Genomic DNA, 72,089 nt, shown 5'->3' on the forward strand with positions numbered 1-72,089 from the left:
TGTTTACATATCAGAATCCTTCACGCTGTAGTTTTCTAGAGCTGTTGTGGTGCTTTGCGTATTTGTTTGGTGAATACTAGTAATTTTTTCAGTCCGCGTGAGTATAATACTCAATGTATTCTGGGAGGCAGTCAAAACTTTATATTGTTAGTTACTCCAAAATTAGATGGATGAGGTCTTATACTCTTTTTATTAGAAACGTATCATGTTTCTACCACGTTTAATACGGTTTTTATTCGGTAAAATTCTACTTCAGTTTGAAATATCTATTATTTTCATTATTTTCAATTTTATTTTGCATGAACATGGTCATTTCTGATAGAAGTCATATTAGAGAGGCTCCTGTTACGTAACACCACCCATTTTACGTGAAGCGTTTGAAACGTCGAACTGCCCGGAGCTTCCTTCTGCCCTCGTAACCTCGATATAGACCGACCTCTTGTTATCAAACACAGGCAAACTCGTTCGCAACGCAGCGAAACGCAGCGGCATTTTCTGCAAGCGTTTGACGTCGTGTGCGCAGAGCCGATGTCTGCGTCAGCAATCATCTAATCAAGGCGGCTGGCCTAGCATCGCAGCCGCCGCGGGCTACTAGGCGCAGCGGCCGGTCCACGCAAGGTCAGACGCGCGAAGCGCTGATTTTATTGCTTCGCAACTGGCGGTACAACAGCACTAAATAAGAGCTGAGGCTAAAAATAGACACTTCTGCAGGCAGGCCGCGCTGAGAGCGCGGTGATAAACCTACCACTCGCGGAGTAATGTTGCCAGATGGTACGAGCGCTAAGCGGATCGCTGACGGGCGTCTTCGTTAAGTGTAGCTGCCGACACAGCACGCTATTACTGTCGCTGCAACACTCGCGCCGAAGGAATGCGTGCCACTGTATGCTTCTGTCTGTGTATCTGTATGCAGCTAAAAGGAAGGTTAGGCAGGAGGGTCGTTGTTTGGGGCTTAACGTTCGCTCAGCAACGAAGTCATTAGAGATGGAGAACTAGCTTCGGTTTGAGAAGAATCAGGAAGGAAATCAGCAGTGTCCTTTCAAAAGAGAACGTCTCTGCATTTGTCTTAGCCGTTTTAGAGAAATCACGGAAAACATATACCTGGATACAGCTGAACACCAATCCTCCCGAAGTATCTTACCACAGGACTTAAGAAACGAAGAAACGTAGTGCGAAAGTTGGTCTTCGTGGACTAGCAACCCCGATTTAGAGAAACAACCAAAAAAATTTATAGTGACTAGACACACATTTTCTTTTATGTGTGTCATCAGTTTTCTGACAGATTTTGCTGGACCAGCCACTAAATTCTATTTTGTGCAAACCTCTTCGTCTCAGAAAAACACAACACCCGACTTGATCAATTATGTTTTGTATATTTTCTACTTTTTGTCTTCTCCACAGTTTTTACGCTCTACGGATCCCTCCTGTACGATGGAAATTATTTCCTGGTGTTCTACCGCCCCGTTCGCTCTTCTTGTCATTGTTTTCCACACATTTCTTTCCTTGGCGATTTAGTAGAGAATTTTTTCGTTCCTTACCTAATGACTGCGCCCAGCTTTCAACGTCCTTGCTGGCATCACATCTCAAAGGCTACAATTCTTGTATTTTCCGGTTTCCCCACAGTCTATAGTCCTCTTCCATACAATGCTGCCCTCCAGACCTACAGTCTAATATATTTTCTCATCAGATTAAATCTTTATTGATCCATTGTGGATACAGGACAGAGGGCGGTCAAATATTTACCAACGAAAATCGCCAAACATCCGTATGTTTTGAGGAGTTATTTTATTTTGATAACCAGTTTTGGCATCTCAATAATGCCACCTTCAGGCCCCTATGCACTCCATGTATAGACAATCAGATATGTCGATGCTTGCATACTGGTCAAATCAATATTTGGATTCCGTGATTTGGTTTTTGGTGTATTTACTCCGAAGACAGTTGTCAAATCTTCGAAGCAAACGCTTCAAAAATTATTTCACGGAATCCAGATACTGATGGCCCCAGTTACCTAAATAAAATAACTTCTCAAAACATACGGCTGTTTGGTAATTTTCCTTGGTCAATAACCACCAAATTAAGGTCTATGTTCGAAATTAGTGGACCTATTTCGGTCACGAATGGCTCCGTTCCTTGCTCTAGTTCTGTTCTTCTTGCTTCGTCATCCATGCGTTATTTTGTTTCCGAGGTGGTGGACTACCTTATCTTCATCCACTTCATGTTCACCAGGTTTGATGTTAAGTTGTCGCCAATCCATGTCTGATACTTCTCAAATCTTTCGTCTGCCTCTGTTTTACTCTTAGTCCATATTTTGTGCTAATTACCCTCCATTCAACAGATCTTGTTATTCTTCTTCATACTAACGCCATCGGCGAATCGTATCACTCATATTCTTTTACAGTGAATTTTAACATCAGTCCCTTCTTTTTATTTTAATCAGTGCTTCTTCTACTGACAGAAGGAAAGGTAAAGGGCGAAAGTCTGCTTTTCAGTATAGCACCCGTTTTAATCCGAGCACTTAATTGCTTTTCAAATCTTATTATCTCCTTTTGGATCCTGAACACACTCTATGATAGCCTCCGTTGCCTGTATCTTACACCTATTTTCCTAGGTATCTTGAACATCTTGCACCAGTTTACGCTGTTAAACTTTTTTTCTTAGTTAACAAATCTCAAGGATGTGGCTATATTATTCTTGTGTTGTGCTTCATTATGAAGCGGAGGGCCGTAAATGCCTCTCTGATGACTTTACTTTCCCTAAAACCAAACTAATCGTTGTCTTAGAGATTCGTATTTTTTTTTATTTTATTTTTTTTTTGCATTCTCACCAGCATCAAAGATGCATGAGCTGCTAAACCGACTGTGCAATGGTTCTCGCACTTTTCTGTCCTTTACATCTTGGACACTTCATGGATGATATTTTCCGAAAATGTCACTGCATGTCGCATAGATTCTAAACTCCAGCTTGAACAGCCGTTTGGTTGCCACCTCTTCCAATGATTTTAGAAATTCCTAGTAATGTTATCCAAGCCTTCCACCATATTTGACTGCAAGTCTTCGAGAACTCTGTTAAATTCGGTCTCTAATACTGGAACCCCCGCGTCGTCTATATCCATCCCCATCTGTTTTTCTATCTTAAGAAAAATCTTCCCTCTCGTAGACGCTTTCAGAGTAATGCTCCCATCTACCCACGCTCTCCTTTGGATTTAGAAGTGGTATTCCCATTGCGCTCTTAATGTTCACATCTTACGTTTAATTTCACCAATAACTGTTTCGACTTTTCTACGTGCCTATTCAGTTGTTCCGAGGACCTTTTCATTTCCAATTTCTTCACCTTTTCCTGCATCCACTTCGCCTTGGCTTATGCACATTTCTTATTTATTGCATTCCTGTTGTTTTTTTGGTATGGTCTTCAGTCCGAAGATTGATTTGATGCAGCTCGACTACAACAATCTTCTACTTGGTAAGCCGTTTTAAAGACTTGGCCTTCATATACAATTCTTACCCCCGCCCCCCAAACACACCCTCCTACTTTCTTCCATTCCCAAGCTGATAATTCTTTCACAACCTGCGACACGGTAGCGAATGGAACAGAGATCCTAAAATGTAGGATAAATTTCTTTATTTCACGTCTATTATCACAAATATTGTAGGCCCTGAGGTTCTGAGAACCTATAGTATTTGTATCAGAGACGTGAAATAAATAAATTTATTGAGATTTCTGGATGTGTGCTATCAACCAATCCCTCCTTTTAGTCAAGCTGTGCCATAAATTCCGTTTTTTGTCGATTCGGTACTCATTTGTTTATCGAACTACGCACATAATCTTCAGCTTTCTTCTGGAGCGGTACATTTCAAGAGCTTCAGTCTTCTGCTTGACAGAATTACTTGCCGTTCACGTTTGACTTCCATGCAAGGCTATAACACAGAAAAGATACCAAATTTGTACGATACTGCAGTGCATTTGCCCTTAAGACGATGCATTGTTCGTTCGGAGGTGCACACGTGTCTGAAGGAAGAGGCACTGCGGCGACTGCAGCCGTTACGGAATACATGGCATGTTTTCGCAGTTGCGAATACGAACAACAATCAGCTGTATAAGGGAATGGCGACAGCGAAAACTCTTGCCGGGCCGGGACTCGAAGACGGATTTTCCGGCTTTACGGGAGCGGTCTCTTTAAGTGCTTCGGCTATCCGTGCACGACTCACGGATAGACGCAAACTTCCGCACGACGGCGTTCCTGCGTCACAACCTGTACGCGCACAGACACTATGTAATGCATAGGAGAGGACGTTTTAATTGAAAGTCGCTGTCCCTAACCGGCGGATAAATACGATGCATCGTACTTATTAACAACATAGTCACTGTAATATTGTATTCATCTGCTGACACCGGGCAGCGACTTTGAGTGAAAATGTCCTGCCTGTACGGGAATTAGACTATGTGTGTACGAGTACAGGTTGTGACGCAGGTACGGTGACTTACGGAAATTTGCGTCCGGGCATGAGTCGCGCACCGATAGCCAAAGGGATTAAGGCGACCGTTCGCGTAAAGCGTAAAATGTGGGTCCGAGATGCGGTCTGGCACAGATTTTCACTGTCGTCATTTCCTTACACTGCTGTTGGTTGTCCGTATCAGCAACTGTGAATACATTTCACTTAGCTATATTATTGTTATAAGTTAACAAATTCCTCATTTTCAGAAATGATTTTCTTGATACTACCAGTCCGCATTTTGTATGCTCCATACTCCGGCCTCATCAGTTATTTTGCTGCCCAAAAAACAGCACTCACGTAGTTCTCTCAGCGTCTCATTTCCTAATCTCATCACCTGATTTAAACCAACTACAGTCCATTACTCTTGTTTTACTTTTATTGAAACTGATCTTATAATCTCATTTAAGCCACTACCGGTTCTGTCCAATTCCTCTTCCAAGTCCTCTGTCGTATCTGACAGAAATACTTTGTCATCAGCAAACCTTAGAAATTTTATTTCTTCTCCCTGAGCTTTAATTCCCTTTCCATTTTTCTTTGGTTTGCTTTATAGCTAGCTCAATATATAGATTGAATAATTTCGGAGATAGGCTAGAACACTGTCTCATTCCCTTCTAAATAAAGTCTTTTCTTTCATGTCCTTTGACTCGCGTAACTGCAATCTGGTTTCTGTTGCCAACAACGTCTGCTCCTTTTATTTTATCCCCGCTACCTTCAAAACCCTAAAGAGTGTAGTTCAGCCTACGTTGTCAAAAGCTTTCTCGAAATCGACAAACGTTATAAACATGTCTGCGTTTCTATAATCAATCTAAGATAAGTTGTATGGTCAGTGCAGTCTCTCGAGTTTTTACATGTCTGCGGAACGCAATCTGATATTCGGTAGAATCGACCACTGTCAGTTCTTCAATTATTCTGTAAGTAATGCGCATCAGTATTCTGCAGTCATGACTTACTAAACTGACGGTTCAGTAGTATTCATATCTATCATCACGTGCTTTATCTAGAATAGGAATTACGACAGTATTCCTGAAGTCTGAATGTATCTGATCTGTCCCATATATCTTGCATACCAGGAAGTTAATTAAACTGATGTACTGCTGTGTTTCACTGCCAATTTTTGTACTTCCGTCTTTCGTTGATCGGCTGAAGTAAGTCTTCCTGTAGGCTCGGTTTCTTGGCATTTACCTAGCTTGTACCTGTTTTTCACAGTCCTATTTCTGTGACTCCCATTTTTAGAGATATCGACTCCTCTTGAAGTTACTGTTTACTGTGGTATTGATTATTTTCAATCACAGAGTATTTTAAGCGAATCTCAACCGTACTCACTAGTTCAGTATTACACATCTTTCTGCATTGATTCGTTCGGACGATCATATAATTTCTCAAGTCAACATATATTTATCTAAACATAATGACGTATCGTTAGAAAGGTTTTTGAACCTGCTTCTGACACTGTATTTCGATTTTGCGCTAAAACTTACTATTTATGGAAAATTTTAAGATAAAAGACACTTTTAATTATCATAGGCAAAAGAGCATCAAGGATGCCCAGCTTCATACCAACGAAGCTAACCAACTAAGTTAACGTGTTAAGAGACTCCCTTTTCATATTATCTTATTACAAATACCATTCCATTTGCTTTAGAGTACTTTTATGCTGTATAATTTGTATATAGCACTGACACAGGTAATTGTGGCCACTGCGGTAGCCAATTACCTCTGCCCGTTGCTCAATCTGACTTTTGTAAACGAATATACTTTCCGAAACAAGAAACTTATCTGTCATTGTCACTTTTAATTGTGATTTACCTATTGCTACTGCGGCCTAACGTGCTTACATAGTGTACGAACTGCACGTAAAATCTTAAAATACGGCACCAAGTAAGAAACGAACACTACGTTCTAACCTAAACATGTCGCATTTATTTACTTCTTTGTATTTTATATTCGTTTTCCTCATTAAACTTCTGAAGAGAAGGTAAATGTAAATTTTACGTTCGAAAATTAGAAATTACAAATAATAATCCATGGAAATGTGTATACAAGTATCTGCCATAAATTCACGATTGTTAATTCACGTTGCTCGGTTCATTTTTAAATTTGTTTTCTCTTCATTCCCACAACTAGCCTTATCACAACGACTACATTAATTCTAAATACTGCCATTATTTGTAACTATAAAACTGCGAAAGTCTCGCACGGGTCCCCTGGTTCTCTTAAACTTCAGTCTATTCTTCACCATTACTAAATTACGATCTAAGATGTTAGAAATTTTCAGAAAACAGGTGTAAACTATATTTGCATAATAATCAATAAAGAGCAATGAGAGAGGGAGTCAAAGAACAAAAGGGTCCTATTAAGAACGTAGTAAGACGGAGTGATGCCATCTCTCTCCCGTGCTGTTTTATCTATAGATCGACGATATTTTTTGACTTGAGTAACAGGTACGTTCAGCAATGGTATTTAAATTCATTGTGAAAAAATATCGATGATAAGATTCGATTATGAAATTGGTTTCATCAGTGAAAGCGAGGAGGAGTCACGGGCCGTACTGAGTGGAATGAACAATCTGATGACAACAGAATATGCATTGATAGTATACGGAGGGCGGACGAAAGTAATGATAAGTAACAGAAATCATATTAGTAAGAAATTTAACTGTAGATCACGAAGTAGACGAGCTTAAGAAATTCTGCTATTTCGGCAGAAAAAGATGACGGACGAAGAAAGATGGATATACAGCGTGAACTGAAACGCCGCTGACCTTATGAGTATTTTGCTACAAAAAAAACCACGGTCACCGGCGACTCGTTACATAATAGTAATGTAATTATGATCTATTCGGTTTGGTACCGCAACTGTTTTTGTTTGTGTGAGAATAACTTCACAATAGTGAAACTGCTTATAATATGCAATAACCAAAAGTACAACACATAAGACAGAGCAATTCAGCAAACTTCAGACTAAACACGGACAGTTTTATCACACTGTGTTCAATCTGTTATGTCAGTGTACAATAGAGCACGGGACAAATGCAGAACTGTTCCGTTATAGATATTGTTCAAATTATCGACCACCACGATCACGTAGTGTTCAGCGACTGCGTCATAGACTTTCTTAGACCATGAAGAATTCCAGGAGTTTGACGCACTACTTCAGCTTCTGTGATAGTTCTAGCAACCAGGTCTGTACGAGTGTCGACAGGAATCTTATAAAGTATACTTGCATGCCCCCTGAGGAAGAAATTCACTGGTGTCATGTCAGGTGACCGAGCTGGCCACGGAACAGGATCATCGTGACCAATCCATTGTCTTCAATCTAATTCAAGGTGGTTAATAACATAGGGTGCAAAGTGTGCCTACGCCCTGTCATGCTGTATCCACAAAGCTGACGAAATAGCAGCGGAATATCTTCTAGGAAAAGCGGGAGGACATTTTGAAAGAACGTTTTTTATATGACTCCGTTCTTTGTATCTGGAATTAGGTTAGATCCAATTACAAAATCGTTGATAATATCAGTCCAAACACTCATAGCTAACGACTGTTTACAGGATCGACGCACCGCGGTGTGTGGCTTTCGTTATCCCATACATGGCTGTTCCTACGGTTGAATGTGCCTCCTGGTGTGAACATGTCGTCTGTAAACAACATGAAAGCGGGAAAATTGAGTTTTCCCATACATTGCTATTGAAACAAATTTCCAAACACCACACGGAGTGGGAAGTCCGTTGGCTGCAATGATACCACTGACTGTAAGTTGTACGGTTGCAGTTATTGTTCATGTACGACTCTCAAAACCGACTCAGAGCTTGTGGAACGCGCTGACTATTAGAAGTAGGACATTTACCAGATGCGTGTAACACATTGCCTTCCATATCACATTTTCTAGCATACATAACACAACCGGTACATTTCATTCTAACACGGAATGCCCCTGTTTCTAGTAGACGTCCATATACAGAAGAAAAAGTACTGTGCCGGTGGTACGGGAAGTGCTCAGCATAGCGTCTTCGTATGAATGACATGTATTCGCAATTGCGAATACGAACAACCATCAGCAGTATAAGGGAATAACGACAATGAAAGCTTGTGCCGGACCAGGACCCGAACCCGCATTTCCCGCTTTACACGAGCGGTCGCATTAATCGCTTTGCTAACCGTGCACGCCTCACGGCTAGATGCGTACTTCCACGTGTCATCGTTTTCGCTTCCCAACATGTAGTCGTACGCACATTACGTAATTCATGCACAGGGGAAGACATTTTTAATTGAAAGTCGCTGCCTGGTAACGGTGGACATCCATACATGCAACTCTGCATCGCGGCGTTCTTCTTAATAGCAAAGGCACTGCAGTATAGTACTTATAAAAGGATGTTGAATATTACGTAGTATTATAAGGTTAGAGATGAGGAGATTCTGCACATGAAATGAGAACAAAGCGATGTGGAAAACATTCACAAGAAGAAGAGACAGGTTGACAGGACATGCATTAAGATATGAAGGAATAGCTTCCATTGTACTAGAGAGAGCCGTAGGGGATAGAAACAATAGTGGGCTCTAGATGTAGGAAGATATACAATTTATAGTTGAGGATATAGGGTGCAAGCTCTGCTCTGGGATGAAGATAGCGGAATAGGAAAGATAGTTGTGGCGGGCCGCATCAAATTATTGTGAAGACTGATGAAAATCTTAAATCGGTTTAGTATCCGTATTACTGTTCTAAACTCGAATGTATGTTTGAATCCCAAAGTGCTTCATTCGCCAGCGTCCTATTCCAAGTGGATCTCCTCCATACTTTTAACTGACTTGCGTAGGCAGTTGTATAGGGGCCTACAACTGAACCTAGGCTGCAAACCAGGCCCAATTGGAAATTTTTCTCATTAACAATGTCGGAGGAGAAACTAGAGACAAATGACAAGTTAAAATCCTATACGGGCATGGAACTTGAGACCTTAGCAAGCACAGTCCGTCAGTTTACCACTGAGCCACTGCACCATACTGCATTTAATTATCTGTGCCCTTTCCAACGGCCTTACCGCTGCGGTAACACCAGTTCCCGTCAGATCACCGAAGCTAAGCGACGTCGGGCTGGGCTAGCACTTGGATGGGTAACCATCCGGTGTGCCGAGCGCTGTTGACAAGCGGGGTGCACTCCGCCCTTGTGAGGCAAACTGAGGAGTTACTTGATTGAGAAGGGGCAGCTCCGATCTCATAAACTGAAGCACGGCCAGGAGCACCGTGTTTTGACCAAATACCCGTCCATATGGGCATCCAGTGACGCCTGTGGGCTGAGGATGTCACGGCGACAGGTCGGTACCGTTGGGTCTTCTAAGGCTTGTCCGGATGGAGTTTAGTTTTCAAACGCTGCAGCTCTTGATTTATGCAAAGCCACTGAAGGTTATGTTTCATAAATGCGTGTACGAACCACGGTGATTGAGTAATAACACATCATCTTTGTTGTATACAAATATCTGTGCGCAACTAAAATAGAGACATATATCTTTCGTCTACATGACGGCCTAACACTTCATGCAACTGGCTGCACGATCCACAGAAAATTCTGCATAGGTATCCTGATCTACCCCTGATCAACCACCACTTACAATCCGCGGCGGAGGTGGAGCAGGGATGAGTCCATGGCACGCTAAAAGGAATACGATTCTTAATAAACGAATTGTCCATATTAGTCTGCCCTTTTTCAAATATTTGTCAGTGATGTGCTGAAACAACCTGTTCTTTAACTAGCTGTCATTTTTTTTGTCTGGAGTCATCTGAGAGTATCCTTCACACCGACTAGGATAAGCTAATATTGAGCTGTGCAATTACTGTCAAAGCACATTTACGGTACTGACACATATGTGTTTAGTTCCTTCTCCATTTAAAATAAAAATGCTGGAAATTCTACGTCGTCGTCATTCCACAAGAACTGTCATACACTGCAGGAGAAGGAAATGAAACGCCCTAAGAACAAAGAGACTAAGAAACTGGTACACCTGCCTAACGTCGTAAGGGTCCCCGCGAGCAGGCAGAAGTGCCGAAACACGACGTGGTATGGACTGAAGTAATGTCTGAGATAGTTCTTGAGGGAACTGACACCATGAATTCTGCTGGGCTGTCTATAAATCCGTGAGAGTATGATGGGGTGAAGATATCTTCTGAACAACACTTTGGAAGGCATCCCTGATATGCTCAATAATGTTCATGTTTGAGGAGTCTGGTGGCCAGCGGATGTGTTTTAACTCAGAAGAGTGTTCCTGGAGCCACACTGTCGTAATTCTGGACTTGTGCGTTGTCGCATATTCCTGTTGGAATTGCCGAAATCCGTCGGAATGCACAATGGGCATGAATGGATGCAGGTGATCAGATAGGATGGTTATGTACATGTCACTTGTCATAGTCGTATCTAGAATGTCAGTGGTCCCATATCACTCCAACTGCACACAACTCACACAATTACAAGGCCTCCACCATCTTGAACAGTCTCCTGATGACATGCAGGGTCCATGGATTTATGATGTTATCTCCATACCCGTACACGTCCATCCGCTCGATACAATTTCATACAGACTCGTCCGACCAGGCAACATATTTTCAGTCACCAGGGGTCGAATGTCGGTGTTGACGGGCCCAGGCGAGGTTTAAAGCTTTGTATCGTGCAGTTATCACGTGTACAGGACTAGGCCTTTGGCTCCAAAAGCCCATATCGATGATGTTTCGTTGAATGGTTCGCACGCTAACGTCTTGTTGATGGCTCAGTATTAAAATCTGCAGCAAGTTGCGGAAGGGTTGCACTTCTTTGACGTTGAACGATTCTCTTCAGTCGTCGTTGGTACCGTTCTTGCAGGATATTTTTCCGACCGCAGTGATGTCTTGTACTGATGTGTTACCGGACTGGTTATATTCACGATAAACTCGTAAAATGGTGTACGGGAAAATCAGAACTTCGTCGCTACCTCGGAAATTCTGTGTCCCATCGCTCGTGCACCAACTATAACACAACGTTCAAACTCACTTAAATCTTTATAACCTGCGATTGTAGCAGCAGTAACCGATCTAACAACTGTGCCAGACACTTGTTGTCTTATATAGGCAATGCCGACCGCAGCACCGTGTTCTGTCTGTTTACATATCTCTGTATGCCTATACCAGTTTCTTTGGCTTCAGTGTTTTAACAAGTGATACAGGTCACCATTTTAGGAGAACCTGATTACAAATGCAGAACAAATGAGGCAGATACGTCACGGTAATGGATGCCCAGACACCTACATCAGTACGCAGTGTAGCCCCTGCCCCCCTGTCGCAAAACAGGTGTGTAAACTAGCATGTGATGGTTTATAAAGCTGTCTAATGGCTTTCTGCGATAGATTTTCCCAAGCATCTTCTTCTGTTTCTTGCAATTCGGCAATGATTCTTACAGGCCTTCGAGAACGAGAAAGCTCCCTCTTCATCATGTTCCACACGTGGAATTGGTGAGCGATCTGGTGATCTTGTTGGTACTACGAATAGCACATTGCGTCGCAGATGCTCATTTTCGATGTACATTGTCCTGTTGAAAGAGCACGTAATCTTGCTGTCGAAGTAATGGCAGTAGCAGGGGGATAACAAAGTGTACAACGTAGCATGGATTGTTAATTTACCCTGCAGAAACAACAAGCGTCACCAGTGCCATAAATGATGACCCTACGACACTCTATGAAGCCTGGAATGGGATTTGTCCGCCGTGGGCGAATGCAGTCTGGAGTAAACAGTTCTCATGTCATCGCTGCTCACGTGTACATCCATCACTCGCACATAGGCAGAACCTGATCTCATCACTGAAGACGTCAGAACTCCATTCCACTCCCCAGGCTCTTTCACGACGGTCAGAGTGGCGTTTGTTGGTAGAGTCATCGTGTCAGTGGTACCCTGGCCAGAGGGACCCATGATTTGAATCCTGCTACAAACAGACGGTTCCAAATGGTCCCTAATGGCACAGCAGATGCAATATGTGCCCGGATTTTGTCCCTAAATAACGTTCGGTCAACCTACGCTGTTCGCACAATATGTCGATCTTGATGTGCTCTGTACCACACGGATCCCCGAAAGCTGGTCTATCGATGTTGGAACTATCCACAGATCACTGCTGAAACCATCGATGCACCACCGACATTCTGTGCCCAACTAGTACTGCAGTTCCTCAATACACCCGTCCAGTTTCTCTCATGTCCAAAATGCGAAACCGTTAAAATGGCTAAATATTTTCAACAAGACTATGCAATCATCGGTGGGGCATGATTGCAAGCACTGTTACTTTCTGCAAAGTCGGAACCGTAGGAACGGTGGTGGTGAGTTGAGTGACGTGCACATTGTTTCAGAAACATCAGTTTTCTAAAATGATGTTGAAAAAAAAAAAGAAAGAATCCACTTCCAGAGGGTGAGGCCCAGTCCCACTCACAAACACATACAGTATATCCACCCTGTTGTTCAGACAGTAGCAACACTATTAATAACAAAATTTCGATATGAGTCGATCTAAAGAAACCGCTGACCAAGATCCAGCTTCAGTTAGTAAGAACTGGCACTGAAGGGGCCACCCAAAATTACTGTGTAAAATACAATCGTTTAAAAACAAGAAGTTTAGCAGATAGAATTCAAAGCTCAACGCTAGTCAAGCTCCAACTTCAATTAACAGTAAAGTGGCAGTGAAGGTGCCCACCATAAAATTCTTAAGTAAATTTTCGATTATTTAATAACAACCTATGGGCTACTGACTAGTATGGCGCGGAGTCATCTCGTACGTACAATCGTGAAACATTGTAGCTTTTCATACAACCTCGTTAGGTTAAACATTGTTCATTTGTAAATTATAGATTGCAGCGATCAGTTGTCCTTTTTAAATTTTATTGTGCAGACCTAGATTTCGGCCAGAAGGTAGCCATTCTCAATGCACTATTATTTTCGCTCAATGCATCTAATACCTGTTGGTCGGGCTTCGTCCACAGTTCACATGCATTGAGTGAAAACAATAGTGCATTGAGAATGGCTACCTTCTGGCCGAAATCTAGATCGGCACAATAAAATTTAAAAAGGGCGACTGATCGCTGCAATGTATAATTTACAAGTCAATATAACAGCCACTGAGTGCAACAGCTTTCTCATTGTTCATTTGTTTATTGAAATGACTTCCTTCGTGCGTCGTAATATTGTCTTATGAAGTGTTGATGACAACAGGCTTCTCCAAGCACCTGTAATGGAAAAGTGGCCTTTATTAGTAAATATTTATTGAACAAAATCTTTTGCTTTTTTGCCAGAATGGCTGTACGTTCCCTACGTAGGTGCGCTGAAATAGACGTCATTCTGTTCCTAGCCGCTGTCCCTCACCCAAGCGTCTAGTGGCAGCCCAAGATGATCCAGTGTTTACTGCAGCTGGCGTGAGAACTGAAATCTTACCCCATGCTAATGCTTTCTGCAGTACTACTTGAGCTCATTGAATAGTACTGATATCTGCAGATGCGACATAAAGTAAATTTTGAAAGCAAGGGAAATAAACTGTGGTTCGAAAATGGGTATCTTACAAGCTGCGGCGCCAAGGGATGTCGCCAAACCTTGAAATGAGCCACCCTGAAAACAAGCGACAAGCAGTTTCCACCACACATTGTAAAGTGTGTTGGGTTCCCCCAAGTTGTTCCTAATTTTATGATGATTGTCACTGGCCAGCTAGCGGAAATACATTTTATAGGCTTTCACACTGAAATAAAAATTAGTCTTACAACTTATTATGATTACTGCATTTTCATTTTCTTCAAGGAGCGCTTGCAAACGAATGTCATCGTACTGTCGTTGCTCTTAGACTGATGCCTTTAAGCTTTTGAAAAATACACATCGTGTATGGATGCGAGATCGCCCACCGCTTCGAATCACGATTTGTCCTCTCGATATTTTTCGGTTCCCTTGGTGTATAATTTGGACAAAGTATCTTTTTGACATCAGAGTTTTGCGCGAGGGTGTTCAGACCACATCAAATCGGAGTTAAAACTCGAGCTTTCGAAGACCATCCACCACCTTCTTCATCGGAGGACGACTACCAGGAGTGAAGTCTGCTTCCTATATAGTGGCGACCAAGCTTGTCAATGGTGGGGGATGGCGGTGACGTCACACAAAGAGCGAGATACGCATGCGCGAATGCAGAAAGTCGGCAATGTGACCATATGTAGTACATTAAATTCAAAATACAATGCAGATCAACTTCCATCTTCAGTTAACCTCAAACTGGTGCTGAAAATCCCAGTCAAAATTTCTAATGTAAAAGTTCAGTTACGAAGGCAAGCATCAATTTTTCGAAATACAATTGCTTCTTTAATTCCAGTTTGAACGAACTCAGTTAATACAAAACAGAAGATGCGCGCCGTAACTGGTACTATAACTTTAGTTTCTATGGGCCACTCCAGTTTCTTAATCCCAGTACAAGATCTGATCTTAGCTTACATTCAGTTACTGCTGTTACACAAGGAACGAGGTGCGACCAACGGCTGCCACACATGAACAAAATGCAGATAATCTTGGGATACAAGAAGTCGAATCTCGCATTGGCCCTTTTACTCAAAAAACAGCCGGAACATCTGTTTCAACTCGACAGCCGTTGCCTGCCTCCCCACAGGCCACAAGTCTTCGTTAGCTGGTCACATTAGACCTCACCACCATTCTTTAATGCCTCTTCTTAAAACGGGACTAACCCAACAGACACATTTAGGCGACCCCCGGCAACGCCGATGACATACACCTCCTGGCTGCTCCACCAGACTGTCTTCTCTCGATCTTCGTCTCCGAAGGGATGTTTTCAAGTCGCTGGCCACCCGCGGAGCCCGCACCAATCGAAACTGCTTCAAGTCGCGTGCCGGCCGCTTTGGACGAGCGATTCTAGGCACTTTAGTTCGGAACCGCGCTGCTCAAAAAATTTTCAAATGGCTCTGAGCACTATGGGACATAACTTCTAAGGTCATCAGTCGCCTAGAACTTAGAACTACTTAAACCTAACGAACTTAAGGACATCACACACAACCATGCCCGAGGCAGGATTCGAACCTGCGACCGGAGCGGTCGCGCGGTACCGCGCTGCTGCTACGGTCGCAGGTTCGAATCCTGCCTCGGGCATAGGTGTGTGTGATGTCCTTAGGTTGGTTAGGTTTAAGTAGTTCTAAGTCTAGGGGACTGATGACCTCAGATGTTAAGTCCCATAGTGCTTAAAGCCATTTGAATCTTTTTTTTTTTTTTAAGTCGCGTCACGCCACAAGCTGGTACGGCGGTCCTGGCATTAATTACAGTCTCGCGCTCTTCATCCACGGCGAGCAGCCGCGGGAATTTTGAGCTATCCACACGAGTTGTGACGAGTTGTACCGTCGCAGATCCAGAGTGCACGGACAGGCCTCCTGAGCGTCATCTTACCTCCGTTGAACGCGACACATAAATCATCAACTACAATTCGGCAGTATCCACATGCTTTTTTCGGCAGTAGATTTCTCCCGCATGCACGACTTTTGGCGCGTACGCCACAAACGAACGTCACTTGGAATTTTTGATTTGCTGTGTAGATCCATTCTCTTTGATCTCCGCCGCCACTCAGGCGTGACTATATCTCGCTCGTTCCCGGCACACTCATCGGAGCGAGGAAGTGTTGGGGCAGGGGAAGGCGACCGGTACATTCAAAGCGTAGCGACCCAATGGCTGTGGCACTTTGCAGCAATGTTTACACGCTATTCACACTGAGTCTCGGAAGTATGTTTTACTTCCTCAGTAACAGTATCCTAGATTAAGCTTTCATGTTACTCGTGTGTATCGTACAATGCTAAGAAACAGTTCCTCTGTGGCATATTACTACGTTACAAATAGTTCCTGACTCAGCAGTTAGCGTTAACCGAAGTTCCTTGCCAATCAGGTGTGTTTTACCTACAAGCGCGCGCGCACGCACACACACACACACACACACACACACACACACACACACACATACAGTGAGTCATCTAGGATATGCCATACATCGTGATGCCGCTTTCAATAAGGTACAGCGATGATGTAAAACAGAGATGTATTCTTTTGCCGAAGAGGTAACGACGGACGTAAAGAAAAGGTTCAAGAGTGGAAAAAAATTCATGATGAAAGGGTATCAAGGATAAGATTCGCTGATGACATACATATTCTCTTTGACAGTGAAGAAGGGTTAGAAGATCTACTGAATGGAATGAACAGTCTAATGAGTACAGAATATGGACAGAGAGTAAATCGAAGAAGGACGAAAGTAATGAGAAGTAGCAGAAAAAAGGACGGAGAGAAACTTAACATCGGGATTGGAAATCACGAAGTTGATGATGTTAAGGAATGCTGCTGCGTAGCAAAATAACCTATGATGGACGAAGCAAGGACATCAAAGTCAGATTAACAATGGACGAAAAGTGCATTTCTGGACAGGAGAAGTCTGTTAGTACCAAAGTCAGCCCTTAATCTGAGGAAGACATTTTTGAGAATGCACGTTTAGAGCACAGTGTTGTGTGATAGTGAAACATGGACTGTGTGATAAATGGAAAAGAAGAGAATCGAAGCATTTGAGAAGTCATGCTAAAGAAGAAATTTGAAAATTGGGTGAAGTGATATGGTAAGGAATGAGAAAGTTTTCTGGAGAATTGTCGAGGAAAGGAGTATACAGAAAACTAACAAACTGAAGGGGCAGCATGTTAAGACGTCTGTTAAGGCATCAGGGAACTATTTCCGCGGCTCTAGAGGGAGCTGTAGACGGTAAAAACTGTAGAGCAAGACAGAGCCCGTAACACATCCAGGTAATAACTGAGGACGTAGGTTGCAAACGCTGCTCTGTGATGAAGACGTTAGCAGAGTACAGGAATTCGTGGCGGGCCGCATCAAACCATTCAGAACACCGATGAGCCAAAATGTAAAAAAAATTTAAAAAAAAGAAAATAGCGAAGAATGTGAACAATTTTACGAAGCATGCAAGTAATTTTTACTGTTTTAGCTGCCGAATTCTGACTTCAACATTTTGAATGGCGCCATAAACAGTACTTCTTTCTGTATCACGGGGAACACCATTCGAGGTGACTCACAGGCGCGTGCACAACATTGCGCTGCGGATCTCTAGACCGCTGCAGGTCTTGAGCGAGCTGGTCCCTTGCTGGCCTCCCAGCCCGCCGCAATGTCATAAGAGACTTGCGCGTGAAACGCTCAAAAATCCTCGAAGAGGACAATTTTGAAGTTAAGTTAGTGTTTACATTGACGATATCACAAACTGAATCAAATTATTACCAAATACGAAATGAAAAGATTGCCAGATAAAACGTAAATGATGGTACCTCAAGGATTAGAACACATAACAGCCAATATTTTTGTAGGTGGACAAACAACTGAACAAGTAAGAGAGTTTAAATATTTAGGATGCAGTTTTGTATTTCCAAAGTCAGATGATATAGAGCTGAAATTGGCGAGATTCAGCCATTTTTGTGGAGTGTACGTACATTAAAACATAACGTATATAAAAGAAACATTAATTAAACTCTACAATGTAATAGCGTTACCTTTGCTGCTGTATGGTTGCGAATGTAGGGCTGTAACAGCTGATCAATTAGGACTAATCGAATCATCAGAGATGAAGTCCACCGTTTTGCAGCGAGATAATTTATTGCTGGACCGTAGAAGATATACCGATGTTATGCAAGAGTTAAATGTTATTTTACCCAAGCTGGATCTTGTGAACTACGTGGCCGTTAAAGACGGTTGATGAGTGACGCAATCAGCCACAAACACTTTTTTAAATGGTTTATTTTAGTGCCGTGATTCGTTTTGGGATACCATTCCCATCTTTAGATACCTAATATTTTTAGTTACTCGGATGTTTTGACCAACGTCATGTCATATGCTCCCACAGTGCAGAAGAATGTTTTGCGTATTCAGCGCCGCTTTATAAGTTCTTTCATTGATGAAAACACGCTAAAGTGCTTGCATTTATTTATACATATGATACAAAATTGTAATATTCATTTATTTAAGTTCTGGCAGCTGGCGATTTGTTTTGTTGTGGTCCAAGTAGTTTTTCTGGTCGATGTTGTTAAATTCCACAGATTGTAAATAAATTACTGTTCAGAAATTCACAGTATTTGTGCTGTGTGGAATTTAACAATGTATGCATCGAAATTTTTCGTAAAATTTTTGGGAAAACAGCGATCTTTTAATCTATATAAAATCAGTGAGAAAATTTTTTAGATCGCGATGCTTATTTTGGTAAAATGACTGGCCATTTTCATACAGCATCACGAACTGAAGTTGACGATGCGTAGAACAGTCAGATGACTTCAGTCACTGAAACTGCAGTTTCAGTGACTTCAGTCACTGAAACTGCAGTTTCAGCGAATGAGGTCAACTGGCTGTTCTACGCTTCGTCAACTTCAGCTGATGGTGTTGTCTGAAGATGGCCTAATCCTAGGCCGAAACAGGTCATTTCAAAAAAATAGCCATCGCGATGAACACTGGTTTTTCACTGATTTCATTTAGATACATCGATCTGGAAAACCACTTGGACCACAGTATTGAACCTATTACAAATATAATTCAAAAGTACAGATTGAACTCGACAGACCATGTCCAACGATTGTCTAATGACAGAATAACTACTGCGGCAGTACAATGTAACCCAACTGACAAGAGAAACATTGAATGTCCCTTAAACAAATGTTGTGAAAAATTCTGGAGCGGAACAGGCAAATAGGGCTAATCCTTGAGGACGATGATGATGAAGTTTTCTGACCGTATTCAATACCCTGAAGTTAGGCCGGCTTATCTCGACTGTGCGTGTGGCTGTGTGGTGGAATACTCACCTGCCACGTAGGGCTTTTTGATTCGATTCCCAGCTGATGCAAGGTTTTGAACAAAGGTGCATGTTCTGCTATCAGTTCCGTGAAGGTTAAAATACGTAAACGTGAAACAAAATTAGTAGCGCTCGAGACTGGTTCAAATGGCACTGAGCACTATGGGACTTAACATCTGAGGTCATCAGTCCCCTAGAACTTAGAACTACTTAAACCTAACTAACCTAAGGACACCACACACATCCATGCCCGAGGCAGAATTCGAACCTGCGACCGTAGCAGTCGCGCGGTTCCGTACTGAAGCGCCTAGAACCGCTCGGCCACCGCGGCTGACTCGATACTGGTAGTCACTGGTTTGAGTAATCTTTCGGTACATTATTTTGTACATTGATTTTATTTCGAATACTTACATCAAATAATTATTAAATCCATCAAACGTATGCTAACTGACAGATATCTAATTGCTTTTTTATGAAATATGCACGATATATTATGTCTCATTACATAACACTCACAAAAATGTGAAACTTCCTGGCAGATTAAAACTGTGTGCCCGACCGAGACTCGACCTCGGGACCTTTGCCTTTCGCGGGCAAGTGCTCTACCATCAGAGCTACCGAAGCACGACTCACGCCCGGTACTCACAGCTTTACTTCTGCCAGTATCTCGTCTCCTACCTTCCAAATTTACAGAAGCTCTCCTGCGAACCTTGCAGAACTAGCACTCCTGAAAGAAAGGATACTGCGGAGACATGGCTTAGCCACAGCCTGGAGGATGTTTCCAGAATGAGATTTTCACTCTGCAGTGGAGTGTGCGCTGTTATGAAACTTCCTGGCAGATTAAAACTATGTGCCCGACCGAGACTCGAACTCGGGACTTTTGCCTTTCGCGGGCAAGTGCTCTACCGGGCGTGAGTCGTGCTTCGGTAGCTCTGATGGTAGAGCACTTGCCCGCGAAAGGCAAAGGTCCCGAGTTCGAGTCTCGGTCGGGCACACAGTTTTAATCTGCCAGGAAGTTTCATATCAGCTCACACTCCGCTGCAGGATGAAAATCTCATTCTGGTCACAAAAATGTAGTTTTCATTGCAAATATATATTCTTAATTACTAATTTTTATGAAAGGACTTTTAAATGAAAAAAGGATATTTCTAAATAATTTAGTTTCCATCCCTGTGTATTTTACCCTACATGGAAATGATCATAGAACATGTACCTTTGTTTAAAATTAGGCACGGCTGGGTATCAAACCTGTGCCAAGCACGTGACCAGCAAGCATTTAGTGCGCAGCTACTGAACCTGCGGAGAAAAACTGACGTTCTTTTAAGGTATTTTAGGTGGACGGAATACTAGAAAGTCGATTCTCTTGAGAATTTCTGACAGTGCGCGGAACTTTTTCTGACTGATAATTGAGTTCAGAACTTCACGTACCATGAATATAAAAAATATATATAAAAATTCTATTGACATTTGGTCTCCTTGTCAGTCAGCCCTTACAGCACAGTGCTGGCCCGGGCAGCCAGTTCAGCCAATGCCACCTTAAATACTTCAGTATTACCACAAATGTTTCTGGTTGTATTGGTGTGGGGCAGAATAATATTCCCAGTACTACGTATAAACCTGTATGCATGACTTGAAATGAAAAACAACAATGATGCAAAAATTAATACATCAGGATCAAATTTGTGTCTTTTAGGAACGGAAAAGCTCAGTTGAAGCTGACTTTTTATAAACTTAACGGGAGTTTTAGTTATGCCATCACACTCTAAATTGCACAGCAACTCAACAGTAATATCAGGTAGGTGACTTTCTTCTTGAGTATGTATCAAACCTTCTGCAAATGTTATAAATTTCTCTATATCAAAAATAGTACTTGCAGCTTTTGCAATTTTTTTGGAGGAGACTTCTTGGCCCTTGAGAAAAACGCTTACGCTCAGATTTGAATTAATAACTATGTACAGAACATCGTTTGATGTTTTCTTAATATCAAAATAAACAAATAAATATATGAATTCTTAACTGCTGTAGTGCACTTTTCAGTACACTTCACCCACTCAAGTTTATTCGTTAGTTCTTCAAAAGAGCTGAAATTTAACTTCTTATTGTATTGTATTCCTCCAGCGACTTAACACTGGATTCTATTGCTGATTTCAGTGCAGCAGCCTCACGTTTTTGCCACTTTTCACATGGAGATTCCCTGTTGGATGGCATTGTCTTGGATAAGTAGGATGGGTAGTTAGGAAATTTGCACGGTACAGCAGTTTTTCTGAGTTTTGGGTTGCTTAGAGGTGAAGTTACTGTGACTCCCGTCTTCCAATCTACTGCCCTCGTTTCCCTTAATAGATTGCCTTCGAAAACGTGTAGGTGACATACCTACGAATAGATGAAAGATATACGGTATTGACATTCTAAAACTTTTGCTACGAAACTTCATTAAACAGCTAGGTAGTTTCGTCATACTATCAGTGCTTAAAATGAAAGATACTTACCACAGAATGCTTGCTAGGAATAAAATTATCGCTTTTGATTGCAGATAACCATTTTCCACGCATTTTTTCACCTGAATGGAATTTATAAATACGTGCACTTTGTTCTTATCGTTGTAGTAACCGACACAGCCAGGAACACAACACTTGTTGACCATTCTATTGACTAAAGCTGAGCTGTTAAAGACACCTTAGGCCTCAGGAACCACTACAGTGATTTCCAACAACATTTCAATCCAATTCAGTAGCACAGATAAACCAAGGCCGTTAACAGTTTGAAACAATAAGCTCCTTTGGCGGGAAGGCAAATTCACAATCATGTAGAGTCGTTTCCAAACTATCTACTGTCGTGACTCTGGCTAGATCCACCTAACCGACATAGGTGGCGTTGCTGAGCGTAGCCGGTAGACCGTGACGTCACAGCATGATCCTGTGAGTTGGGAGGCCTTGTCTTTTAGGTGGCGTTGGTTCAGCCCGGACGGCCTGTATCTCAGATCGCGTAAGACGAGACGCGATCTGACCACGTGCGTCTCGAGTCCGCAACGCTCGTTTCGAGTGCTACGTCTGCAGCGCTCATCTCATCTAAGTCTTGAAGGTTAATGATGTTTCACGTAATCTATCCAAGTGTGCAGAATAAACTAAAGTTGAAAGCGCTATTTTGCCGCATCATCAGCAGTCGCATTTAGTTTTACATTTCCGTACAAGAGGTTTAACGAAACGTAGCTAAGAATCTGTACACAACAAAAATGGCGGAAGCACAAATGCAAGTATGTCCGACATCCTGTGGAAATATCGGAAGAGCGAATAAGGACAGGGGCTGCGGATAGGTGGCGCTCGATGGGAGTGTGAGTCGGCCGTGAAGCGAGACGAGATACAGTCCGTACAAGTGCGATAACACTGTGTCCCGGATGCAGCTGTGGCTACCGCCCCGGCCAGTAAGCAGGAGATCCTAGGTCCGGATCCCGGTCCGGTACACATTTTCACTCGTCGCTGCCGATTCCGCATAATGTCCCAATGCTACTAACAGAAGTGATTCCTCCCCAAACCTTTCTTCAATTCTCCACCTTCATTTTATATATCATGATCAACAAATGCGGATTCTGCGTGGTGTCCGTTCTTTCGGATGTGTCCGAAAGAACATACAGCACACATTCACATTGGATTTGGCATGCTTAGTTTAAGGGGTGACGAGATATCTTGCCGAAGTTAGAATTATATATTAATACCTTCAGCTGATGACGGGCGTTGATATATATCAACGGGGACAGGTGAAAATGTGTGCCCCAACCGGGACTCGAACCTGGATCTCCAGCTTCCATGGCAGACGCTCTTTCCAGCTGAACTACCGAAGGCACAGAGGATAGTGAAACTGCAGGGACTATCTCCCGCACGCCTCCCGTGAGATCCACATTCTCACCTTGTATGTCCACACACTACATTCGTAGTGTTCCACCCCAACACACTCATTACTCGTGTAAGACATTCTTACCAAGTCCCATAAGAGTTAGGGCAATATGGGTGCATCCGCACAGAAGAAGAAGGTCATGGCTGTTATTGCCTGTCGCCACCCTGTTAGACATCCCCCCCCCCCCGCATCCAGGCGATATATTCGCGTGAAAGTGAGAAAAGTTTTCGAAATGTTTCTCAATCATGTAACTGAGGTGGGGCTTTGGCAGCAGCCCAAAATTCATCCAGTGGGATGTGAGATTCCGCCTAGAAAGAATACCCAGGTTGTCCTTCATCGTTAATTCGATGGGCAGATACGATCTGGGACTGGGACACCTCCCCATACTTGAAGTGGTGCTTCAGCACACATGGTCAACCAGGCTGGTAGCTCGAGAATTTCTATTAAAGCGGAATAATTTGAGTCACGGGCGAAATATTGATTCTCATGGTTAATCAACGCTTTTTAGTTCAAAGCAAGTTGCAAAACGAAAAGTGAAGTAGTATTATTTAACAGACTATCTATTAATGTTTGATTCCCCTTAGAGTTAAAATAGTGAATGGTGAATGAAGCTAATTTTGATCTATTCATAGAGTAATAAGCAATCAGGGACCACAGAAAAACTCTATCGTCACCGCGGAAAAGCAAGTGAAATGAATAATAATTTATACAGAACAGCTCTGCCGTTTTGGCCTCAGACCGCTGTGTCATCTTCAGCCAATGGCGTCATTTGCCAATATTAGAAGGTGGGGGGAGGACGTGGGGTCAGAACACTATTCACTGGTCGTTCTCGTCTTTGCCGATATTGGTGCCGCTACTTCTCATTCTACACTCCTGGAAATGGAAAAAAGAACACATTGACACCGGTGTGTCAGACCCACCATACTTGCTCCGGACACTGCGAGAGGGCTGTACAAGCAATGATCACACGCACGGCACAGCGGACACACCAGGAACCGCGGTGTTGGCCGTCGAACGGCGCTAGCTGCGCAGCATTTGTGCACCGCCGCCGTCAGTGTCAGCCAGTTTGCCGTGGCATACGGAGCTCCATCGCAGTCTTTAACACTGGTAGCATGCCGCGACAGCGTGGACGTGAACCGTATGTGCAGTTGACGGACTTTGAGCGAGGGCGTATAGTGGGCATGCGGGAGGCCGGGTGGACGTACCGCCGAATTGCTCAACACGTGGGGCGTGAGGTCTCCACAGTACATCGATGTTGTCGCCAGTGGTCGGCGGAAGGTGCACGTGCCCGTCGACCTGGGACCGGACCACAGCGACGCACGGATGCACGCCAAGACCGTAGGATCCTACGCAGTGCCGTAGGGGACCGCACCGCCACTTCCCAGCAAATTAGGGACACTGTTGCTCCTGGGGTATCGGCGAGGACCATTCGCAACCGTCTCCATGAAGCTGGGCTACGGTCCCGCACACCGTTAGGCCGTCTTCCGCTCACGCCCCAACATCGTGCAGCCCGCCTCCAGTGGTGTCGCGACAGGCGTGAATGGAGGGACGAATGGAGACGTGTCGTCTTCAGCGATGAGAGTCGCTTCTGCCTTGGTGCCAATGATGGTCGTATGCGTGTTTGGCGCCGTGCAGGTGAGCGCCACAATCAGGACTGCATACGACCGAGGCACACAGGGCCAACACCCGGCATCATGGTGTGGGGAGCGATCACCTACACTGGCCGTACACCACTGGTGATCGTCGAGGGGACACTGAATAGTGCACGCTACATCCAAACCGTCATCGAACCCATCGTTCTACCATTCCTAGACCGGCAAGGGAACTTGCTGTTCCAACAGGACAATGCACGTCCGCATGTATCCCGTGCCACCCAACGTGCTGTAGAAGGTGTAGGTCAACTACCCTGGCCAGCAAGATCTCCGGATCTGTCCCCCATTGAGCATCTTTGTGACTGGATGAAGCGTCGTCTCACGCGGTCTGCACGTCCAGCACGAACGCTGGTCCAACTGAGGCGCCAGGTGGAAATGGCATGGCAAGCCGTTCCACAGGACTACATCCAGGATCTCTACGATCGTCTCCATGGGAGAATAGCAGCCTGCATTGCTGCGAAAGGTGGATATACACTGTACTAGTGCCGACATTGTGCATGCTCTGTTGCCTGTGTCTATGTGCCTGTGGTTCTGTCAGTGTGATCATGTGATGTATCTGACCCCAGGAATGTGTCAATAAAGTTTCCCCTTCCTGGGACAATGAATTCACGGTGTTCTTATTTCAATTTCCAGGAGTGTAGTTCTAATACTTACAGTAAATATAAAGTAGAAGTAATTTTTATGCGTTTTAAAGCTTACGCGCAACCAGCGGAAAACATTGTTACCTTTTCTGACAAAAAGACAATGAAACTGGTACTTCTTAACAATTCAGAGAAATCTGCATGTAAGCTTGAGTCATGTAAAATGTTTTGTTGAAAAAGTTTCTATAATAACATGCACAATGTGTTTATTTTTTTGAGTTTTGCGAAACAATTAAGGACTATATAGAGAGTGTCAAGAGGAATGGTGAGCATTCAAGGATGTGACAAGAACCATCATTCGAAGCAATATGGTCTAGTCAACATAGGCTCTAAAGTGCCTATCCTAAAAGCTAAGAGCACTTCATTTTCGAAAATGTAGAACAAATCTCTTCTAGTGCAAGCACGTTCACTTCCATATTTTGACTTGTGGTAGTATGGACCAAAACAAGAAAAAAATGACCAGTAAATATGACCTCCAAAGCGCATACCGTTATATCTATGAGCATTTCTTGAACTACGTTGGCGGAAAAATAACCTCATCTACTGAACTAGTGCTCATAGCTTTTAAGGCATGCATTTTAGGGCGTATATTTACTAGAATATTTTGCTTCTAATTTCCTGTCATATCCATGAATAATGACAGTTCTCCATGGACACTCGGTATTAGTGCAATGGCCATATTAGCCAGAGCCATTTCATTTTTGATATCGGTGGGACAAGACGAGCGCTGATATGTGATGTTTCATAGTCACCATCAAAAAGTTTGAAACATTTAGGGCGGCAAATCTAGGGACTTGTAGAATTTCTGTATGAGTTTTTGAATTGAGAGAACTTTTCAACACTCGTGTTCATGGACTTAAACTCCAAACTGCAGAGTCTTCTTCAAAGACTTCGGGAAGTACAGCATCGACTTGGAATGGTTACCGTCAATAGAGCTTTTGAACATTGAACAGTAACGTGATGGCCAGTGCATTCTTGATCGAGGTCATGAATCAGTCTATCGTTGCCCTCACAGTATTAAGCAAAGTTTGAATATTTACTACCGAACAGTACTCAGGTTGTGTTAAGGATGTTAGTCATTTCATCAATCATAATCCTCTCTCCAAATAATCAGGAAGTTAACACATCAATAACATGGTAATGCGACAGGTTTTTGACCGTTCTCTAGAGACATACGAAGCCAACCAACTTTAAATGTCAGTTAAGAAAATAGTTAAGACCTTTTATAGCCGGCCGATGTGGCCGTGCGGTTCTAGGCGCTACAGTCTGGAACCGCTCGACCGCTACGGTCGCAGGCTGGAATCCTGCCTCGGGCATGGCTGTGTGTGTTGTCTTTAGGTTAGTTAGGTTTAAGTAGTTCTAAGTTATAGGGGACTGATGACCTCAGATGTTATGTCCCATAGTGCTCAGAGCCATTTGATTTGAACCTTTTATACAAGAAGAGTGAAACTTGTAAATTATCTTGTACGAATATCAAATTACTTACATTAGACGTATGGCTTGAATCTGGCGTAGAGGAGTCTCCGTAATATAGAAGGAATTCATAGATGGACATTTCAGTTAAATGCAATACAGTTTAATGAGTTAACATTATACGAAAGACTACTTTATTAAGAATTCTGCGAAGATACTTTTCATTGGAATTGAAGGAGTTGCGCAACAGAAAGTTCTTTAGTTGAGCCTCAAACTCCACGACACTATCGAAATGGCACTGAACATGCTTTGGCAGGTTTTGGGATGCAAATGTATCGATGTACCTGTCTCCTTTCGGTACTAATGTAGAGCAACTGACCTCATCTGCCAATTTACACACTACATCATAACGCGTAAACTTGCTAATGAATTCATCAGTTTACCCTTCCCACAAACAAGTTCATTTCCGAAGAGAGTTCGTGTGTTGCACGATTTTGAAAATACACGTGGCCTAGACGGACAATAAAATCTGTCGTACAACCATTGTTTAAGGATCTTGTCTGAAAATACGACAAGTCACAATGTGTTAATGCTATGTTCACGCTTTCCGTATTTTTTTGAAAAGAGATGAATTTCGGTTATGTCAGAAAACACTGTGATGCAAATGCAAAAATACCAAACTTCTAAAAGGGCTCTGCTGGATCTTGCAGAACGAACACCAGATATAATTGGTTACGTAAGCCTTTAGTGGAAGGAAATATGGAGTATCAAGCGATTATTGCATTTTTAAATCTTCCATAACAGTAATCATCCGTATTGCACACGCGACTAAACGAGCCGCTTCATTAAAACTAGGCAGTGAAGTTCCCAGTAAAGGCTGTGATCTATATGTAGTCCTAAAACTTAGTTGCATACTTTGCAGGATTTCCAACGGAATCGTTTCCGATACATGCAGACTTTAGTGTGCAGCTATTAACCGAACTCTAGCAAAGAGCACAGGACGTTATAGTCCTAATAAAAGGTAAACAGTCACGCTAGAGTCTATTGGATCCCAGAACTTTCCACGCTCAGGCAAAGAATAAGATGAAGAAGGAGAGGTTATCAAAATTCTCTAAGGAAAGCAGAGCGCAATGCTAGGCTCCCTGAATACAGGGCAATTAAGGTACGCTTTAAAACATTGCTCCAGGGAACTAAAGGAATACACTAGGAGAAATTTCTATGAAGGCAATTTCAGCTTGATATGTTGGGAAGACCATTTAAATTACTAACTATAAAGGTTAAGGGGCCTATTTTCATGTCCACAATTCGTAAAGAGGGTGGTTCAGTGACTAATGGATGGAGGGAGTAAGCAGAATATCTGCTACCTGTCTTGCTTCCTGATAACAACACATACACTGATCTGAACTACACGCACAGCTTAGAAGTAAACTAGATAACGAATACGACAATCCCATTTTGGCGATATCGTTCGCTCAAGAAGAAGTTGCTGTCGCAATTTCCAAACTGGAGAGGCACAGAGTCCGAATGGCGTCCACCCTGAGGTCGTGCGGTTGGTAGGTTCAATGATAGTGCCATATTTGACAGCAGTACTAAACGAGGCGTTTGCCAATAGGTAGGAGTCCCGTGATACGGAAAACACCTAGAGCAGTAGTGATTAAAAACAGAAAGGATGGAGTTACGGCATTACGGAAAAGCCATAGACCTATTTGCTTATTAAAAGTCTTGGTCAAATTTCAGGAACGTCTGCTCTGTGATCGATTGCAGGCGCACAGGGAGCTCTTGTGTTTAAAACAATTTCAATACGAATTCAGAAAAGGAAAGTCTACAGATCTACATCTACATTTACGTGATTACTCTGCTATTCACAACAAAGCGCCTGGCCGAGCGTTCAGTGAACCATCTCCATGTTGTCTCTCTACCGTTCCACTATCTAACGGCACGCGGGAAAAAAGGAGCAGTTAAATTTTTCTGAGCGACCCCTGATTTCTATTTTTTTTTATCGTGATGATCATTTCTCCCTATGTAGGCGGGTGCCAACAGAGTGTCTTCGCAATCGGAGAAGAAAACTGGTGATTGAAATTTCATGACAAGATCCCGTCACGTAAATGTAGATGTAGATCTATAGACTTTCCTTTTCTGAATTCGTATTGAAATTGGTTTAAACACAAGAGCTCCCTGTGCGCCTGCAATCGATCACAGAGCAGACGTTCCTGAAATTTGACCAAGACTTTTAATAAGCAAATAGGTCTATGGCTTTTCCGTGATGCCGTATCTCTATCCTTTGTTTTCATGATTGCCACTCCAGTTCACGTATCATGCCTGTGACACTATCTCCCCTATTTCGCGATGATACAAAACGAGCTGCCCTTCTTTGCACTTTTTTTATGTCATCTGTCAGTCTCACCTGATAAGGATCCCACACCGCACAGCAATACCCCAGAATAGGGCGGACAAGCGTAGTGTAAGCAGTCTCTTTAGTAGACAGTGTTCTGCCAATGAATCGCGTCTTTGGTTTGTTCTACCCACAATATTATCTATGTGATCGTTTCAATTTAGGTTATTTGTAATTGTAATCCCTAAGTATTTAGTTGAATTTACAGCCTTCAGATTTGTGTGACTTATCGCGTAATTGAAATTTAGCTGATTTCTTTTAGTACTCAGGTGAATAACTTCACACTTTTCTTTATTCAGGGTCAATTGCCAGTTTTCACAACATACAAATATCTTATCTAAATCATTTTGCAAGTCGTGTTAATCATCTGATGACTTTAGAAGACGGTAAGTGACAGCATCATCTGCAAACAGTCTAAGACGGATACTCAGTTTGTGTCCTATGTCGTTAATATAGGTCAGGAACAATAGTGAGCCTATAACACTTCCTTGGGGAACGCCGGATATTACTTCTATTTTAGTCGATGACTTTCCGTCTGTTACTACGAACTGTGGCCTTTCTGACAGGAAATCCCGAATCCAGTCGCACAACTGAGACGATACTCCGTAGGCACACAGTTTGGTTAGAAGACGCTTGTGAGGAACGGTGTCGAAAGCCTTCTGGGAATTTAAAAACATGGAATCAATTTGACATTCCCTGTCGATAACACTTCTTACTTCATGAGTATAAACAGCTAGTTGTGTTTCCCAAGAACGATATTTTCTGAAACCGTGCTGACTATGTGCCAATAAATCGTTTTCTTCGAGGCACTTCATAACGTTCTAATACAGTATTTGTTCCAAAACACTTCTGCAAATCGACGTTAGTGATATGGGCCTGTAATTCAGTTATAAATATAGTAAACCGGGGGTCTACAAAATATCATGTCATGAATGCGAAAGAAGCTATATCGGGCAGACAGGTGGGACCTTTGGTGTAAGGTTTAAAGAACACAGGTATCCCAGTAATAAGACATACATACATACAAGGATTACATATGCAAGAGGGGGGTCATAATATTGGTAACATCGACGAACAGCTTCAAATTCTACACGTAGTTACAAAAAGTAAACGATTAGACATTTTAGAACAACTGGAGATTTATGTTACGAGACGCAGAGAACTTGACAAACTCCTCAATGAACAGAATGAATTTGCAATAGACGCATACTTCAACATTTACGACGATCTGTCCACCTGAGCGAATCGTTTTTACTACATACGTGCTTCAGCTAAGGATGGAGCCTTACGGCGGTCGAGTATTGCACTGCTAGTGCTGGCCGCAGCAGATGTCAACAACCTTTAAAGCGGTGGAGCGTGCCAGCCAACTGCAGAAAATTTGTCATATTTTAGATTGTTGAAAAATAGAGACTGTCTTATAGAGGACGCGCGCATCTAGCACAAAGAGAGGGAACAAAATCTAACAAATTTTTATATTTATATAAGACCGGTGTTTTATATTTTATAGCTAGTTTTACAACACATGAACCTGTGTTCAGTGTAAGCCGCCTTTAGGTATGAACTATACGTATGTATTTCGCATAAATTCAGTTAGATTAATAATAAGACTGGTTAAATATTGCTCTTAGGCAACGGCCTTGCCACAGTGGATACACCGGTTCCCGTGCGATCACCGAAGTTAAGCACTGTCGGGTGTGGCCGGCACTTGGATGGGTGACCATCCTGCCGCCATGCGCTGTTGCCATTTTTCGGGGTGCACTCAGCCTCGTGATGCCAATTGAGGAGCTACTCGACCGATTAGTAGCGGCTCCGGTCAATGAAAACCGTCTTAACGACCGGGAGAGCGGTGTGCTGACCCCATGCCCCTCCTATCCGCATCCTCGCCTGAGGATGATACGGCGGTCGGATGGTCCCGATGGGTCGCTTGCGGCCTGTAGACGGAGTTAAAAAAAAAAAATATTGCTCTTATATTTAGGTTTTAATACAAATTTTCTTTTGTATTGTTATAGAATCTCAAGATGGTCATTGTATGGCCGAAATTGGTTATAAGCGTGTCATAAGAATGTGATTGCGTCTATAAATAAACAAAAAAATTTTACGAAACAATCACTCACTCTATTGACATAATGTCGTTTTTTTCCAGAATCCTACTTTCATTTGACATTATATGTCAATACACAGAATTGTCGAATATGGACAAGGGAAAATACACACGCAAATCAACCAGCACCACTTCATCCTGAATAGGTCACCTTGTGGTGCGGTTTTACGGCATCATTTATCACAGGGCCCTATTTTTTCGAAGAGCCAGGTTCTTCAGGTCGTGTTACCTGTACCGTCACTGGTAAGCGCTTTGCGTATCCTTTGCGCAACCACGTCATTCTAGCTGTCCAACAGCGTCGATGTGTAGATCATGTTTAAGCAAGATGGCGCTCCTCCGCGCACTAGAGATCCAGTTAAGTAGTTGCTGAAGTGCCATTTTGGGAATGCTAGAATTATCAGCCGCCATTTCCCTACAGCCTGGTCGTCTCGATCAGTTGATCTTAATCTGTGTGACTTTTGGCTGTGGGGATATCTGAAAGGTGTTGTGTTCAGTGTTCCGACTGAAAACTTAGCTGTATTGAAGGCACGCAATGCGCCACACATTCTGAACGTGATCCCGGAAACACCTCATCAGCTGTGGAACATGTTGTTTCTCGATTTCAACTTGTCGCAGAAAACGGTGGACAGCATATTGAACATGTTTTGATCCAGTCATACGGAAATTAATAATCCGATTTGATTTCGATTGATGCTATTTAAGTGGTTTTTGGCCTCAGGCTGTTAAAAACCGATTTTTTTCCAGACGATGTGATACGACCTTGCCGTGGTGGATGAGCTTATCACATCTGTACGCCCATGCAAAATGAGTAGTGCAGTTTGTTTAGCGTCAAAAGTACACCTTAGGCATTGTTGTATGATTCATTTGCCTATTTTGTAACTATTCTGCCATACATTTTCTCCCTTCTCCGATAATATTGCGCTGCAATTTGACGTCATTATGACCAGTAGTGTTAATTCTATAGCGTTTTGAAAGTTTAGCTTTCTCGCTACCCGCGCACGGGGTCCCGGGTTCGATTCCAGGCGGGGTCATGGATTTTTCTCTGCCTCGAGATGACTGGTGTTGTGTGTCTTTCATCATCATTGACTCGCAAGTCGCCGAAGAGGCGTCAGCTAAAAAGGACTTGCAATTCTCGGCGGCCGAACACCCCGCATGGGGTCTCCCGGCCAACAATGCTGTACGATCATTTCATTTCAAGAAAAATACAATAAAAAGAAAAGAAAGAACGCTAGCGACACCCACACGGGTATACGGAGACTCAAGCATTGCCGAGGCACCCGCATACCAGTGACGATGATGTAGAATAGTGTAACAACAATAGATTTAGAAGTAGGTATAGTGTAGTTAGTCGGAAAACCTCGAGTTTTAGCGAGGCTGCAGTAACATATCCAGTAACGTAAGATGGAAGTTGTTGACTTGGAACGTAATTCGTTTTATTTTATGATTTTTTATTTTTTAAAAATCATTCTTATTTTTCAAATGTTCTGTTTTATTTCTACATTAATATTACCAACGGTTGCTGTTAAAATGGTTTACTACTGTGTACAAAATATAAAACATTATACGTCATCATGATTAACGAGTATGTACGACCTGTTTAGTTTCCAGATGACGGGTCTAAAATTCGAAGCAATAAACTGAACTTCGCTTAACTCAATTGAATTTCATTTGTTTAAGAAGGCCGTATTTTCAGCTTGTGGAGCTCGATGAGAAATATTGAGGTGTATGTCCTAAGTATTGTCAAACTCTGGTGATAATCGGTGTTGACAGCTTGAATTACTTCGTTAGCCGCCCTTACACTTACAGGATTCTTATTACTTTTATTGTCCCTATACCGCTATTATTTGCATATAGACGGACAAACTATGTCCCTTCTTAAGCTGCAAGTGGAAGATCACTTACATAAATCAAAAACAACAGAGTTACCAAATTACCAAAGTGTAAAAAAAATTGTTAAGGCTTTCGTGACCACTTGTTGACAAATTGCCTATTGGCTTCTGTCTCGGGTTCTTCGGCCGACGGTCATCTAATGATTTTTCTGACGTTTCGCCAGCACGAGTGGCTGGCATTGTCAAAGCTTTACCCTCCATTGCCGGTGGTGAACAGAAGCCCTACCACCTCGGCTGTATGGATTACCCAAGATCCATAAGAACAAAGTTCCACTGAGACCGATAGTTAGCGCTCCTGGATCACCGACATATAAACTGGCAGAACACTTGGCCTCTCTGCTCCAGCTACACGCACCAAACGACATCTTGGTCAGCTTTGATGTTGTTTCGTTATTTACGAAAGTGCCACTCAGTGACGCTCTGGAGCACATCGGTTCCATTTTCCCGCAGGACATCAGAAAGCTCTTCCATGCGAACAGTTGGAAGGTGTCGCCATGGGTAGTCCTCTCAGTCCAGTGGTGGCCAACTTCTTCATGGAACAATTCGAAGCACACGCACTGGACTCGGCGACTTGCAAACCTAAGATGTGGTACAGGTACGTCGATGATACTTTCGTGGTGTGGAGCCATGGTGAAGAACAGCTCGGTGACTTCCTAAGACACTTGAACAGCCTCCATGTCAACATAACATTTACCATGGAAGTAGAAAAGGACAAGAAACTGCCATTTCTAGATGGGCTGGTCACAAGGGACGGCGAAAACCTGGGACACAGCGTGTATCGAAAACCGACACACACGAACCGATACCTGCACAAACTGTCAAACCACCACCCGAGCCAGAAAAGAGGCATAATTAGTACGCTCGTGACGAGAGCAGGGCGAATTGTGAGCCGCAACACCTCAAACGAGAAATGCAACACCTGGAAACTGTCCTGAGGAGCAATGGGTACTCCACAAATTATATTAGAAGTGTAACTGAGCCAAACACTCTGCGAAGTAAGGAACTAGAAAAAGAAATGTCGGGTACGGCCTTTCTGCCATACATTCCCAGAGTGACGGACAGAATCGGCCGTATATTACGCAAACATGGCGTAAAGACGATTTTCAAACCGACAAGGAAGATCAAAGAGTGTCTTAGATCGGCGAAGGAGAAAAGAGACCCACTTGCAATGTCGGGAATATACCGTATACCATGCACATGCGGAAACGTTTATGTCGGAATGACTGGACGATCCATCAACACCAGGATCAAAGAGCATAAGCGACATTGCAGGTTGGGGCATGTGGAGAAATCGGCCGTGGCAGAGCACGCACTGAATGAGACCGACTACGTAATAAAATTCGCCGACACGGAAATTCTGGCTGTAGAGAAGCATTATCACACGCGCTTGTTCAGAGAAGCTGTAGAAATACAGAAACACGCGAAAAGTTTGAACAAGAAAGAGGAAAGCCTTAAGGTAAAGGGATCCTGGCTTCCCGTACTGCAGCGGACGACCGTCGCAGGTAGCAAGAGGAGAACCGCACCGGAAATGACCGCGGAGAAGCCCTCGGACGTTGGCGCGCCAGGTACATATAGTCTGCGCCCGCGAGCTCGGCTCCAGTTCACCACCGGCAATGGAGGGTGAAGCTTTGACAATGCCAGCCACTCGTGCTGGCGAAACGTCAGAAAAATCATTAGATGAACGTCGGCCGAAGAACCCGAGACAGAAGCCAGTAGGCAGTTTGTTACCAAAGTGTGTTGATTTGAGAAATGTCTATCAGTATAGTTTCCTTAGCAGTGAGGCGTGAGGGGAAGAATCCATGGGTGTGATCGCTGCTAGACCGAAAGCAGCCTGGTGCTGAGTTCTTCACCTCGCGTCCCCTCCTTTCCCCCTCGTGGAATCCGTTTTTCTTGCAGTGTTAGGCGACATTCAGCCGAACGAGCCCCGCGCAAACTCAATTGTGCCGCCAGCAGCCCAGTGGCAGACCCCTGGCTGGCGCCTGCCCCCTGGAATCAAGCGGCGAAGTCGCTCCGCGGCCGCTCAAAGAACTGCTACCCGAGGTAAACAGTATTTCGTACGTGCACATGCCAGGCTAGCGGGTACTTTTCTTAATCCACTTGTTTATACTTTTTTTTAATCCAATGCGTTATGACTTCTTAGGAACGCTAGTGACTTGTTTATTACGGCTTCTTTCCTAACAGTATCTCTTCATACTCTCGCCCCTCCTGGTTCTCTAAGCTACTATGATCTTAATTTGACTCCAGTATCTGTCCACAAACTATCTACCAACGCCATAAGATGCCTGTATCTATCATGCATTGCTGTGCGTAGAGTTATTTCAATAGCTTATAAATCATCAACTGACTTGTTTCAGTCAAGCCTCTGTCAAGAATCTTTCGTTCCATATCTTGTTGAGTACCATGCTGTTCTCATCATTATGTGCCTCGAAAATCTCTGTCTTTTCTTCCGAGTCTTGCTTGAAACTGGTTCTATAATCTCATAGAAATCGTATCTTGATATTCCATCAAAATTTCACTTCCTTACTGTGTGCCTCAGATGAGTCTCATAATATTTTATCCCTCTCACATCCAGAAGTACTGTATGGTTGGGTCTCAGGAGAGGCTTTGTACTTAACGATCAAAATGAGAACAAAACTTAACGCTTTGTTTGTACAAATCTGTATATTAGCTCTGACTTTTGCGTTTGAAATTTTCTTTGTATTACTCCATGTTTCGATTCTGTCGCACAAGAAAGTAGTGTGCAGTTTGTGCTCAGTAGAAAAGGGAAGGGATGCACATTTGCTCCTCAATAAAAAAGAACGTGAAGAATCGAATATAAATATCGATATTTTTTATTTGTGAAGTACTGTATACAATACTTGAAGTATCTGATTAAAGAATGTACTGATTTATTGTTAGTTTTTTTAAATAAATAACTCATTGTAAGTTTTTCATGAACATGTGCCTCTCTCAGCAGGAACATTTGCACCTTTGAGAAATATCCCAATAGGACGCCTCACCACGTTCTCTTGTCATTCCCTGAGTTTTATTTAACGTGACAATTCGGTATTGCAATTACACATCCATCTTGAAATGTTTTGCAAAGTTGAGGAAGTCACAACTCTCGTGAGCTTCAGGCAGCGGTATAGTAACTTTCTTCGTTACCACCATCTGGAAGCTAGCCTTTTGGCTGATTTCCGTCGGTTCGTATTCCCTTATGTGCCCTGATGGCCAATATACGGCAACGTTAGGAACAGTGAGAGAAACGGTTTCAACGAAATATTGAAACTTAAGAATGAGGTTCGTTTTACAAACGGTAGCAACCAAACTAACTCTTCCTGTCATTGCAGAGATGACGAGAACCGAACATCAGAGATCGCTGCCGCATTGATCCACAAACTGGAGGCTTTGTTTGGTATAACTTGCTTTTCAATTGCTGAATTTAATTTTACTTTATATTGTGGGTTATCGTTTAGCGTTGTTTAATTGCATTAAGGATGTTTGTTATTAAAGAAGAATCTTGGAAAAATTGAGATTATTTAAATAAATTCGAATGGGGAATTTTTTAAAAATGATCCACGCAAATAAATTTATAACTTCAAACAGTGAATAGATAGACAGTTGTTTCAAATAGCAAGAATGCATCTGTCAAGGGAGGCGAAGTCATTTGAATGGAGTACAAAGGCAGTGCACAAATCGGAGACTTTTGAACAACTCAAGCAAGGATTATGTAGGAAGCAGAACAACACACGATTTTGTTTTCTCGTGAACAGTTGAGCGTAATGTGGAAAAGGTATAACGAAACCGTAGAGGATTTTGTGGATAGGATTAGGAAACTTAATGCGCATACATATGAGTTACCGCATAATGAGGAGGTGAGGACGGTGTTGCTACAGGAAGACAGGAAACTTAATGTGCATACATATGAGTTACCGCATAATGAGGTGAACACGGTGTTGCTACAGTAAGACAGGCAACAGGCGCTTCGTACTTTCATGAAGAGTTTAGGACCAGCGATGTCCAGGAGGGTGTGCACTGATACACCTGAGAATCTTCATGCAGCGGTTAGGTTGACATCGGCGTATGTTTCGTCAGGGGTAAGGGTTCGGAGAAATGTGTTTGTGTCAAGTGTAAGATGTTTTAGCTGTGGACAAATGGGTTATGAGCATAGGTAATGCTGTCAGCCACAGAGTGATAGGGATGGTATTAACAGCAAGTGATTTGGTGGGAATAGTAATAGAGATAGTATGGATCAGCCGCAGGAAGGTAGGAGTAATAGTAGAGGTGGTCTGGGTGGAAATAAGTACCTGTTAAACGTAACCGGAAACCCTAGATCCGTCGAAAGTGTGTTCTTACTAAAAGTAAATGCCACTAAAACGCATCAGAGCTGGAATGTATCATAGCGGCTGTAACAGGAGGTAGACAGTGTAAGTTTTTATTTGACCCAATGGCGCATGTGGCAGTGGCTTGAGAGATTTAATGGGTGACAGGCGATGCCACCCACCACGTTATAATTTGCTTGGAACAGAGTACAGTGATATACGATCACTGAGATCGGCAATGAAATTTTTTTTGGACACAAAAAAAGTTTAAGCAGTGTGTGGAAGGTCTCTCGCGTAAGCGAGGGTTATGGCATGACCCTAATGTTACACTTTCTGCGTCAACATCACGCCATAATTGACCTTCGACGGCACACAGTGGAGCCTAGTGGAAAGACCTTAGGAGAATTTGTGGTCAATGATGATCAGTCACGAGGAGTGTCTATTGTGCAAGACAATCCAGTTCAACCGTGGACAATGACATTAAGGCTTAGTTTGCATGACTGTGTATCAAGTGGCACCAGTAAGTTACCATGGTTGTGGAGTCTAACTTACTGATTGGTATGTGACGTATAGTGGAACCACTGCAAGATAGTAAGGTATTAGAATTATAATGTTGCTTAGGGGGATGTAGTATTGTACGCATACAAAGATGGGGTAGTGGGAAGGTCAGTGTGGATAATTTTGGTACTGAGTGTGTGAAGTTCTTAATTGGAACGTTAGTGGTAATGTTAATTCCGAATGAGGGAGACTGCTGCACAGAAGTTTTGGAATGCAATAGGGCATAGGATGCTGCTGGGATTGCATTTTATGAGAAGGTGAAGCATTCGAAGGGACCATGAGGATCAGATGGAGGAACTGTTGTTAGAATTTCAAGACTTGCAAGGGCCATGGCTAGCAACACCAATAATGCAAATAGGATTCTGACTGGGAATGAATCAGTCGCTTATTGGACGCCATACAGAATACCATGATCCCTGCAAGCAATTCTAGAGGAGTTAATGAAACAGCAATTGGCCGACTGGGTTGTATAACTGAAGAAAGTAGTAACAACTGGAAGGTGGGAATTGTGACTCTACCAAAGAGATCTATGGACAGTTCGAGGAAGTATTTATTATGTTGCTGCTCAAGCCATGTGCATAGTAAGGTTGTGACAGATGCCTATCCCTTCCTGAAAATCACAGAAAGAACTGATTATGGGCGGTGCTGGTACTTCCCGGCAGTGGAGTTTAAGAGTGGGTACCATCAGTTGGTACCATCAGTTATAAGAAGCAAGTGGCTCCAGAGGCTAGAGCGAAGTCGTGTTTCCAGCAAACTGGGGAAATTGTTCGTGTAGAAAAATGCCATTTGGTTTTAAAAATGCACCGGAAACATTCCCACGTTTATTGGAAGGAGTGTACAAAGGACGGAAAAACTTATCAGTGTTTGTGGTATATGGATGATATATTCGTCTTTACAAGTGATAAGCAAGAATATAGACAAGGACTTGGAGAAGTATTCAAGAGGTTATGGGCAGTTCATTTAACACTGATTACAGAGGTGTGTCACATTGTGCTAGAAGTAGTAAATTATTTAGGCCATATTATTAGTAATGAGTCACTTGTAAGGTGTGAGGACTAATCCTAGATCGGTTCAGGCAATGCAAGATTTTCTACTACCAAAAATACAACCAAATAGTTGCAATCCTTTCTGGCTCTCGCAAACTGTCATCCAAAACTTGTGAAAGAATACGTGGATAAATCACAGCTGCTCACACAACTATTAAAGAAAGCTGAGATGTGATAACAGGACATTGGGGTCCACGAGTGGACGCCGCTGATTCCGTAGACGCAAAAACAGTTGACAGTCTTTATTTCACATGATGTTTAGCTGGACATACCAGTAATAAGTACGCCTGACAATAGGGCGCAGCAATAATTCTTAGATGCATCAAATGAGTAAACAAGAGACAAACTGGTTTATTGATACATATTCCACATTACCTTTTACTAAAACTGTTTAGTATCTTAAACCGAGGCCACAGTCAGAATTTATTTAAAAGACATGCCAGATTTAAATAACAAATAAAAACTATTAATTAAAATAGTTTCTTAAGAAAACTCTAAATCTTAAAATTAATTTTTCTTTACAAGCACTTTTAAGAAACAGGAGTCAATTAACATTTCATAAGGAAGCGATTTTTAAAGAAGGTGAATCTACTTCAATAATTTAAGAAATCACAGAAAAGGCATATAAAATATACCAACCATATATCTACCCATGAACTAGCACACATGTATGGGATGCAGGCGGCCTCACCTTACGCTTTCACAAGGTGATCATCAAACATTACGCCGGTCACATCGCCAGACAGGCTGCGTTACAATAGTAGAACACAGCTTTCTAAAACAGAGAAAATCAGACGTTCTGAGAAAGTACTAGAGACAATGGAAACACATTATCACAGACCCTTCACATACATGATGCAAGACTATACAATGCACAATTGAAAGTGCTGTACTATTAACGTTTCTGACATCCAACCTCTTGTGCTTACATAAACATGACCATTAACTAAAAAAAAAACATTTAATAGGTGCATCGACAAGAAACCTAGAGTTAAATTTTCTGGCAGCAGTCCCTTGTCTTTTTAATTAAACATGAGTATCAATTTAACAAAAATTAATCGGCACACCCAAAAGGTAACTACACAGCTAAATTTAATATGAATATAGGTATACCAGCTATCCATTGCATCACAGTGACACTCCGACTACAACAGATGCATGAACTACCCTAATTAGAAAAAGTAACACAGTTATTCATCACAATGATGAGGAGTGTTGCATCATTAAATTTGTGAACAGAACACTCACTAATGGATGAACGTTGCAAGGTGATAACTTTTAGAAGTCAGAATTGTATTGATATCTCTTTTGGGAAAGCGATGCTCACAGGACTGATGTGTCTTCATCAGCTCTTCCCTAAACATAACACGTAGTCACCTCATCGAGATGAAGCCGTTCATACCTTTTACGTGGACAGGATACGATCTTCAAAAATAAGCCAGGAAAAGTAAACGAATCTGGGTAATGCGAGCCTCCCGATTTCCAACTCTTGGCACACTACGCACAGTGCTGGAAGATATTTATTCACTTGAAAACCACTGCTATCGATAAATGTACAACCAGTGCTTACTAAAGCCACTACCCTCCTTATCTATAGAGAAATCACTTGGGAAGACTCTGACTGGTAATTAACATTAAATACCACGTGATGACATCGTTTCCCTCTTCTCGTGTTCTCATTTACCCAAATAGAAACACTAATAATTAAAAGAGTTGGCCACCTGCGAGTAGGACTCGCGCACCGAGGTTCCATACAAGCTTAATTATGTACGCAGGCGGTTCATCCACACCGGAAACTGAGGATTTTTGCCTGTTATCGACAGTGATACTGGCAAGATATCGGTCCGAGGCATTTCAAAGACTTTCGAGAATATTTTAGTTTCAAGTTTGAAGGCGGATAATAAATGACAAAAGATTTTTTTCGTTGTGATTAAAAATTAGGACTTTTATGATTTTTTTCCTTTACATATACCGTGAAATATTTCTTCTTGCCAAATTTCATTATTATAGGTGAGTAGGAAATACCCTGTAGTTTCTGATGAGTGACTTTGCGAGTATCAAAATATGGGACTTAATAGTCACATCTTTTGATTGCGCGGCACTGACTTAGAAGCTTCTCTTTCTTACATCAACGAGGGATTGTAGACCTTAATATATGTCATAAATTTCGGCCTACACTCTACCCGTACCTAAAAAAAGGTCTTTGACTGTGGGACAGACAGATGTACAGACAGACTGACAACAAAGTAATCCTGTAACGGTTCCGTTTTTACGGATTGAGCTACGGAACCATAAAAATATTGGTTTTATTGGAAAATTTCTTGGTTATGGAGAAAGAGACAAGGAGGGACATTAGGATGTAGTTATAATTATACACAAGGAAACTAGAAACAAGATATTGTGAGCATCTCATGCAAAAGCATAAAATCGTTCTTAGAAATAGACAAAAGATGTTTTATGTAAACCACGTATACGCTCCAACGTGCTTACATTGTGATGAGGGGGTAGAACCCCTTTACAAAGAGTTGCATAATCTGATAAATGACAGCAATATAAGGTGGTAATATGTAAAAGTAGGGCAAAACTAAAGGAAAAAGAGAAGAAAAACTTCTATTCTTCAGTGAGGAACTGAAGATATGAAACCAGAAGGGTCTTAGCTCATATTTAAGAACAAAAGCGAAAAAAAGAAAGTAGCCTGTAAAACATCTAGAAGAGTGATTTGGAAGTGACACATGGAAATGAATAGGAGAACTTCTCATCACAGAAAAACGGAGAAACCACGATTTAGATATACCAGTCTGTTGCCGTGAGATATCAGAACATGCACATCTCTTCCGTGCTCTGTTCCGTGTACTTCGCTGCGTCCATGAAGTTTGAGTGAGTGATAGGAGCAGATGTGGCTAATGATCAGTTGAGTGCAACACAAAATGGTGCTCACAATTAAGAAGCGCGTGTTCATTGCCGAGTCCTGTACACCAGAAAACATTGCTCCCTGCAAGTGGAATTTAATACAGCGTGGTGTCAAAAAAATATCAAAAGGGATCTGTATCCTTACAGATTTTCAAGTGTTGAGTTCTGCCAGTGACTTCCGAGCGAAGTGGAATCAAGAATTGATTTATTTATTTTTTTTATTACTTTTTTTTTACGCCAGCTACATATCTACTGGCTTCTATGTCAGATATGAAACGTAGTTTCCATTTAATTTTGACGGTGTCACATTTCAGGCTTGTTATTATTTTATATTTTCCACATAGCATAATTTTGTTTTCCATATATGTTTCTATACTTTTTTACTTTGTTTTATCATCTCTGCAATAAAATTAATTTATTCTTATTCACTGATGTTTCGTCCCCTCCTTTTCCCCGCCTCCTATTCCTACTTTCAGTTGCACGTACTTTACTGGTTTAGTAACATCATAATATAAATATAATTTTTGACATATTTTTACATTTTAATTGTGTTGTCGTGGTTCATCATATGTACAGCCATTCTTTTACGTCTTCCCTGAGTTTTAAATTATATTTTTCGTGTGTGTTGAAGGTACGATCTGATACCGCTAGCTCCACAAAGTTGCCATTTTTTTATCTTAGATGTTATGTCATGCCTTGTGCACTCAATTACGTTTTTGTATATATCACATTCACAAGACCTCATACTGCTTGTATGATGATCTTCACCCTGTCTTGGTATGTGTTTTTCACGTAATCTGTATCGTATTTCCTTACTTGTCTTTTAGCTACTATGACTGTACTATTCTTGATTTTTGTAACATTTTCCAGAAGTTCTGATGATGATTGTATTCGAAACACGTCGATAAAGCAGTTACCCTACATTCGATGACCAGGAAATAATGCGGCGTCCATGTAAGCACTGTTCAAGATTTTAAGTAATATGGGCGCATACCTTTTGCGTAACTGCATGTCACACCTTGTATAATTATGACAGTAAAGAACATATGAAGTAGATTGTCGGCGAGTGTTCTTTGCTGAATTCAGTGAGACAAGAAAAGATCGAGACAATGATGTAATGTGTGATGCGAAGATGTAATGTAATCAATGGCAGCATGGCCGCGTATAGCTGAAGAATGTAAGGAATGAAAATTTTTGTAGAGAGACTGTTATACAGTTGTGGATTCATATGCGCAGTGATGAATAAATGAATAGTAGTAATAACAGATTGAAATACTGCTAACAGCGACATAAATGTATGCCAAAGTTCCTACCTCGTGTAGATATCCAGCAGTTGCATTTCTAACATGAGTACAGTAATTCCTTATAACATACGATCTTCAGTTACGACACTGTGCCAACGCTACTAAATTAAGTGAGTTATTAACAAAGTACGAAACGGAAACATTAAAGACTGATTTCTGAGCATGGGAACCTTAATGTACCACGAACAGGACTGGTGAAAACTGCCTTCCGAGAAAATTGCACCCAGTACCGCTGCCCTGATCTGGGAAAGCGCCCACTCATAAATTGTTCAAAGTATGTTGTTATCCTTTTCAGTTGGCCGTTAGATATTGAAATACTGCCATTATAATTTCGCCCGCTTTTTCTTTCTACGTTCTGAGCATCGCTTCTTCATAAATTATTCGAAATGCTAATGAAATTAGGTGTAATCTTCAGCACTCCTGCCTAACTGGTTATGGTTCCCGCACAGTAACTTGCACACGTTTCACGTGCAGCTCCGACGTTCGCCGCTCCAGCTCCTCAGCAACGCCGTACCTATGTTTTTTATCTTCCCCACATATGTAAATTTTTTCTGTTTTGTGAGCTCTGATCCATACGATTGTTCTTAAGTTAGTATGTTATATAAATACGGGCACTGCAAATGATACAGTCTGTATGTTTTACCCTATTTTTTGTTCCGGACGTTGTATCCCATTTCCAACTAGTGATGTTCAAAAACCTAGTTCATTAGAAAATAAATTATTTTTAGACAAACTTGATTATAGACGTAGCGACAGTAGAAGCTCCTCAATTGATTGTGATAGAACCACTTTTTCCTTTCATTTGAATTCTTTTATACGAAGTTAATTTCACAGTTGTGCAGGTTTCGGGCTCATATGATCCTTTTATGAGCCCCTATGTACCAACCTGACTACTGGAAATTAACCAGTTAAAATGAGTCAAAGAACACCGCAGTTTTCACAAGCAAAGCATAACTGATGTATTCGAGTAGGAAAGCCTAGCATCTAAGCATCAAGCGCTTGGGGTCGCTGATGGTTCTTGTGAATAAACGGAGGTAGTTGCTCTTTGCTCGATCGTTGCTTGGGAAATCCAAATTAATTCCTACACAGATGCCTTACATCTAAAGTTTGGGAGGCTTGATGTGGGAGTTGTAAGATGCCGACCACACAAAACTCAAACATTTCATAACTTTATTATTATTTTAATTTTAGATCTTTAACAAATGTGGTTTCTCAAATCTAGAAAACATTAAGGACTTCCCCCAGAGGCACTCAAGACGATTAACAATTATGTAGAAGAAAAATTTTCTTTTGAATGATACTTTAACACTAGAAAAATTTAAGAAAATATGTATTTAAAAGATATTCTACCAAAGAGGTAAATTAAGATGCATTTGCTTACAGTTTCGATAGACGATTGTTGTAACGATGAAATACACCCTAGACAACGTACGATAATTTTATGAGAAAAAAAAGCTCAGTTTCGATCAATGTTTAGTCATCTTAAGGCTGTTATCCCTTGATGGCTGCCGGAGAGGTGGCACAAGGCACGAGCTACTATAGAATGGAGTGAAGAGCAACTGCTCCGGTGCGAACTTTGCCTAAGACAGGCAGCGATTCCTCATTAACAGCGCGACATCGCTTCATATCTTATAGCAATTAATGAAATTTACAAATGCGAGCGTGCTTAGAATTCCAGTCATAATCAAGCAGAAAAACATTGCTGCCCGAATCTAGAAAGGGACGTGATGATTCGTGGTTCAAGGTAATGATAAAAAATGGTAAACTCAATCAAGGAATGGCCTTCAAGTTACAGCAGTCCCTCGGTGGTCCACCGCAGTGACTACCAAGAGCTGCCAGCTATCGGCGTCAGCTCTTTTTTTCCCTTGTCTTGTGGTTCTATATAGTCTCGCGGTGACGTGATTGAAGACATCGGAAACAAACCTACCAGATTCAAATTGTTTTCCTCTTCTATGAGCTGGGGTGCTTCTATCCGAAATGACATCAGCTTACGTTCACTTATCTGGATATTCTCAATACTCGCTGCCACTTCGTCTAATTCGGCAAAGGCGTCCAGCTTGTTGGTGAAAAGTATACGAAACTGATATTTACACATACCCCCAAGAATATTATTAATCACTTCTCGTTCGGTAACGCTGAGCTAAAGAGCTAACTTAGCTTTCCAAACATCCTCAATATATCGGATGAGTGGATCACCATAATCTTGAACACGATCAAAATGTCATCTGGCCAATTCAGTTTCAACTCTACTTTAGAGATTCTCGTTAAACTATTCTTACACAGATCAAATTACGAATCACCCTTATCAAGAGTTTGTTACAAATCCGCTCAGTCTGCCTCAGTCTGTCACGACTTTAAATATGACTGAACGGGTCACTTGAAAAATTTTGGCTAGATTTTTCAGCATAATAGTTAATCAAAAGAAATCTGTAACTCACTACTTACTTGTATTGAAAAATTGTCGATGTTTTGTGTTGTTGGCAAAAGCGGATTGGGTAATTAGTTCAACTGTTTCCACGTCAACCCTTTATCTCAGTATTGTGGTTTCAAACCCACCACCATGGATACTTGGGTCAGGATGACCACCATCCTCCTTATCCTGCGCGGTGGTATCTTGCCAGTTCAGTAACTTGATAAACGTGAGGTTATTCAATGAGAAGGCCTTGTTTGGGGCCCTTATTAACTATCCATAAATTATGAACATGGTTACGCGACTTATTAAGATGTGTCTGAATCCCAAAAATCTGTGAACGCATATGGAACGTGCCCTGCAGCCGTTCAGTGTTCACCAGTCCCCCCATAAAAGAAACTGCTGTAAACAGAACAGTAGCCCCTTACCTTCCCAATGTTGCCAACCATGATGCAGAGTTGGTGGTCCAATGCACTGCGCCGGCATTGAATTAATTCTATAACGTTTTGTTTTATGTGCAGATCCGGTCCTGAATTTCATTTTTTTCAGTTATAATATCCCTAGTCCCTCCATGAACCATGGACCTTGCCGTTGGTGGGGAGGCTTGCGTGCCTCAGCGATACAGATGGCCGTACCGTAGGTGCAACCACAACGGAGGGGTATCTGTTGAGAGGTCAGACAAACATGTGGTTCCTGAAGAGGGGCAGCAGCCTTTTCAGTAGTTGCAGGGGCAACAGTCTGGATGATTGACTGATCTGGCCTTGTAACATTAACCAAAACGGCCTTGCTGTGCTGGTACTGCGAACGGCTGAAAGCAAGGGGAAACTACAGCCGTAATTTTTCCCGAGGACATGCAGCTTTACTGTATGATTAAATGATGATGGCGTCCTCTTGGGTAAAACATTCCGGAGGTAAAATAGTCCCCCATTCGGATCTCCGGGCGGGGACTACTCAAGAGGACGTCGTTATCAGGAGAAAGAAAACTGGCGTTCTACGGATCGGAGCGTGGAATGTCAGATCCCTTAATCAGGCAGGTAGGTTAGAAAATTTAAAAAGGGAAATGGATAGGTTAAAGTTAGATATAGTGGGAATTAGTGAAGTTCGGTGGCAGGAGGAACAAGACTTTTGGTCAGGTGAATACAGGGTTATAAATACAAAATCAAATAGGGGTAATGCAGGAGTATGTTTAATAATGAATAAAAAAATAGGAGTGCGGGTTAGCTACTACAAACAGCCTAGTGAACGCATTATTGTGGCCAAGATAGACACAAAGGCCATGCCTACTACACTATTACAAGTTTATATGCCAACTAGCTCTGCAGATGATGAAGAAATAGATGAAATATATGACGAGATAAAAGAAATTATTCAGGTAGTGAAGGGAGACGAAAATTTAATAGTCATGGGTGACTGGAATTCGTCGGTAGGAAAAGGGAGAGAAGGAAGCATAGTAGGTGAATATGGATTGGGGGGAAGAAATGAAAGAGGAAGCCGCCTTGTAGAATTTTGCGCAGAGCATTACTTAATCATAGCTAACACTTGGTTCAAGAATCATAAAAGAAGGTTGTATACCTGGAAGAATCCTGGAGATACTAAAAGGTATCAGATAGATTATATAATGGTAAGACAGAGATTTAGGAACCAGGTTTTAAATTGTAAGACATTTCCAGGGGCAGATGTGGACTCTGACCACAATCTATTGGTTATGAACTGCAGATTGAAACTGAAGAAATTGCAAAAAGGTGGGAATTTAAGGAGATGGGACCTGGATAAACTGAAAGAACCAGAGGTTGTAGAGAGTTTCAGGGAGAGCATAAGGGAACAATTGACAGGAATGGGGGAAAGAAATACAGTAGAAGAAGAATGGGTAGCTCTGAGGGATGAAGTAGTGAAGGCAGCAGAGGATCAAGTAGGTAAAAAGACGAGAGGTAATAGAAATCCTTGGGTAACAGAAGAAATATTGAATTTAATTGATGAAAGGAGAAAATATAAAAATGCAGTAAATGAAGCAGGCAAAAATGAATACAAACGTCTCAAAAATGAGATTGACAGGAAGTGCAAAATTGCTAAGCAGGGATGGCTAGAAGACAAATGTAAGGATGTAGAGGCTTGTCTCACTAGGGGTAAGATAGATACCGCCTACAGGAAAATTAAAGAGACCTTTGGAGAGAAGAGAACCACTTGTATGAATATCAAGAGCTCAGATGGCAACCCAGTTCTAAGCAAAGAAGGGAAGGCAGAAAGGTGGAAGGAGTATATAGAGGGTTTATACAAGGACGATGTACTTGAGGACAATATTATGGAAAGGGAAGAGGATGTAGATGAAGACGAAATGGGAGATAAGATACTGCGTGAAGAGTTTGACAGAGCACTGAAAGACCTGAGTCGAAACAAGGCCCCGGGAGTAGACAACATTCCATTAGAACTACTGATGGCCTTGGGAGAGCCAGTCATGACAAAACTCTACCATCTGGTGAGCAAGTAGTATGAGACAGGCGAAATACCCTCAGACTTCAAGAAGAATATAATAATTCCAATCCCAAAGAAAGCAGGTGTTGACAAATGTGAAAATTACCGAACTATCAGTTTAATAAGTCATGGCTGCAAAATACTAACGCGAATTCTTTACAGACGAATGGAAAAACTGGTAGAAGCGGACCTCGGGGAAGATCAGTTTGGATTCCGCAGAAATGTTGGAACACGTGAGGCAATACTAACCTTACGACTTATCTGAGAAGAAAGATTAAGAAAAGGCAAACCTACGTTTCTAGCATTTGTAGACTTAGAGAAAGCTTTTGACAATGTTAACTGGAATACCCTCTTTCAAATTCTGAAGGTGGCAGGGGTAAAATACAGGGAGCGAAAGGCTATTTACAATTTGTACAGAAACGAGATGGCAGTTATAAGAGTCGAGGGACATGAAAGGGAAGCAGTGGTTGGGAAAGGAGTGAGACAGGGTTGTAGCCTCTCCCCGATGTTATTCAATCTGTATATTGAGCAAGCAGTACAGGAAACAAAAGAAAAATTTGGAGTAGGTATTAAAATTCATGGAGAAGAAGTAAAAACTTTGAGGTTCGGCGATGACATTGTAATTCTGTCAGAGACAGCAAAGGACTTGGAAGAGCAGTTGAACGGAATGGACAGTGTCTTGAAAGGAGGATATAAGATGAACATCAACAAAAGCAAAACGAGGATAATGTTATGTAGTCAAATTAAATCGAGTGATGCTGAGGGAATTAAATTAGGAAATGAGACACTTAAAGTAGTAAAGGAGTTTTGCTATTTAGGGAGTAAAATAACTGATGATGGTCGAAGTAGAGAGGATATAAAATGTAGACTGGCAATGGCAAGGAAATCGTTTCTGAAGAAGAGAAATTTGTTAACGTCGAGTATAGATTTAAGTGTCAGCAAGTCATTTCTGAAAGTATTTGTATGGAGTGTAGCCATGTATGGAAGTGAAACATGGACTATAACTAGTTTGGACAAGAAGAGAATAGAAGCTTTCGAAATGTGGTGCTACAGAAGAATGCTGAAGATAAGGTGGGTAGATCACGTAACTAATGAGGAGGTATTGAATAGGATTGGGGAGAAGTTTGTGGCACAACTTGACTAGAAGAAGGGATCGGTTGGTAGGACATGTTTTGGGGCATCAAGGGATCACAAATTTAGCATTGGAGGGCAGCGTGGAGGGTGAAAATCGTAGAGGGAGACCAAGAGATGAATACACTAAGCAGATTCAGAAGGATGTAGGTTGCAGTAGGTACTGGGAGATGAAGAAGCTTGCACAGGATAGAGTAGCATGGAGAGCTGCATCAAACCAGTCTCAGGACTGAAGACCACAGCAACAACAACAATATCCCCAGTACAGCTCACCTGTCTATGGATGATTCCAGTTTCATAGTTTCCAGCAATAAACGAAGAGCACACGTTTGCAACACGAATTCAACTATCCCCTACCAAAATTTTTGTTTGTTTGTGACAACACTGCACACTATCAGAACCACTCCCTGATACCATTGAAGTGGTAAGGAGCCTGGGCCTGGAAGTGGGTAAGGTGCTAGGCTCAGCACAACCAAAATCAGAGGTACTTGTTTACAGTTTTGAAAAACAATTACAAGGAGCTTTCAATGCAGGAGTTAGAATAACCACGGTTGATATTTAAAGAAAAATCTTGTAGCTTCAAAAAATAATTAACCCAAGCAGTCCATAAAGTCTCTAAGACCGAAAAAGTTATCAATGTACGAAAATTTTGTATCATTAAATTACTACAATACGGAGAAGGAAACTCTTTGATTAACAGATTCACAGTATACAGATTCATAGCATAGTCAAATGGATTCTAAAGTTTAATGCATTATGCAAGCTGAGCCTATCAGCTCGAGTCCAGACTACGCATTAAATAGTTGCTTGGTTCAGCGCGGACTCTAAAACGTATTCTGACTGCTTTGATGCGGTGCCCAAAAAATTCCTCTCCTGTGCCACGTGTTGATGTCAGAGCAGCACTTGCAAACTACATCACAATCTCTGTCTTCCTCTACAGTTTTTACCCTCTAAAGCTCCCTCTAGCACCATTGAAACTATTCCCTAATGTCTTGACATATCTCCTGATAATTCGCCTTTTCTGTGTTTTCTATGTATTCCTTTCCTCTCCGATTCCGTCCAGGACTTCCTCCTTCCTTACCTGATCAGTCCACCTAATTATTAACATTTGTCGGTAGCACCACATCTCAAATGCTTCGATTCTCTTCTGTTCCGCTTTTCCCACAGTCCATGTGTCACTACCATCCAATGCTCTACTCCAAGCGTACATTCCCAGAAATTTCTTTCCCAAATTAAGGCCTATGTTTGATGCTAGCAGAAGTCTTCTGACGAGGAATGTCTTATTTGCCTGTGCTAGTCTGCTTTTGATGTCCACCTTGCTCCATCCGTCATGGATTTTTTGCTACCCGGTTAGCAGAATTCCTTAACTTCATCTAATTCATGACCGTCAATCCTGATGTTCAGCTTCCGGCAGTTCTCAATTCTTGCTCTTGTCATTACGTTACTCTTCCTTCGATTTACTTTCAGCTCATGTACTATACTCATTAGACTGTTCAATCCATTCAACAGATCCTGTAATTCTTCTTCACTTACAATGAGCATAGCTATGTCACCAGCAAATCTTATCTTTAATATCCATTCACCTGAATTTTAATTCCACTCTTGAACCTTTCTTTTATTTCCGATATTGCTTCTTTGATGTAAAGATTGAACAGAAAGCCGAAAGACTATATTCGTTTCTTACACCCCTATTAATCCGAGCACGTCGTTCTTTGTCTCACGTCCTTATTATTCCCTCTTGGCTCTTTTACATGTTGTATATTATCTGTCTCTCCTTTTAGCTTTTGCTTATTGTCCTCAGAATTTTGAACATCTTGCGACATTTGACATTGTCGAAAGTCTTTTTGAGCTCAACAAATTATACGAACATATCGTGATTTTTCTTTAGGCTTGCTTCCATTATCAACCACAACTTCAGAACTGCTCCTCCGTTCCATTTACCTTTCCTAACGCAGAAATGATCGTCGTGTAACAATACTCAAATTTCTTTTCAGTTCTTCTCTATATTGTTCTTGTCATCAACCTGGATGCATGAGCTGTTGAACTGATTGTGCGATATTTCTTGCACTTGTCAGCTCTTGCAGTCTGCGGAATTGTCTGGATGATATTTTTCCAAAAGTAAGATAGTATGTCGCCAGTCTCATCATATAGTCTGGACACTAAAGTGAGCAGTCGTTTTGTTACCACTTCCCCAAAGATTTTTGCTTTATTTGCTCTTAAGTCTCCCAATGCTCTTTTAAATTCTGATTCTAATACACATTAGAATTATATAACAGACAAAAATTAGAGATAGAGTGTGGGTCCTTGCCCTCAGAACAAGGGAAACTGTGCCCGTTCAGCCTACAGAAGCAATCATACAATTTAAAATACAATATTTGAAACAATTTGAACACTTTTTATTAAAAATTAAACTCCTCCAGCTGTACTTAAGATTTCACATTTATTTGGCGAATAAATATGAAATCTTCAGTACAGCTAGAGGAGTTTAATTTTTTATAAAAATTATGTCAGCTGATGCCCCACCATCATCGAATTTAAATATGAATGTACGAAGAATTTGAACACTGTTCATTTAGAATGAAATGTTAATATTATTCCAAAAAATCAATTTATGAGTCCTATGAATACAAAACCTAATACTAGATTTAAACCTCTGAGCGCTCAAAATAAGGCAGAGGTACAGATTTTGAAGAGATCGTGTCTGAACAGTACTTTATCAGGTAATGCAACTAGAGGCGGCCAAAATGTGACATCCCTTGCAACTGTCTTGAAAATAACTCGAGATTGTTTCGTTTATCAAGTATACTGATGAACCTTTAAAACCCAGGCCAAATAATAGCGGTTATCCAGAGATATACACGCTGTAGCTGGAAACCAACTCAGTTACCATGGCTCCGCAAAGAACAGTGGCTTCCGGAAATCACACCCAACACTTAATTACATGAAAACGTGGTGCCCAGTATATACTTCTACTCCGCAATCCGTCGGCACAAGAAATGTTGGCGGGAGCACATACATGAGCAGTCTGTCTCCTGGAATGGAAACAGGACGATTCAGAAGACGCGAGCCTTCGTGAAGACAGAGAGAAGCCATGATTCTTCAAATGACGTTGGCACAGTCTCCGCAGTAAATAGTTGCCAACCACAACAGAGTGACCACATCTCTGTTCTTGGCGAGTGAGTCATCGTGCAGAGCAGCCAGCCAGACTAGACTCAGCTGAGAACCCCGAGTGCCATTTGAATCTCTTCAAGCCACGTACTACCGCCAAGGTCGATACAGGAACAAAACCAGAGACGTTCAACCAGCAACCGCAATCGATACGAGTGCACACACGACTCAGTTTAGTCTTCAAACCTGACTTCATACACGAATATACCACATGATTTTTTTTTTTATCTACAACACCACCTACTTCAGTGAGATCTGTTTGTGATTCAGCTCATTTGTTCTGCAACTCTTCACAAGGATAGGAGTGATTTGTCCCTCCCCATGTCTTTCCCAGACCCAACAAAAACGACCCATTTCGTTTCACCTTTAAGTCACATGACATACTAAGTTGTTTCAGCGACCTGCGGCACATTGTTGATAGACGAACGTATTCGATACTGTACGTAACGTGCAAGCTGTTAGATACTGTCGTGTTTTGTCTTTAGAGTGTCTTCAGTTGATTTTCAGGGACTTTCTAAATTATCTCTTTTTCTTATGTTTTTGAACCCACGCGACAGCCATGACCATAGTAACATGCATGGATGAAACGTTATATTTTTCTTTGAAAACAGTAACGAAGTACACAGTAGTTGTGATACTTTTCTTAAACCGTCATTTCTGATGCTGTGTTCACTGGAAGAGAACTGGAATGCAAGTGTAATGACTGAATTTTGTGGTCATCTTACATCTGCTGACAGGTTTGACGCAGCTCTCCACTCTAGACTATGCTGTATACGTCCTTTCATCACTGCATTACTATAGCAATAAAAGTGCGCCCGGCTAGCCGTTCGGTCTGACGCACTGCTTCCCTAGCGGGAAGGCGTGCCGGTCCCGGGCACGAATCCACCCAGCGGGTTAGTGTCGAGGTCCGGTGTGCCGGCCAGCCTGTGGATGGTTTTTAAGACGGTTTTCCATTTGCTTCGTCCAATGCGGGCTGGTTCCCTTTATTCCGCCTCAGTTACACTATGTCGGCGATTGCCGCGCAAACAATGTCTCCACACACACGTACACCATAATTACTCTACCAAACAAACATCGGAGTTACACTCGCCTGGAATGAGACGTTCCCGAAGGGGTCGACTGGGTGCCTAACCTCACAACCACCCTGGGTTCGGTGTGTTGCGACGGTGGGTTGAGTCGACTGCTGTAGCCTGTTGTGGGGTTGTGCACGACTGAGGGCTACAGCGGGGACGAAACCTCTCCGTCGTTTCTAGGTCCCCAGTTCAATACATAATACATACATCGCAACAAACATCCATTTGAATCTGCTTACTGTTTCGAGCCTCAGTCTTTCTCCACAATTTGTGCTCCACTACAATTCATTCCATTACCAAATGGGCGATTTCTTGGTGGCTCAATACGTATCCTACCTAGCGATCTCTTCTTTCAGCCAAGTTGTGCCATAAATTCTTTTTTTCCTTCAGTTCATCTCAGTACTTCCTCTATAGTTATTCAATCTACCTACCAAATTTTCAGTATTCTTCTGTATTACCACCTCTCAAAAACTTATGTGCTGTTCGTCTCTGAACTGTTTATTGTCCACATTTTCGACGTGTGAAAGGCTGCACCGTACACAGATTCCTTGAAAAAAGACTTCTTAAAACGTTTGTGTTCGATGTTAACAAATTTCTCTTTTCCAGGAACACTTCTGGCTATTACCGTCGGTATTTACATCCTATCTACTTCTGCTGTCGAAGTTATTTTGCTGTCCAAACAGCAGAAACCATCAACTACATTTATTGTTTCATTGTATAATTTAATTCCCTCAGTTTGGTATCCGACTGTTGTACGGATTCCAAGCTGAGACCGAGTATCGTTACGGAAGACACATCAGATGAACTCCAGCTTCGCTTATCCACTGAAGCGAGTGTGCTGGTGAGTACCGCGGCCCAAAACTTCTCAGTCAATCTCGCTAGTTCCTTGAAGCCTGTGATACGCACAATAGATTAATATACTGATTGCCCTCGCCGGTATTAAGTTTTAATTCAGCTTTCAACCTGAGGTTTCTGTGCTCACGACGACTTCGTTACGCTCTGATCTTTTATTATGGCTTGCCGTTAACTTCGTTCAAGCTGTTATCGTAGACCTCAGAAAGCCTGTTTTTTCCGCAGGTCACTGCGTCGCCGCCAGTGCGAGTGATCACAGACTATATTCTACCCCAGATATTGATAGAATTCTCAGCATTATCTAATTTAATTCGACTACATTCTATTACCGTTATTTTAATGTCGTTATTGATAACCTTATAACCTGTTTTCAAGACGTATTTCATTCTGTTCGATTGCTCTTCCAAGTACTTTACTGACTTGGACGGATTTACAATACCATCAGCATACACAAAGCCTTTTTTTCTACTCCTTGAGTTTTAATTCCCTTTCCGAATTTCTTCTTCGTTTTCTTCACAGATCCCTCTGTGGATAGACTGAATACTAGTGGGGGGTAGGCTACAACGGTCTCATTCTCTCGTCGACTACTGAATGGCTTTCATGTCGTTCGATCGTAGGTTGTACACACACATCAAAAAAAAGTTTTGCTTCACCTCGGTTCAGAGGGTTCCGGAACCTGTACAGAAAACTGGAATAGAGATCAACATAAACATCATTTCCGCCTATTATATTGCTCATGAAAACCACACCATGCATGTAGTAGCACCATACAGCGAACCTTCAGAGGTGGTGGTCCAGATTGCTGTACACAGCGGTACTTCTAATACTCAGTAACACATCCTCTTGCATTGAAGCATGTCTGTATTCATCATGGCATACTATCCACAAGTTCATCACCGCACTGTTGGTCCAGATTGTCCCACTCCTCAACAGAAATTCGTCGTAGATCTCTTAGAGTGGTTGGTGGGTCACTTCGTCCATAAACAGCCCTTTTCAATCTATCCCAGGCATGTTCGATACGGCTCATCTCTGGAGAACATGCTGGCCACTCTAGTCGAGCGATGTCGTTGTCCTGAAGGAAGTCATTCACAAGATTTATACGATGGCAGCGCGAATTGTCGTCCATGAACATGAATTCCCCACCAATATGCTGCCGATATGGTTGCACTATCGGTCGAAGGACGGTATTCATGTACCGTACAACCCTTACGGCGCCTTCCACGACCACCAGCGGCGTACGTCGGTCCTACATAATGTCACCCCAAAACAGCAGGGAACCTTCACATTCCTGAACTTGCTGGACAGTGTGTCTGAGGCGTTGAGCCTGACCGGGTTGCCTCCAAACACGTCTCCGACAATTGTCTCGTTGAAGGCATATGCGACACTCATCGGTGAACAGGACGTGACGCCAATCTTCAGCGGTCCATTTGGCATATAGTTGAGCCCATCTGTAGCGCACTGCATGGTATCGTGGTTGCAAAGATGGACATCGCCGTGGACGTCGGTAGTGAAGTTGCACATCATGCAGCCTATTGCGCACAGTTTTAGTCGTAACACGACGTCCTATGGCTGCACGGAAGGTGTTATTCAACACGGTGGCGTTGCTGTCAGGCTTCCTCCGAGCCATAATCCGTAGGTAGCGGTCATCCATTGCACTAGTAGCCCTTGGGCAGCCTGAGCGAGGCATGTCATTGACAGTTCCTGTCTCTCTGTATCTCCTCCATGTCCGGACAACATCGCTTTGGTTCACTCCGAGACGCCGTCCGCCCCCGGTAGCTGAATGGTCAGCACGACAGACTGTCAATCCAAAGGGCCCGGATTCGATTCCCGGCTGGGTCGGAGATTTTCTCCGCTCAGGGACTGGGTGTTGTCCTAATCATCATCATTTCATCCCCATCGACGCGCAAGTCGCCGAAGTGGCATGAAATCGAAAGACTTGCACCAGGCGAACGGTCTACCCGACGGGAGGCCCTCGTCACACGACATTTCATTTCATTTCACTCCGAGACGCCTGGACACTCCCCTTGTTGAGAGCCATTCCTGGCGCAAAGTAACAATGCGGACGCGATCAAACCGAGGTATTGACCGTCTACGCATGGTTGAACTACAAACAACTCGAGCCGTGTACTTCCTTCCTAGTGGAATGATTGGAACTGACAGTCTGTCGCCCCCCCCCCTTCCCCCCGCCGTTTAATAAGCGCTGCTCATGCAAGGTTGTTTACATCTTCCTGAACAGTCAAAGGGACTGTGTCTGTGATGCAACATCCACAGTCAACGTCTGTCTTCAGGAATTCTGGGAATCGGGGTGATGCAAAAATTTTCTTAATATATATATACTGGATATTTTGCTACAATTTTTGCTGGTATCTTAATAATCTTTATAAATATCCTCCAAGGTTCAGCTATCAGTAGTCCTTAGTACAGTTATTAGTTGTATTTCTGAGGGTACTTCGTACAGTTGTTGGGAATTTCTTCTGCGCCGGCAGACCCATTGTCACTTACTGAAATGCCTGAGCTAGCAGGACAGAGTGGATTAGTTTGTAGAAAGGGGCCAAAATAAGCTGCTGCCAGTTTCCCTCAACATACAAACTTTATTCACCAACACACAATATTACGATAAGGGTCAAAACACTCAAAACTTTAGTCGACCTCCTTTGATTAGATCCGCTGAAGGTCACACTCAAAATTCAAGACACAAGGCCTAAGCAAGAAATTGAAATACAAGGTTCTTCTGGAGGTTTCACCCAAGAATATTTTCTAAATCTTCAATCTAAACAGGCTGAAGGCCTTAGCAACTAATTTGTAATAGAACTTGGCTGGAGGCCGCATATTAAGGAATAACAGGAGTTTCAATCATAAGGCAGAAGGCCTTATCTTAAAACACTGAATTCAAAATTCATTTGAAGGCCCATACAAAAGCATCACAATCTTGTGCATTAAGGGCAGGACAAGAACATTAATTTAAGAGATATTGAAACTCGGCTGAAGGCCACACATCAACACGATAATTTAACGGCTTAAGGCCTTAAAAGATCTGATGTAAAATTCGGCTGAAAGCCCCGTACAAGGAATAACCATCTTATGCATAAAGGGCAAGACAGGAACATTAATTCAGGATATATAAAAACTCGGCTGAGGGCCACACATCAATCAAATAAACTCAAACAGGGAAGTTACTATGTAACAGACACGGAACGGCGGTCAGAAGCTTCCAAGGGTCGGTCTGGAATTGTAACACTAACGCCCGTTTAGGCGAGACGGCAGCCTGACCAACAATCTTTAAATCGGAAGGCAACCCAACCGGCAGACAACCGACGAACCAACCAAGTACCTGATTTCGGTCACCGGACCCAAAACACTACAACCAAAATGCCAGCGAGGCCAAGAGACCAGTAACAGTCGTCTTCAAATATTAGTGTGCAAATAAGCCAAGGCACAATATCTACTGACATACATTAAAACCGCAACCGCTGTGGAACTACACGCCGTGGCGGGCAGCATCAACACAGTAAGAAAACACCCACTCGCTGCTCCGTCGCAACCGACCAACTGGCTACTGCAGTACACAGGCAGCATTACAGCATTTAAATCATTGCTCAGTCGAACTGGCACAGTGTTGCACGTAACGCTGCCACAAAAAATTCGAACCCTCTTAAAACGAATCACTGATGAACAACTAGAACCAAACACAGGCGGACACACATACAAAACCAAAGGACGGTCGGTGACGAAACACACGTCGTCTGACCAGACGACCGACCAACAACCAACCAAGGTCATTGGCACTCAAACCATGAATGTCCGCAACGGTCGGGCGAGTCTTGCCAATCCGGAGCTCACTGCAGCTCCAACCCGACTCAACCCGATGTCCGTCTGGAACTGCGAGACACGTCCATCCGGGCACACTGGCTCGGACCCAATCATGCAGAGGTAATTCTTGCCCACTGGCCACGACGTCTCCGCACAAGAAGGAACCGAACCACGTCCAGCAAGATGACCCAGTGACGAGGCCCAGAAACGGTCAAAAGACCAAACACGGGTCGCCCAAAGAGGCGACCAACTGAACGCCCGACCAACGGTCGATCCCACTGCCATCTCCGTCCGTCGAACAGTTCATCCTGTGTCGCGAGCGGTCGGCGTGTACTGGCTGTCCATGCCTCCCTAGCGCTCCGTCCCCTATTGCTACTGCGTCCCGACTGCACTTCTGTCGTCTTCCAACTCCAACCGCTCCAGGTCCAATCTACCCCCACGACACACGACGACCGGGAAGTAATAGCCATCCAGCTAAGAGAATACGACAGGTCTAATATCGATACGCGCTGCTGTGCCACTCACGGACAGGCAAGACAGCAATTCAGTGACACCAGTAATTGAAATTAAAATATCGAGGCGGCCATACGGAAAAAACAAGATGTTAAATAATAGATGGCACGAACATGAGCCACGCACGGCTGACTTATAGACCTACACTGTCGGTTGATTCGAATTCTTAAGTGACACATGCATCTAATATTTCCTTTTGTTTGCGAAAGGCATCTATTCCGAAGAATAACGGTACATTTATAACCAACTACGTTTACATGAGAAGTATCGAAAGGAATTTTGACAAGAAAGGTAAAAATAAGAAATTGTTAATGAAATTTTCAATAAATAAAGTAAATCCGTTATAATTTTAGAATGAGACCTATGTAAGAACTGTCGCCAGCTTACTGTGTGAGCAAAAGTTACGGTATGAGTATTAACTGTTTACAAGCTGTAATTACAAACTAATAATTAAATTGTAATCAGGCGAGAACGGAACCAAGGGCTCTGACTGGACCTCAGATGTGAAAACGCAATTAATAAAGTGAATTATAGTTAATCCGAAAGTCAACCGAAGACATGTACGTTAGAGGTGCTCCCTGCCGCCGTTGGATAAGCAGCTGCAGCAGCAAGTCGTATACTCCTAGCTCACTCATTTCTTACATAGTTTAATTCTTAATTTCTTTGCGTGTTTTTGGTACTTGCATTGTTTGATACATAAATTTCGGGCGTATTATAGTATTTGCGAGTTGTAGCATCGCGTTTTAGTACCTGAATAGTGTAAAATCGCGTAGTCTCCTTCCGCTGCCGAGCAGTGTGTCAGCAGTGTGCTTGTAGCAGCATTACTGCATTTACTAGGCAATCTTGTATTTTAATAACCGTTTAAATTTTGTCGATTTGTTTGCGCTCTCTGTAGATTAGTTCAGACGTTCTTTGCAAAACAGTTTTTAGCATGGATAGGGACTGCAACTGCTGTGTTCGGATGCAGGCTGAGTTGGCATCCCTTCGCTCCCAGCTTCAGGCAGTGTTGGCTTCGGTCACACAGCTTGAGGCTGTTGCCAATGGGCATCACTGTGGGGGTCCGGATGGGGGTTTGTCGGGGACGGCCAGCTCGTCCCACGCATCCCCCGATCGGACTAAGACTGTGGTTGCCCGGGATACTGCCCGCATTGAGGCTGATCCCTCACCTGTGGTAGAGTGGGAGGTAGTCTCAAGGTGTGGCAGGGGGCGAAAGACATTCCGGAGGGCTGAACAGAAGGCCTTTCCAGTTTGTCTGACGAACCGGTTTCAGGTTCTGTCTCAGGCTGATACTGATCCTCGGCCTGACATGGCTGCTTGTCCTGTTCCAGAGGTTGCCCCTCAGTCTGCAAGATCCGGGCGGTCGCAGAGGGTGGGCTTACTCGTAGTTGGGAGCTCGAACGTCAGGCGCGTAATGGGGCCCCTTAGGGAAATGGCAGCAAGAGAGGGGAAGAAAACCAATGTGCACTCCGTGTGCATACCGGGGGGAGTCATTCCAGATGTGGAAAGGGTCCTTCCGGATGCCATGAAGGGTACAGGGTGCACCCATCTGCAGGTGGTCGCTCATGTCGGCACCAATGATGTGTGTCGCTATGGATCGGAGGAAATCCTCTCTGGCTTCCGACGGCTATCTGATTTGGTGAAGACTGCCAGTCTCGCTAGCGGGGTGAAAGCAGAGCTCACCATCTGCAGCATCGTCGACAGGACTGACTGCGGACCTTTGGTACAGAGCCGAGTGGAGGGTCTGAATCAGAGGCTGAGACGGTTCTGCGACCATGTGGGCTGCAGATTCCTCGACTTGCGCCATAGGGTGGTGGGGTTTCGGGTTCCGCTGGATAGGTCAGGAGTCCACTACACGCAGCAAGCGGCTACACGGGTAGCCGGGGTTGTGTGGCGTGGACTGGGCGGTTTTTTAGGTTAGATGGCCTCGGGCAAGTACAGAAAGGGCAACAGCCTCAAAGGGTGCGGAGCAAAGTCAGGACATGCGGGGACCAAGCAGCAATCGGTATTGTAATTGTAAACTGTCGAAGCTACGTTGGTAAAGTACCGGAACTTCAAGCGCTGATAGAAAGCACCGAAGCTGAAATCGTTATAGGTACAGAGAGCTGGCTTAAGCCAGAGATAAATTCTGCCGAAATTTTTACAGAGGTACAGACGGTGTTTAGGAAGGATAGATTGCATGCAACCGGTGGTGGAGTGTTCGTCGCTGTTAGTAGTAGTTTATCCTGTAGTGAAGTAGAAGTGGATAGTTCCTGTGAATTATTATGGGTGGAGGTTACACTCAACAACCGAGCTGGGTTAATAATTGGCTCCTTTTACCGACCTCCCGACTCAGTAGCGTTAGTGGCAGAACAACTGAGAGAAAATTTGGAATACATTTCGCATAAATTTCCTCAGCATGTTATAGTCTTAGGTGGAGATTTCAATTTACCAGATATAGACTGGGACACTCAGATGTTTAGGACGGGTGGTAGGGACAGAGCATCGAGTGACATTATACTGAGAGCACTATCCGAAAATTACCTCGAGCAATTAAACAGAGAACAGACTCGTGGAGATAACATCTTGGACCTACTGATAACAAACAGACCCGAACTTTTCGACTCTGTAAGTGCAGAACAGGGAATCAGTGATCATAAGGCCGTTGTAGCATCCCTGAATATGGAAGTTAATAGGAATATAAAAAAAGGGAGGAAGGTTTATCTGTTTAGCAAGAGTAATAGAAGGCAGATTTCAGACCACCTAACAGATCAAAACGAAAATTTCTGTTCCGACACTGACAATGTTGAGTGTTTATGGAAAAAGTTCAAGGCAATCGTAAAATGCGTTTTAGACAGGTACGTGCCGAGTAAAACTGTGAGGGACGGGAAAAACCCACCGTGGTACAACAACAAAGTTAGGAAACTACTGCGAAAGCAAAGAGACCTTCACTCCAAGTTTAAACGCAGCCAAAACCTCTCAGACAAACAGAAGCTAAGCGATGTCAAAGTTAGCGTAAGGAGGGCTATGCGAGAAGCGTTCAGTGAATTCGAAAGTAAAATTCTATGTACAGACTTGACAGAAAATCCTAGGAAGTTCTGGTCTTACGTTAAATCAGTAAGTTGCTCGAAACAGCATATCCAGACACTCCGGGATGATGATGGCATTGAAACAGAGGATGACACGCGTAAAGCTGAAATACTAAACACCTTTTTCCAAAGCTGTTTCACAGAGGAAGACCGCACTGCAGTTCCTTCTCTAAATCCTCGCACAAACGAAAAAATGGCTGACATCGAAATAAGTGTCCAAGGAATAGAAAAGCAACTGTAATCACTCAACAGAGGAAAGTCCACTGGACCTGACGGGATACCAATTCGATTCTACACAGAGTACGCGAAAGAACTTGCCCCCCTTCTAACAGCCGTGTTCCGCAAGTCTCTAGAGGAACGGAGGGTTCCAAATGATTGGAAAAGAGCACAGGTAGTCCCAGTCTTCAAGAAGGGTCGTCGAGCAGATGCGCAAAACTATAGACCTATATCTCTGACGTCGATCTGTTGTAGAATTTTAGAACATGTTTTTTGCTCGAGTATCATGTCGTTTTTGGAAACCCAGAATCTACTATGTAGGAATCAACATGGATTCCGGAAACAGCGATCGTGTGAGACCCCACTCGCGTTATTTGTTCATGAGACCCAGACAATATTAGATACAGGCTCCCAGGTAGATGCTATTTTTCTTGACTTCCGGAAGGCGTTCGATACAGTTCCGCACTGTCGCCTGATAAACAAAGTAAGAGCCTACGGAATATCAGACCAGCTGTGTGGCTGGATTGAAGATTTTTTAGCAAACAGAACACAGCATGTTGTTATCAATGGAGAGACGTCTACAGACGTTAAGGTAACCTCTGGCGTGCCACAGGGGAATGTTATGGGAACATTGCTTTTCACAATATATATAAATGACCTAGTAGATAGTGTCGGAAGTTCCATGCGGCTTTTCGCGGATGATGCTGTAGTATACAGAGAAGTTGCAGCATTAGAAAATTGTAGCGAAATGCAGGAAGATCTGCAGCGGATAGGCACTTGGTGCAGGGAGTGGCAACTGTCCCTTAACATAGACAAATGTAATGTATTGCGAATACATAGAAAGAAGGATCCTTTATTGTATGATTATATGATAGCGGAACAAACACTGGTAGCAGTTACTTCTGTAAAATATCTGGGAGTATGCGTGCGGAACGATTTGAAGTGGAATGATCATATAAAATTAATTGTTGGTAAGGCGGGTACCAGGTTGAGATTCATTGGGAGAGTGCTTAGAAAATGTAGTCCAGCAACAAAGGAGGTGGCTTACAAAACACTTGTTCGACCTATACTTGAGTATTGCTCATCAGTGTGGGATCCGTACCAGATCGGGTTGACGGAGGAGATAGAGAAGATCCAAAGAAGAGCGGCGCGTTTCGTCACAGGGTTATTTGGTAACCGTGATAGCGTTACGGAGATGTTTAATAAACTCAAGTGGCAGACTCTGCAAGAGAGGCGCTCTGCATCGCGGTGTAGCTTGCTCGCCAGGTTTCGAGAGGGTGCGTTTCTGGATGAGGTATCGAGTATATTGCTTCCCCCTACTTATACCTCCCGAGGAGATCACGAATGTAAAATTAGAGAGATTAGAGCGCGCACGGAGGCTTTCAGACAGTCGTTCTTCCCGCGAACCATACGCGACTGGAACAGGAAAGGGAGGTAATGACAGTGGCACGTAAAGTGCCCTCCGCCACACACCGTTGGGTGGCTTGCGGAGTATGAATGTAGATGTAGATGTAGATGTAGATGTAGATGTAGAGGTAATTGTTAGCAAAACAGTTCGCGTAATGGATAGCTTTGCATTACTCACTGTATTGCTGTTATTGATGTTATGAATGCAAATGTTTATAAATACTTGGTTTGTTTTATAATCAATTATTTATATGATGTTCATAATATTTCGTTTTAAGAAGAACAAATAATTTTACTTTACACTGTTACGTAACCTGCACTTGTGAGCAGAGTTTGCAATCCACAGAAAAACCATGAAATGTATTACTCTGAAGTAATATTTTGTCAGTACTCGTTTAAATTATGCCTTTATTCTTTTAGTGTTAGGCATTATTTTTTAACTATTTGTACCAAGAAACAAAATTCACTGCTATTAAATGAAAGTTTTGGACAGCTCTCAGTTTCGTAAAATGCAAAAAAAATGGTTCAAATGGCTCTGAGCACTATGGGACTCAACTGCTGAGGTCATTAGTCCCCTAGAACTTAGAACTAGTTAAACCTAACTAACCTAAGGACATCACACACATCCATGCCCGAGGCAGGATTCGAACCTGCGACCGTAGCGGCCTCGCGGTTCCAGACTGCAGCGCCAGAACCGCGCGGCCACTTCGGCCGGCTCGTAAAATGCACGATTTTATCTTAGTTACCGAAATTAGATAAGTTCATCGCTGCAAGTATTTTCCTATTCTTTCACTGGTCGGATTCTCAGAATCAACAAAGGTTTTGAGAGAGGGCCCTGCTAGGTAAATGATTGAGATAAAATTCATTTACTCTCTGTTATTCAATTAAGAAAAACTAGTTCACAGGCTGGTCTTGTACAATTTAAAGATGAAACTGGTAGGATTTTACTTTGACAGGTTGCTACTGGTGCGATGTAAGGCAATATTCGTCGACAATGTGTGGCATCAGGCTTTTCTTTGTCGTTGCTCCCTACAACAAGTTTGAGCCCATAGTACTATCCCTGAATATTAATTCCTCTTGACATAAATGTACTTTGACCATTTACAGAAACGTAATATGCCTGGCGATATGTTAAAAACCTTAAAGTTTGTTTCTTTCATTCCTGCTCACCGTCTGTACTTGACCGCTTGTCGCTAGAAACTCCTCTCCGCCGACTAGTTCTGCCTAACTTCAAACCTATTTTTTGTCTCTGTACAACAGAAAACTTCCCTGACTGGGTCAGCGTTCCTACTAATAATAATTACAATATTAGTTTTTAATTAGTTCGCTTGAATTAATTCTTTGGCATTCAGTTATGACAACGTTAATAAAATAACAAATGATACATATGACAGAAATTACATACAATTATATTTTGGTTACAGAATCAAATTAATCGAAAAATTTATGAGGCACTGTTTATTGTGTTAGACACTGTTCCTCTCCGTAGTCTCAGCATATATTTCTGTCTAGTTTTCACGGTGATTTTGCCTTATGATATCATGTAACACACAGGGAGATGTCCCGTTCTTCACCCGAATTACATATCCGTTATCCAATTTCTAAAGTCGGCAGACATTTTCGTGTAGTAGATTAACAGTTTTCACGGCCTCAATTGGCTTCTGCCTACTCAAGTATGTCTCTCGTGCGGCGAACTCGACAACACTCTCACCTTCCGGTGCGTACCACTAGCGAGGCTAGTACACCGACATTCAGAGATCATTGACGATCTCACTTGAAAATTTCCAAGTGAATTAAAAGATTGTATGGCATTATTGGCCGGGAGGCCCCGTCTGGGATTGTACAGCTGTCTGGAACAAGTGTTTCTGGTTGACATCACTTAGGCGTCTTGCGCGTTTTCGTGATTAAAATGAAATAAAACGATGAAGACAACACAAACATCCAACCTTCGAGTGAAAAAAATCGGCGACCCCGCCAAGAATGGAACCCAAGACCCCGAAATCTAGAGGCAGCAGCGCTAGCCACTAGACCACGCACTTCAGAAAATTTCGCACGTGAATGGAACTGATATTTACTGAAATAGATACAGCGTTATATTTTAAACTCGTTTAAAGTCGGTTTTAGCTGTTTGATCTGTTCTTAGATTTGTTGGAACAGCTCTGGGGAACTGAACTGCATTTGTTAAAGAAACATGCCTCTGCAGCGACCTATTTCGAAGTATTGGTCGAATGTTTCAAATCCATATTACGACGGTTTGACATTGACTGTATTTAGATACACTCCTTTAAGATCTTAGGAAGTGTGATGGAGATGTCTGTAGAACTTAAATGGCTACCTGCGGAAGAAAGCGACGATACTTCCGCCTAACGGCTGGGATTTTTGACAAGCTGTGGTTCCCATGTCAATAGTGAGTGCAAAGAGGTGGATATGTAAGGCCGTGCAGGTAGTTCGCACGATTTCAACGGGGCTGAATGGAACGCAATACAACAGGTTTCTAGGGAATTCACTGCTGGACGATTACAACTGGTGAGCAACCATGTCATCCAGAGGCACCTTCTCATTCTGCGATTCAAAATCATCAATTGTGAATGTGCCTTTCTTCATCACACGTCAAGGTACGAAGAGCAGAGCGGTACTATGCAGGTATACAGGCCCTCGCAGTAAAGAGACGTAATGCCGCTGCATTGAATAAAGATTATGTCGAAAAATAGGTCTTCTTAACCAAAAATGTGGGGAATAATATGGTGTATTGGAATCCTCAATAGAACCAACCAGCTTTCAGAAAAAATGTGTTGCATACCCATTGAACACCCCTCGTATAAGAAAAGACCAACTTATCAAGAGCTTCACAGCTAGCTGTTGCTCATAGAACTGGACTTCGACGATAGAAAACAAATTCTGAAAAAAAAAGTCTTCGATCTCTAGGATTTTATTTTAGAAGACACTACACAGTAAATAAATGTGACAAAGTGACAGTGTACAAGAGTAATGTCATACAATATTGCCAGACAACGTTTCATTGTTGTGACTGCAAAGATTTCTTTCATGTTCACTTTTCCTCTGTGACTCTAACAGCAAAACTTCGGACTTTCAAGTATAAATGGATTGAAGGCAAATACGTTAAGACAACCAAAGCAAAACTTTTTGGCATTAAGGAGCAACAACCTTCCCTTGTTTATTTTACTAACAAAAAAAAGGAAATGGCTCCCTGAATATTGCCGCTATACCATTTAGAACTCAGTACCATAGATTTTAATTGAAATCCAGCAGAGAATAAGATACATAGTCGTAGTAAGTCATGCGTGTGCCTCTCTAATCCGAATAATAAACTGCAGATTCTTTGCTGTCAATAAATAAACCTTGTGTGGCACCTACCCTGGTTCAAATCTTCGCATCTAACGCTGCTTCCGTGACTTATGTGTCAGTTTCGCTGCATTTATATTCAAATATCGTTCCAGTTGGCCTCTCAAGAATGCGTGAATCACCTTCCGGGCCATCCCACCAGAGAAAAGTTTGAGGTGGTCACTGAGAACGAAACTCAGAACCACTGCGTTACCAGCAAAAAGTATATAAAGAGAGAGAGAGAGAGAGAGAGAGAGAGAGAGAGAGAGGCGATAACCACTAGACTACAAGTCCAGTTATGTTGCTGCAACATTACCTGTTACTGTTGTGACAGTAGAAAACTTCAAATACTGTCTATTACACCAAAAAGTGATGGCTACTGGGGGTAAGATACTTTTACTGATTAGGAAGCTCATATACTATAATCAGTTGGGAAACCTTCGAAGAAAAAATGGGTCAAATGGTCCTGAGCACTATGGGACTTAACATGTGAGGTCATCAGTCCCCTAGAGCGTAGACTTACTTAAACCTGACTAAACTAAGAAGATCACACACAACCATGCCCGAGGCAGGATTCGAACCTGCTACAGTCGCGCGGTTCCGGACTGAAGAGCCTAGAACCGCTTTTTTTTTATCGTTGTATTTGGTCGTTGCGGACGTAATATGACATCCGTTAAAGTTTGTTTCTTGATCCTTCCACTCAGTTTTTTTATTACAGAGGCCAACCGGCTCTCTGACCGAACGCGCTGAGCTACCGTGCTGGCTGGCATTCTCATCTGTAGAATACAACATACGACAAATCAACAGACACAGATGTGGACAACAGCGACGTCACCGAGAAAGTTAATTTTATGGATACTACCAGTGAAGTGTCGTAAGCTGCTAAGATGAGATATTCCGTAAGACCTCTTTCTGCTCTCGTTATAGGTGTACTGTTCCTTCAGTGGCGCGTACGAACGTGTAGTGTGTGAGAGCACTCAACTTGTGAGAGTAGAGAAGTGTATACCATTAATACTCTTCTCTCTGCCTCTTGGGAGTAAACATGTCGGAACTGGCAAGCTGACCAGGTAATCAGATCACTGTGTTTGGATTTGTAAATTTTCATAATGCTTTCTTGTACACAAGATAACATCGTACAATTGTCAGACTTTATTTATGGAGAGCGAAGACGCACTCGGACATTCACTTGTTCTCAACAAAGCATACAACTGGGTGAAAGCGTTTGATTCGCAAATACGACATACCTTGCACATTAAACGTAACCCACATTACTCGCAATTGCATTGGTGAGCATATAGTCATTCATCAATAGTCACAAACTGGTTAGCAAACACAACGAACTGCGGCCCACCACGAATTCCTCTCCTGTGTCATCACAGAGTAGCAATCGCAACAGATGTCTCCATTTATTTGCTGGATGTATTATAGTCTCTGTTTTCCCCTCTACAGCTCCCTCTAGTACCATGGAAATTATTCCGTGATGTTTTAACAGATGTACTACCATCTTGTTCTTTCTTCTTGTCAGTGTTTTAGATATATTCCTTCCCTCTACGATTCTCTGGAGAACCCTCTCATTCCGCACCTTGTCAGTCTACCCAGTATTCAACATCCTTCTGTAACACCATATCTCAAATATTTCGGTTCTATTCCTTTCCGGGTTTCCCACAGCTCATGTTTCGAAACCATACAATCCTGTACTCCAAATGAACATTCTCAGAAATTTCTTCCCCAGACTAAGGGCTGTGTTTGATACTAGTTGACTTCTCTTGTCCAGGAATGGCCCTTTCACCAGAGCTAGTCTGCTTTTTACGTCCTCCTTGCTCCATCCGTCATTGGTTATTTTACTGCCTAGGTAGCAGAATTCCTTAACTTGGTCAACTTCGTAATCCCCAATTCTAATGTTAAGTGTGTCGCTGTTCTCATTTTTCTCACTACTTTCGTCTTTCTTCGATTTAATCTCAATCTCTATACTTTACTCATTAGACTGTTTATTCCACTTAGCAGATCCTGTAATTCTTCTTCTCTTTCACTGAGGGTAACAATGTTACCAGTGAAAATTATCATTTATATCCTTTCACTCTGACTTAAATAGCACTCTTGGATTTTCCTTTTTTTTCGTCATTGCTTCTTCTATTCATAGACTGAACAATAGGAATGAAACACTACCTGTATTACATCCTTTTTGATCCGAGAACTTCGTTCTTCGTCTCCCACCACTAATATTCCACCCTGTTCTTGTACATATTCTATATTACATTCTTTCCCTATAGCCTACCCCTTATTTTTCGCAGAGTTTCGAAAATTTTGCGCCATTGGCACCGTCAAACGCTTTTGCCAAGTCGACAATGTGTCTTGATGTTTCTTTATTCTTGCTTTCATTACTAACCGCAACATCAGAACTGACCCTCTGGTGCCTTTCCCTTTCCTAAACCCAAAATGAACGTCATCTAACACATCCTCAATTTTCCTTTCCATTCTTCTGTATGTGAGTCTTGTCACTGATTTGAATGAATGAGATGTGAAGCTGATTGTGCGATAACTCTCGCACTTATTGCCTCTTCCTATTTTCAGAACTGTGTGCATGATGTTTTTCCGAAAGTCTGGTGGTATATCGCCAGTGTCATAGTTTGTACACACCAACGTGAGTAGTCACTTTCACCAAATCATTTTAGAAATTGCGACGAAATGTTATCTATCCCTTCGGCGTTATTCGATTTTAAGTCTTCCAAAGCTCTTTTAAATTCCGGTTCTAATACTGGATCCCCTATCTCTCCTGTGTCGACTCCTGTTCCTCCTCCTACCGCATCAGCAGGTAAGGCTTACTCCTCATAGATGGCTTCAGTGTACTCTTTCCCCCTATCGGCTCTCTCCTCTACAATTTAACAGTTGAATTCCATTTGCACTCTTAATGTTACCAACCTTGCTTTTAGTTTCACCGGATCTTGTTTTAACTTCTCTATATGCTACGTCATTCCTTCGGAGTATCATTTACTTTCCACTTCTTCAGATCTTTCGTGGAACAATTACGTCTTTGCCTCCCTGCACTTTCAAGTATTTCTTTCCTATGTGACCTGTATTTCTGTATTCTTGAATTTGTCTGAAAACTTTTGTACTTCCTTCTTCCATTGATCAGCTGAAGTATTCCTTGAGTTACGTGTGATTTCGTCACGGTTACCTTCCTTGCACCAATATTTTTCTCTCCAAGTTTTGTGATTGCTCGTTTTAGAGATCTTGATTTTTCTTCCATTGAATTACCTACTGAGATATTCCTTATTGCGGTATCTACGTCCTTAGAGAGCTGCAAGCGTATCTCTTCATTCCTTAGTGCTTTCGTGTTCCTCTTCTTTGCGCTTTGATTCCTCCCGACTAATCACTTAAGCTTCAGCCTATTCTTCACCTCTACTAATTTGCAATCTCAGTCTTTGCCTGTCCCTTGGTGTGCCTTACAATCGAGTATCTGATTTCGGAGTCTCTGCCTGACCATGATGTAATCTAATTGAACCCTTTTCTTCCAGTCTTTTCCATGGAAACCTCTTACTCTGGTGATTATTGAATAGAGTACTCGCTATTACTAGCTGAAATTTATTTCAGAAGTCAATTAGTCTTTCTCCTCTCTCATTTCTACTACCAGGTTCATATTCTTAGGTAACCCTTTCTTCTACTCCTTCCCCTACACCTGCATTCAAATCGCAATCACTATTAGATGTTCATCTCTCTTAAGCATACAACTATCATAAGCTTCTGCTTCTATAGCTCTGAACTGTTCGCAATAACTTGGTCTCTGCCATGTCTCTATTCAGAACGAATCCTATTGTCTCTCTACCATTTTCTCCTGCTATTGATTTTACCCTACACTCATCTGAGCCAAAATGTTTGTCTTCTTTCCATTTCAGTTCACTGACCCCCACGATATCTACGGTAATCATCTACATTTCCCTTTTTAGATTTTCTGGCTTCCCTAACACGTCCAAAATTCTGACACTCTGCGTCCCGACTCGTAGAGCGTCATCCTTTCGTTGTTCTTCGCGCTTTTTCTCATGGTCACCTCCCATTTGATAGTCCCCTCCCGGGCATATGAATGGCGGGCTAGTCCGGAATCATTTGCCAATGTTGAGATCATTACAACTTTTCCATTACAGGTCACATGTCATGCGGATACGCGTCATCTGTCTTTAATACAGTGGTTCCCATACCCTTCTGCACCCGAATGACGTTGATAGGTGCTGATTCTATCGTTCTTAGGGACAGTTTTTCCACCCTAAGTGAGCTCCAACACCATCTATGACAAGGACGTTGGCAGAATGAGGATGACTACCTATACCGGAAGTCTTCGGCCACCACTGCTGATGATATTTATTCAAAATGTAAGAAGTAGCATGGTTCAAACCCGGGACCAAGGATGTTTTGATTAATAATCAGACACGCTATCCCTATACCAAAGGCGCAATTTATATACACTCCTGGAAATGGAAAAAAGAACACATTGACATCGGTGTGTCAGACCCACCATACTTGCTCCGGACACTGCGAGAGGGCTGTACAAGCAATGATCACACGCACGGCACAGCGGACACACCAGGAACCGCGGTGTTGGCCGTCGAATGGCGCTAGCTGCGCAGCATTTGTGCACCGCCGCCGTCAGTGTCAGCCAGTTTGCCGTGGCATACGGAGCTCCATCGCAGTCTTTAACACTGGTAGCATGCCGCGACAGCGTGGACGTGAACCGTATGTGCAGTTGACGGACTTTGAGCGAGGGCGTATAGTGGGCATGCGGGAGGCCGGGTGGACGTACCGCCGAATTGCTCAACACGTGGGGCGTGAGGTCTCCACAGTACATCGATGTTGTCGCCAGTGGTCGGCGGAAGGTGCACGTGCCCGTCGACCTGGGACCGGACCGCAGCGACGCACGGATGCACGCCAAGACCGTAGGATTCTACGCAGTGCCGTAGGGGACCGCACCGCCACTTCCCAGCAAATTAGGGACACTGTTGCTCCTGGGGTATCGGCGAGGACCATTCGCAACCGTCTCCATGAAGCTGGGCTACGGTCCCGCACACCGTTAGGCCGTCTTCCGCTCACGCCCCAACATCGTGCAGCCCGCCTCCAGTGGTGTCGCGACAGGCGTGAATGGAGGGACGAATGGAGACGTGTCGTCTTCAGCGATGAGAGTCGCTTCTGCCTTGGTGCCAATGATGGTCGTATGCGTG

The 72,089-nt window shown here is 42.7% G+C and overlaps 2 pseudogenes; both read left to right on the top strand.

The window, feature by feature from the left end:
- Window positions 1–9,511: 9,511 nt before the first annotated feature.
- LOC126191832 (5S ribosomal RNA) lies at window positions 9,512–9,629 on the top strand (annotated as a pseudogene).
- Window positions 9,630–30,944: 21,315 nt separating this feature from the next.
- On the top strand, window positions 30,945–31,061 carry LOC126191927 (5S ribosomal RNA; annotated as a pseudogene).
- The last annotated feature ends 41,028 nt before the right edge of the window (window positions 31,062–72,089 follow it).

Source organism: Schistocerca nitens, chromosome 6 (assembly GCF_023898315.1).
Source record: "Schistocerca nitens isolate TAMUIC-IGC-003100 chromosome 6, iqSchNite1.1, whole genome shotgun sequence".
NCBI lineage: Eukaryota > Metazoa > Arthropoda > Insecta > Orthoptera > Acrididae > Schistocerca > Schistocerca nitens.